The sequence below is a fragment of the Bos indicus x Bos taurus genome, chromosome 11 (assembly GCF_003369695.1).
Source record: "Bos indicus x Bos taurus breed Angus x Brahman F1 hybrid chromosome 11, Bos_hybrid_MaternalHap_v2.0, whole genome shotgun sequence".
NCBI classification, from domain to species: Eukaryota; Metazoa; Chordata; class Mammalia; order Artiodactyla; family Bovidae; genus Bos; species Bos indicus x Bos taurus.
Genome location: NC_040086.1, coordinates 99,171,170 through 99,241,382, shown reverse-complemented (window position 1 = coordinate 99,241,382; position 70,213 = coordinate 99,171,170). Strand labels below are relative to the sequence as shown.

Below are 70,213 nucleotides of genomic sequence, written 5' to 3'. Positions count from 1 at the left end.
TCTTTGCCATCTGTCTAAGTATTTTCCATAGCATAAGGTATGCACTGTACACCTAATTTGGGGTTCTGCGTTTTTTCAGATAACGTTACTTCATGAACACTTTCCATGTCAGTAGATACTACTCAAAAAGTGATTCTTAAAAAAGAGCTGTGTAGGGAGTTCCCTGGTGGTCTAATGGTTAGGACTTAGTGGTTTCACTGCTGTGGGCTGGGTTCAACTCCTGGTCGGGGAGCTGAGATCCCACCAGCCTCATGGTGCGGCCAAGAAAAGAAAGGGGCTGTGTAAAATTCCATCAGGTGTTAATTTCACATCGCTGGTCTCAGTGGGTATTTTGGCAGTTTCCTCTGCTGTTTTACACCAACAGGCTGGAGAACCAGGAGGAGGCCCTCCCCAGGGATGGGGATTGTCAGTGGAGTGGAATGGGGATGGGAACGATGGGCAGCTTAGACAGGAGGGAGACGGAGACAAACCCTCACATGGTTCTTATCACGTTCCCATGAGTCACAGGCAGAAATGGGTGGGACAAAGCAGTAAAAATAGTAGAGATTCTTTTACTGAAAGAAAGTCAGTGGGGTTTTTCCTTACACTTTTCTTGGCCATTGAAAATGACACGTGTACTTGCGGGTTTTTTTTAAGTTACAGAAATGCATAATATAGAAAGTGAGATTCATTGCTATTTCACCCTTTCTAATGTAACTACGGGCTTCCCTGGTGGCTCAGTGGTAAAGAATCCACCTGCAATGCAGGAGACATGAGTTCAGTCCCTGGGCTGGGAAGATCCCCTGGAGAAGGAAATGGCAACCCACTCCAGTATTCTTGCCTGGAAAATCCCATGGACTGAGGACCCTGGAGGGGCTGCAGTCCGCTGGGTCGCAGAAGAGTTGGATAAAAGAGTTGGATACAACTTAGTGACAACAACAACGTAACTATAGATACAGTCCTTCATATGAGTTCCATCCATCTGTCCGTCCATCTGTTTGTTCATTCCACATTTAATGAGCACTTCCTAAGCATCGGGGGCTTCCCTGGTAGCTCAGCTGGTACAGAATCTGCCCACAATTTGGGAGACCTGAGTTGGAGCTCTGGGTTGGGAAGACCCCCTGGAGAAGGGAAAGGCTACCCACTCCAGTATTCTGGCCTGGAGAATTCCATGGGCTGTATAGTCCATGGGGTCACAATGAGTTAGACACAACTGAGAGACTTTCACTTCACTTCCTAAGTATTACGTACTGTGCTAAGCACTAGTTGTACTTCGGTGAACAAAAGCCTGACCCATCACGATAATCCATATGTGACCCTCACGCCACCTGGTTATGGGGGAGGGAGTGATTAGTAGCAGGGACAGCAGGCTGCCAAGACTGTGTATACCCCGAGCCAGCTCAGAACATCCACCCAGAGGAGTGTTTGTCTTCTCCCAGGGTGTGAGAGTTCTGCGTAGCCAAGCTTACTTGTGGCACAGGAGTATTTACACAGGTTCTGGAGTGCTTTATTTCTACTGCTGTAACCATGCCAGGGAGAGACCACACACCTGCCTGGTGCCAAGACACCGCCAACCCCCTAGCCCCCCCCCACACACACACAATTTAATTTATCTACAGTTGTTGTTTAGTCACTAAGTCATGTCTGACTGTAGCCCACCAGGCTCCTCTGTCTATTGGATTTCCCAGGCAAGAATACTGGAGTAGGTTGCCATTTCCTTCTCCAGGGGATCTTCCTGGCCCAGGGAACAAACTCGTGTCTCTCGCATTGCGGGTGGATTCTTTACCACTTGAGCCACCAGAGAAGCCCCTATCGTCTACTTTTCGAATGCTCAAATGGCTGAAAGTCAGTTCAGCACTTTTTGAGCACCTCTTATCTAATAATGCTTTTTATAATTCTGTGAGTGTTTATTGGGGACCTTCCATGGACTGGTATTTACTGAGACTTACTATGCCAGACTCAGGGGCTCCTGGGCCCCCAGGGCTCCTCCTCCTGACTTCACAAAGCATCATGAAACCTCAAGGGTACAGAGAACCACACATCCTGCCATCTGCTACTGGAGAACTGGCTGGAACGTGATGGGAGATGCCCTGGAAGCAAATGTGGGTTAAATATTAGACCAGGGTTTTAGTGCAGCCAGGGCCACCTTCTACACAAACAGGAAAACACTTAGGCCCTGGTTCTTAGAGCACAGATCTGCCTTGTGGGTGAGTGTAGGCTGGAGCCCAAAAGTGAACCCCACTCTGGGGGAAGTCGGAAAACAGATTTCAAGGAAAGTTTTGAAACCCAGGCTCATCCTTTTAGTGATTCCCTATTAAGTTTCTCCAGTTTTCCTGGTAGCTGAGCTGGTAAAGAATCCACCAGCAATGCAGGAGAGTCCAGTTTGTTTCCTGGGTCGGGAAGCTCCCCCTACAGAAGGGATAGGCTACCCACTCCAGTATTCTTGAGCTTCCCTGGTGGCTCAGATAGTAGAGAAGCTGCCTGCAATGCAGGAGACCTGGGTTCGATCCCTGAGTCAGGAAGATCCCCTGGAGAAGGGATAGGCTACCCACTCCAGTATTCTTGAGCTTCCCTGGTGGCTCAGATAGTAGAGAAGCTGCCTGCAATGCAGGAGACCTGGGTTCGATCCCTGAGTCAGGAAGATCCCCTGGAGAAGGGATAGGCTACCCACTCCAGTATTCTTGAGCTTCCCTGGTGGCTCAGATAGTAGAGAAGCTGCCTGCAATGCAGGAGACCTGGGTTCGATCCCTGGGTCAGGAAGATCCCCTGGAGAAGGGACAGGCTACCCACTCCAGTATTCTTGGGCTTCCCTGGTGGCTCAGATAGTAGAGAAGCTGCCTGCAATGCAGGAGACCTGGGTTCGATCCCTGAGTCAGGAAGATCCCCTGGAGAAGGGATAGGCTACCCACTCCAGTATTCTTGAGCTTCCCTGGTGGCTCAGATAGTAGAGAAGCTGCCTGCAATGCAGGAGACCTGGGTTCGATCCCTGGGTCAGGAAGATCCCCTGGAGAAGGGACAGGCTACCCACTCCAGTATTCTTGGGCTTCCCTGGTGGCTCAGATGGTAAAGAATCCACCTGCAGTGTGGGAGACCTGGGTTGGATCCCTGGGTTGGGAAGATCTCCTGGAGAAGGGACAGGCTACCCACTCCAGTATTCTTGGGCTTCCCTGGTGGCTCAGATGGTAAGAATCCACCTGCAGTGTGGGAGACCTGGGTTGGATCCCTGGGTTGGGAAGATCTCCTGGAGGAGGGCATGGCACCCCACTGTAGTAGCTATAGAGGAGGAAGCTGGTCTGCCAAGGCCACATCGCTCATGATGGCTAAGCTGCCATTGAGCCCAGGCTGTCAGATATGGGCTCTGCCCTCCTTGCAAGAATGCAGTTTAACTCTATTTTATACCTGCCTTTAAAACTAAGCAGTCTTTACCTTGTATCAAACCTGACTTCTAAGAAATCATCTGTGTGGATAGAGAGCGGGCCTGACATAAAAGGAGAGAGCTGGCTGGCTGGCTGCCAGCTGCCGTCCCTGCCCAGGAGGGGCGGGGCAGGGCGGAGAGGGGGATAGGGCCCTCTCCCCACCCCTGTCACCTGATGCAGTAAAGTACAGCTAGTGTGGCGATGTCTGGTGAGGGGAAGGGGCCGGCCTGATGCTGCAGGAGGCCATGCAAGTCCAAAGCAGGAAACTGCTTTGAGCGACCTTCACCTTAAAAAAAGTGGTTGTTATTGGAGTGACACGTTTTTGCCCAAGCATCTGTCTGGTACGTGACTCTCTCCATGTCTCTCTGCTCAGATCCTGAGGTGGGAGGAGGGCGTGAGTTACCTTGCCTCATCCAGCTGATTTCCCCACGTCTCCTCCATCCTTACCACTTGTGGCTTTGCCAGGGCCCTGCTGTGGTATTCATTGTACCAGAGGGAGGAGGATGGGAGACTGGGGACCCCAGGGGCTGAAGGTCAGAGCTGAGGGGCTTTATCAGCTCCCAGACGCCTCTGCTCCCTCAAAGGTGACCCCCTGAATCCTCTAGTCCCGAATGCGGGGGCCAAGAGGTGGGGCCGCTCCTCCCATCCTTATGCCTCCTCCCCACCCTGTGTCCCCTGATTTTGTTTTCTCACCTGTGCTTGGGGTTTGGCCAAGGATCCTCTCAACAGCTTTCTGAGAAGTGACTCACTCTTAAAGTGTAAATACCTCTTTTAAGGAGAAGTGTCTGAATGAATGGGTATCACATGCTAGTTATGCTTTTCCTGAAACTTTCCCAGAAACGTCCAGGATGACAAAAATACTCCCGGCTGGCACCATTTCGTGAGTCACCTGTGGGAGGCAGACCATATTCTGGGACATACAGACTTCACATGAAATAGGTTCTCCGAGGTGTGTGTAGGGAGGTTGCTGTTACACAGCTCTTTCTCCATAGCATGGGATGATTTTAGAGCCACAGTTGCTGCCTCTTCCCAGATAACATAAGGGACTTGCTCGATTGATTAAGGAACTGGAGTGGCCCCCATCCTCAGTTTCCCTCCCACTTTGTCCCTGAAGCCAAGACCCAGCCGGCTTCTTTCACCTGGGCATCCAGCTGTATTTCCCCCAGCTGGTGAGACTGGCCCTGCTATAGACTTGTGCTCCCTGGGGCTGGATTCCAAGGTCGGGCTCTGTGAGATAAGGAGAAGGAAGACTCTTGTTTGGTCCAGGATATGGGGACAGAGACTCCAACTGCTGTGTCCCAAGTTTGACCTAAGAAAGATCCAGGCCCTGATGGGTTTATGGGAGCTTTTGTACATCCAGATTGAATTCCAGACCCTTTACCCTGCTTCCTGAGGGCTTTCTCCCCCACTTATCTTGATCCTGCCTCACTCCCTCTTATGACCGCATTCCAGACACGTGTGGAATGCTCACTTACTAAGCCTTGAACACACTCTGACCATTCCCACCTCAGGGCCTTTGCACATGCCCATCCTTCTCCCTGGAGAGTTCATTCCTGCACAGATGGCCCCTCATTTTTCAGGCTTTACCAAAATGTCTCTTTCCCTGACCACACCCACCACTAGTGGGTGCAGAGACCCCTGTAGCCCTGGGTTGCAGAGTGCTGCTCTTCCCCACCCTGCCCAATTCCGAGCATCCACATACCATAGCCCTTGGCTGAGACTCTCCTTGCAAGAGTGGGATGAAAGAGCAGGACCACAGCAGGTTCCCACTTAGGGGCTGTTGGGCTGGGCCTGGCTTGCTGGTGCAACCTTGGTGAAACCTTCCCGCTGAAAGGCTTGAAGAAGGGGCTTCACTTCCAGCAGCATCTCCATGCCTCACACATGTGGCCTTTCCTCAGGGGAGGTCATGGCTCGGGCACTGTGTTCCTGTTTATCTGGCCTCCAACATGCCATCTCTGACTTCGGTCTCTTGCTCAGTCTCTAATTTATGGGACTCGACCTCCCTCCGCAGAGGAAGCTGCCCATTAGCAGGAGTCATGGAAAATGTAAACCAACTCTTAGCAGAAGTGGATGAGTTTTCTTTGTTGGTCATTTTTTTGGCCGGGTGATACACAGCCACCCCCACGCTCACTCCCATCACCGCACATATACACACACTTGATCATTTTAAAGAAAGAAAGAAGCAGGGTAGCACAGAGGAAACAGCATCACTACTGCCCAGCGATTGGCTGGCTCCGTGAGTGGAAGTTGTTACTGTTATTCCTGAATCCCTGAGAGGAGGAAGGGTTTGCTTAGACTTAGGGGCAGAAGAAGACAGAGCCAGGCGTGGATGTCAGACGTGTGCTCTTAGCCCGTCCTACTGGGGAGGGTCCAGGAACCTGCATTCAGAAGGAAGCGGCCTCAGAAAAGCCCTGCCTTGGGGAGGTACCCAGCATGGGCTGGGGAGTTCCCTGGTAGTCTAGGGGTTAGGATTCAGCACTTTCACCACTGTGTCCTGGGTTCAATTCCTGGTCAGGGAACTGAGATCCCATAAGCCACGTGGTACAGCCAAAATTGAAAAAAAAAAAATGATCAGGGGCTGGAGGCAGACCTAGGCCCTGCCCCAGCTTTCACGCAACCCCACTGAGCCCCACTTTTCCTTGCTGGTGTCCAAGGCCAGAGGGGAGGATGGGGGAGACCATGGCAGGTGCTGGGTCCTGGCGGGCCCTGGGGCTTGGTAGCAGAACCCAAGCGGCAGCCCTTCGTGGCTCCCAGGCCATTAACAGGGCTTCGCTTCCTGAGCTGTTCACAGGCACCAGCTTGGAGTCACGGCCCCCTCTGCCTCTGGGTTACCTCCTTGCCCGGCCTCGATGGACGTCAGTCTGGTATGCCAGAGATGATCCCCGGAGGCGCAGGGCCTTTGAGGGCAGAGGGTCCCAGCACCCAGGACATTCTCAAAGCTTACACCTGGCTGACTGCACCCCTTTGCCTTCTCAGAGCCCACCGGAATGACATGGAGACCATCTACCCCTTCCTGTTCCTGGGCTTTGTCTACTCTTTCCTCGGACCGAACCCCTTCGTCGCCCGGATGCACTTCCTGGTCTTCTTCCTGGGCCGTATGGTACACACCGTGGCATACCTGGGGAAACTGCGGGCGCCCACCCGCTCCCTGGCCTACACCCTGGCCCAGCTCCCCTGCGCCTCCATGGCCCTGCAGATTGTCTGGGAGGCAGCCCGCCACCTGTGACCAGCCGTGGACGCCACCTCGGCCGCCAGACCGCTGGCCACGAGCCAGCGGGGCTGAACCTGGGGGACCGATGGCCCTTTGAGATTGTGACAGGCCCTGGGGCTGGGTTCCTGGCAACTGGCTGAGCACGTGATCTTGGGCCCAGGGGGCCTGTGTGTGTTTCCCCGTGTGTCCCTTGGATTCCTGGGTGAAGCGGCTGATTTGGAACTGTTTAGAGACGGACCGTCACGATTGATAGAAAATTCTTCCACTGTAAAAAACTCTCTCCCTCCCTCCCTCCCTCCCTCCTCCTCCCCAATGCTGGGAAAAGCAAACAGAGACTCAGTTCTGGTTTTGGAACCTAACGACCTTCTGAATCCAGGGATGTAATAAATGAGGACTTCTCACCTCCACTGCAGAGATTCTGGTTCAGCTGGTCGAGAGGGGAGCCTGGGCATCTGCATTTTTGGAAAGCTCCCTTGAGAGTCCCAGTGATGGTGGGGTCTGGGCACCATTGCCAGTTCTCTCTCCCAAAGGGCCCAGGACAGGCAGGGTGTGAATTTCCCTCAGGATGGGAGTTGAGTGGTTGGGGGTGGGGCAAAGAGTCGGACACGACTGATCTGATCTGATCTGTGTGCCTTCGTGCCGCGCTGACACTTCCCTGTGTTCCGGCCACATTCCTTGGCTGTACGTTTCTCTCCTTGGCATAGGTGCTGATTGGGAGGGCCCACCAGGAAGGCTGGCCTTCTCTTCCTGAGGCTTTAGTTGCTCCAAAGCGCTGTCAATCAAGAATGATGGGCTTTGAAGGACCAACGTCTAGAAGAAATGTTCTGGCTCCTTCCGTATTTGTGAGGTTTGAAAACCACTGATGTGCCCCTGGACTTTTGGTCTAAGACTGTGTGGGTTCAGTCATTGAAGTGTCTGACCAGCTCAGCTCCTTGGCTGCTGCTTCCTGGCCGTCCACTGCTGTCCAGGCTGGCCAAGGATCTGGCTCCCTGGACACTTTTGTGGGTTTGTGTCTGGGGCAAACACACAAACACGCCCAGACTAGGGCGTTACACCACGAAGAATGCAAGCAGACTCCTGGGAGACACCCTCTCCACCTCCTGCCACGGGCAAGGAGGAGGGTCACTCAGCCAGCATTTTGGCAGAGGAGGAAACCAAAGCTCAGAGTGGACTCCCTGCAGTGTGGGATCAGCTCTGAACCCAGCTTGTGTCTGGCTCCCAAATCGGCTCTAACCATTGCACCCTCCAGCCTCACTTTCCACAACCACCCCCACCCCCACTCCCAGCACTGCTCCTTTCTTTTAGGATCTGGGGACGCCCCCTCTCACCACCCTGCAGCCCCTGAACTTCTGCCCCGGAGGCTTGCCTAGTAGGGTGCGGCAGGGAGGCGGGCCTCCCTGGGGATCCCAGGCCTCACAAGAATTCTGAGTTAGGCCCGCTTCCGGCCGCGCTGGGAGCTGCCAGTGGGTAACACTGCCCCTTGGTGGTGAGATGAGCCTCTTCAGGAAAAGGGAAAAAGTGAAAGTCGCTCAGTGGAGTCCGACTCTTGCCACCCCATGGACTATACAGTCCATGGAATTCTCTAGGTCAGAATACTGGAGTGGGTAGCCTATCCCTTCTCCAGCGGATCTTCCCGACCCAGAAATCGAACCGGGGTCTCCTGCATTGCAGGCAGATCCTTTACCAACTGAGCTATCAGGGAAGCCCCCAAATATTTATATTATTATTATTATTATTATCAGCTGCGTGGCGTCTTCGTTAAAGTGCATGGGCTTAGCTGTACCACAGCATGTGGGATCTTAGGTCCCGACTAGGGATTAAACCTGTGTTCCCTGCATTGAAAGCATGGAATCTGAATCACTGGACCGTCCCTTCAAGGGCTGCCACTGTACATCTGGGAAACAGGAAGGCACGGTCCCATATGCAGTGCCTGCTGTCTGCTAAGCAGGGGCTGGGAGTGGTGTTCATAACTTTTTTTTCCCACTTGAAGCTTAAACGCATCCCAGGAGGGAGGTATTTCTGCTTTTTGATGAGGAAAGCCTCTGAAAGGAACCGCGACTTGTCCAGCATCCCTGATCTGGGGTAGAACAGAGGCGTGGACCCGGTGTGTGCGCTTGTATTGTTATATTTTCCCTTCTGGGGAAAGGGGCTGAGAAGGCAAAGTACCCAGATGAGGCCCGAGGGAGGAGGGCATCCGACACTCACGAGGAGCGTGTGACCCTGGAAATAGGTGAGGGGGGCTGCCCCTCGGAGCTGCGGGGGCTGCAGCCCCTCGTGGCCTGGCCCCTCAGTCGCTGAGCCGCGACAGTGGGGCTGAGGGGACAGCAGGACATCAGACAGTGACAACTCCGAGCGCTCAGTGCCCTAGTGGGGGGCTGAGCAGTGGGAGCCCCAGGAGGGCCTCTAATCCCTGCTGGGGAGGGGCTTCCTGGAGGAGGTGGCAACTCACCTGTGATGGGGGTAAGTCAGGCTGGGGTTTTTTTTTTTGGCGGGGGGGGGGGTTGTCCAATCAGGCGGAGGAGATTGAGATACAAAGACGGGCAGAGCTCAGCCCTCTGAGGTCAGTGTCTGGGAAGTGGAGAGGAGGTGTGGAAGGGAGGGTGGGAGGGAAGGGAGGATGATGGGGTTTTGATAAACAGTAGGGCTTGGAGGGGAGGAGCTGTGGATGAGGAGGGGAAGGAGGTTAAAGGCGTGAGCGGCAGCGGGGCTCCTTCGAAGCTTTGGAGCCTTGTTGTGGGGTTCCGGGTCAAGCTGGGGACAGGCCGGCGTGGGCTTGGGGATCTGGGTTTGTGTCCTAAGAGGGTCTCGGAGAAGGCGTATAGAGAGAGAGGGCAGTGAAATGAGGTTGACAGCTGGGCAGTGGCCCTTGATCCCCAGCTGGCACAAATGGTGCCCTACCGCTCCTCCAGGAGCTGGGGTGGGGGGGCCAGAAAAGAGGCGCATGCAGCCCAGCAGCATGGAGGGGCCGCCCCAGGGTGCTGTCCAGGGGCAGCTGGCAGGAGCCAGGTGATTTTTCCAGAACAGACCCAACCCTCCAGGACTGGGGAAGGGCTGCGGGCAACCTCCCGACAGCAGCTGCCCCTGTGCCCGCACACCCAAGTGCACGAAAGCCTGTGTCCATCTCCTGGGCAGCAGCGGGTGAGACAGGTGAAGCAGGTGGGGGTCTGCTGACCAGTGCTCAGCCCCACCCCCACCCTGCCCCAGGCCATTCTGGGCACCAGCGCCAGTTGCCCTCAGGCCCCACCTGAGTTCCTCTGACTTCCCTCTCACCCTCCCGTACTCCACCTGCATGTGAGACCCCCACCTTCCTCCTGACCCTGGGAGGGGGGCGGGGCTGGTGGAACAAAGCAGAAGCCTTGCGGAGGGTGGGGCTGTGTGGAGCCTGGGGGCTCTGGAACCACGGCCCAGGGTGCAGGCAAGGACTTTAGGGCACAGTCCGCGCCTGGAGAAACAGGGCTGCCCCTGGTTGGGGCTTGGTGTCTGGGGGGGAATCCTCTCTTCGACTCTGAATCAGGTGAAGGCCCCGAGCAGGGCCAGGATGTCACACAGACCCCAGGATCACAGGGCCCTTGGGCTGCGAGTTGAGGCCGTTGCCTCAAAATGTTGCCAATATGGTTTAATGTGGTAGAACCTTTCCCCCACCCCCCAGTCCCAGGACACACCCATTCTGAGAAAGCCCACGCCAGGTAATGGCTGGTGGGCCCCAACTAGACTCCCCAGTCTTCTAGGAGGCCCCTTGGGGGAACCGCTGGGGCTCCCTCATTTAATGGATTTCGTGGCTCTAGCCTTCAAGAGTATGTGGTATTTGATACGTGGTACTCTAGTCAAGGCTATGGTTTTTCCAGAGGTCATGTATGGATGTGAGAGTTGGACTGTGAAGAAAGCTGAGCGCTGAAGAATTGATGCTTCTGAACTGTGGTGTTGGAGAAGACTCTTGAGAGTCCCTTGGACTGCAAGGAGATCCAACCAGTCCATTCTGAAGGAGATCAGCCCTGGGTGTTCATTGGAAGGACTGATGCTAAAGCTGAAACTCCAGTACTTTGGCCACTTCATGCGAAGAGTTGACTCATTGGAAAAGACCCTGATGCTGGGAGGGATCGGGGGCAGGAGGAGAAGGGGACGACAGAGGATGAGATGGCTGGATGGCATCACTGACTCGATGGACATGAGTCTGAGTGAACTCCGGGAGTTGGTGATGGACAGGGAGGCCTGGGGTGCTGCAATTCATGGGGTCACAAAGAGTCGGACATGACTGAGCGACTGAACTGAACCCTGGTATGTGAGGGACTTGGAGGAACAGGCCAGGATGAGAGGACAAAGGGGCTGGTTTTCAGCCCTGGAGGCAGGAACAGACCCTGGGGTCCCCCTTGGGAGGTGGAGCCCAATCCCCACAGCATTAAGGGCTCCCGGGACTTCTGTGCGTGTCCCAGGAGGCCACTGGCTTCTGGGGCCAGAAGCTTGTGTGTGCCTCTGATGGCTTCTTCCCACTCAGAGGGGCTGGCAAGCCCCCGCAGCACCTTCCTCCTTCCCTGTCCACCTCTCCCTCTAGAATGTGCACTTTGGGGGAACATAAATTTGGATCTGCGTCGTTCCCTGTGCGCTTGTGTCCCCAGTTTTTGTAAGAGCACCTGGCTTCTAGGGCGTGTCTGTTAATGAATGATGTGTAAAATGAATGTGTGTGTGTGTGTGTGTGTACACACAGTATAGACACAGGGATTCAGAACTGGCTTTATCCCAGATGGAATTCCACAACAGAAACATGTGGATTGAGGGTGTTTGGCACAGGAGAGATGTCATCGATGTGTCACAGATGTGATGACATCTGTGCTCAGGGGCTCAAAACCTGAACCTTTGGTCATCGTTTGAGATTTTCCTTAATAATACATCTGCACTTCCTCCCAGGGCTTTCGATGGTCCATACCATGAATTTTAACAGCTCCCTGGCCTTCCATCATCCCGGATACCCTCATCATTTATTTATCTGCCCTTATTGTTGGATAATTGATTTTCTAAGCTGCATCAGCATAAGCAGTGCTTTCGTGGGCACCTTCGAACATAAATCTCTGGGCCTATCTATTGTTTTCAGGTATGTCACTAGAAGTAAAATTACTGGGCCAAAAGGCATGCCTGTTTTTAAGGCGTGTATATATCGTTCTCCAAAAAGATGGTTCCAATTTGAATAGGGTTCTAAAAAGAGTTTTGTCAGTTTTTAGTACCCAAGTAGGGAAATGCACAAGTGTGCATAGAGACCACCCACAATCCACCTCCCTGAGAAAACAACGGTTCACGCTATGACTTTCCAGATTTTTAAACTATGCTTATTAAATAAACATACAAACTGTATGTAAAATATGTAATATGCATATATTTTATGCATATTAAACACATAATATTTATACTTTATATATTACCTCCCTTTCCCGGAGATCCTGCTGCGGCCACCCAAGAGACAGTGGTTGCTCCTCTTGATCTCTGTGCCCACCAAGAAGATGTTGAGTGGCTTCATTTTTTTAAAGTTTGAATTATGAAAATAATAAGGCTGTCCTTTCCATTTTCTGAATATAAAATTACAACATTGGATTATTCTGTTTCATACTACACACATCTCCCCAGACATGCGGATGGGCGTGCCGTCTAGAGTTTAACTTGCTTTTAAAAAAAAAAATTATTTATTTTTGGCTGTGCTGGGTCTTCATTGCTGGGTGGACTTTTCTCTAGTTGTGGCAAGCGAGAGTCACTCTCCAGTTGGAGTGAATGGGCTTCTCGTTGCAGTGGCTTCTCTCGTTGCGGAGCCCGAGTCTAGGGCACTCGGGCTCAGCAGTTGTGGGCCCCCGGCTCTGGAGCGCAGGCTCAGTGGTTGTGGCACATGGGCTTGGTTGCTCTGCAGCATGTGGGATCTTCCCCGACCAGGGGTCAAACCTGTGTCTCCTGCATCGGCTGGTGGACTCTCCACCACTGAGCCTCCAGGGAAGTCCCTTAACTTGCTTTTTTAAAAAAAAATTGCACTATATTGTAACCCTCCAGGGAATACATTTTCACTGGAGGAGGAGGACTGGGTGGGCAGGATGTTGCTGCAGGGGGAGTGTGGGAGGACGGGGGCACTGTGGGGAGAAGGGCTGAGTTGTCGGGATTGTCTGAAGAATCTGGAGTAGGAACAAGAGGGGTTTAAGGCTGGACATGGAGAGTAGGGCTGGATGCCAGGACCTCAACACCTGATCTGGGTAATGGGACCTTGTTGGGAGGGTCCTGGGGGGCCCCAGGAGGCTTTAGGCAGGAGAGGGACATGCTCAAGGCTGTCTTTTAGGGCAGTTAATCTGTCAGTTTATGCAGAATGGCTCAGAAGGTGCTAAGATGGCAGATAATTTGAGCAGAGGCTTCAGGTCTGTGTCCTGGGTCTGGGGTCCTTTGGGTGTGCCACGGGTAGAGAGAGAAGCTGAGCTCAAGTGGACTTCCAGACTCTGTCTCCATCTGCTTTAGCTTTTGATGTTGGGTAACGAGTTGTCACAAACACAGCAGCTGAAAACAACATCCAGAGACTTCCCTGGAGTTCTAGTGGTTAGGATTCTGCTCCCAGTGCAGGGGGCACAGGTTCAATCCCTGGTCTCCTGGTTGGGGAACTGAGATCCCACAAGCTGTGTGGCACAGCAAAAAGAAAAAAAGAAAAAAAAAAAAAAGAAAGCAACAGCCATTTATGATCTTACAGTTTCTATAGGTCAGGAGCCTGGGCACAGCTTAACTGGGTCATCTGCTCAGGGTCTCACAGGCTGCAGTCAAGGAGTCCCCAGCTGAGGTCTCATCTGGAGTTCAGTGTCCTCTTCTGAGCTCGTTCAGATGTCAGCAGGATTGGTTTCTTGTTTGTTTCTCAAGGCTAGAGGGAGCCTCCCTCTCTGCTCTGAATATCTTCTTCCAGGGAAGACCTGAACTGTCTTTTAAAGGGCTTACCTGATTAAGCCAAGCCCACCCAGGACAATCTCTCTTTTGATCAAAGTCAACTGAGTAGGGACCTTAATCACATAAAGTCAGAGATTCTACCCCTACCCAAGGAGAGGGCATGACAAAAAGTGTGTCTGCCTGCGGTGGGAATCATGGGGCCATCCTAGAATTATGCCATCCACACTACTTTTTCAAGGGCACCTTCTGAGTTCAAGGTGCCCACTCCTGACCCCTCATATCCCAAGTTCAATCCATTGCCACTTCTAAGATGTGAGCTAAATGTTAAGAAGCTCTCAATACACTCTTCCCAGCACTTTCAATAGAGAAGGGAATTCTTGATAATCACAAGCTTCAAGACCTGGAGGACTCCCAGTGGGCTAACAGGAGTGGTGTAGCTTCAGATGGGGGCTACTCATCAATAGTTGCTGAAAAGACAAGTCCATCTCTGAACTGAAGCACCATGAAAGGGACACAAAAGGGAAGAAAGCACTTTTTTCCTCCTACTTCAAAGAGCTACTTATATAGCTGGGACGATCACATTGGTCTGCTTGTTTTGTTTCCCTGTGAGGTTATTAATCTCATTACAGAAAACATGGAGATAAGTGGATTGTGAGCCATTATAAAGTATTTACATTCCGGTTTGGGTCTTCCTAGACTTTTTACATTGCATGTTCGAAAATGTATGACAAACATCTTGGCACACGTTGCTACCCCCTCCCCTCCTCGCGCCCCCTCCCCCTTATTTTGGATTACTTTTTGAAGTAGGGCTTAGAGAAGGAATTACTGGGTCAAAGTATGCAAGCGTTTTTGAGGCTGTTGGTACATTTTCCAAAATGCTTGTGTTGATGTTTATACAGGGGCCCCGGCTGGTGATCTGGGACTTGCCTGTTACTTTATCTTCGGGTCAGGAGCCTGGGCCAGCTCTGGCGATCTGTGTGGGAGAGAGCCCTGCTTCTCCCAGCTCTGTGTCTGGCAGAACAGACACAGCGCTCCCCACAGCGCCCTCCAGGGGCCAGCGGCAAAAGTGCAGAAGCGGGGGTGGGGGAGGGGGTGGGGTACCGTGTTGCTTGGGTACAGGCACCGCCCCGCCCCAGCTGTGCCCACGAAGTGTGTGCTTGGAAGGGGCAAAGGGGAGAGCCAGACTCTCTGGGCAGGGAAAGCCAATTTTACTGCAGAACGGGGAGTATGTTGACTTTCTCAAACTCCACCCCTCGCTCTGTATTTTTCCACCAAAAACACCGAAGCACTTGATGGAAGGTAACCGCGCCAACAACCCTGTGAGGTGGCTTCTGTCGTCACCCCCCATTTTACAGAGGGGGAAACTGAGGCCTGGAGAGGTGCCTCGCCTAAGGGAAAACTCCGGTCTTTATTTCTCAGGTTTTGGGTTTGGCAAGAAGAGCCAGAGACTGCCTTTCCTTCCGTCTCTCCCTCTTTCTCTCAAGTTCCCTTCTTTCAAACAGAAACAGAAGCCCAGGCACGCCATGCCCTGTCCCAAGCCTGCTTGGCCAGATGGGCAAAGGGGAGGCGGAGGGAGGAGGATTCCAAAGTCTCCCAGCCTGGGACGGGGGCCTCGGGTACCTTATCCTCATGGAAAAATTATATCCCTGGATGGTGCCCAGGGGGCTGCCCACGCAAGCCCTGTAATTAGGGCCACAATAGCGACAGCAATGTTGGAGTGCATTTTCTTTCACAAGGAGGGCCCCGTGCTCCCTCCCTCAGCTCCCCAGAGCTGCATGTGTAAACGATTAAGCCGGTTTGTTTTTTCTAGAGTGCTGGGGAGGAAGTGACATTGACATCCTTGCGGCCTGAGGGCAGGGCCAGCACCTCTGTGGGAACCAGGCCCACGCCTCTCTCTGAACCTGGTCTCGGGACCTGCCTTTCCAGGCCCTAGCGGGAGCCCCCCACCCAGTGGCTAGAAGCCCCCCACCCAGTGGGGGTCCATCTCTGCTGCAGGCAGCCCCAACCTGGCAACGCTTCACGGCCGCTCCCTTTGGACTGAAAATAGAAAGACCAGACGTGCCTCTGTCTGAACTCCGGAGCGCTGCCCGGGACCTGGGCAGGCTCATCCACTTGCTCATGGCCAGTCCAGTGCTTCTGGGAGGAAAGAGGCCACTTTTCCTGGCTGTCCATGAGGGCACAGCTCTGGACCCTGTGCGCTGGCCCTTGGCTGGTGCAAATGCCCAGGGCGGGGGCAGGGGGTGGGGGTGCGGTAAGCTGCTTGTGAGGAGACCTCACTCAGACTAGGATGGCCCCAGTGCTCGTCGGATGGAAGGGCACCGACGAGCCCTTCAGTGGCCAGCAGGTGGCAGAAGAAGGCAGCTGGCTTCTTCCCGCCACCTCTACCAGGTGAGTCCTGCTTCCAGGGGCTCTTCCTCCTGGACACATCCATGTGTTTAAACCACATCCTGGCCCCCTGGCCTCCTCCTAGTCCAACAGCTAGTCATCAGCCTCTGTCTCTGCTGGGTCCAGGACGCCTCCTGAATTTCCCACTCTGTCCTCATCTGGTCCAGGCTGCTGCCCTCCTGCGTGGACAGCCTCTGCAGGGGTGTCTCTGCCTCCACACAGAGTCCAAGGTGGGGAGGGGGGGGTCCCTCTACCAAGCAACCCCCCTCCATGATGCCTCACTGCCAGGATCCACACTTCAGATCTGGCCACACAAACCCACGTAAACTGGTCCCTGCTTCTGTCCATCTTCATCCTGCATGAGATCCAGACCCAGAACTGTCCCCCTCTGGCCCAAAGAGACAGCTTCTGGCCTACCGCAGGGCCTTTACATATGCTGTTCCCCTAGCCAGAAACACTGTTCTCCCTCCCCTCTTCATCTTTCCAGGACACCTCCTCCAGGAAGCCTGCCTGGATGCCTTAGACGAGACTTGGGGCTCCCTGTGATTGAGATGGCCTCTGTAGCTAGGGACCCCATGTCAGTTCTCTGCTTTCTGCTCAGGGCCCTGCACATATCAAGAGTTTTACAATATTTGTTCAGTGAATGAATGGCAAATGGAGACCCAGAAATCACTTGCCTAAGGCAGAGGCCAAACTGAGCAAGAAGACACAGCTCTGACTGTCCCCCCTCACCCCCCATCCCTGTCCCCCATCACACACACATGATCAGGGCACTGGTCTCTTCTTGTTCTGGCCCCTGTAGTCAGCTGGGCAGAGCCAGCTGCAGACATCAGCAGAATGGCCCTCCCCATGCCTTCAGCTGGAGCCAGTGCCTCCCTCCGTTTATTGGTGCCCCCTACCAACTGACCAGAGCCTGAACCTGCCATCACAGGTACACGGCGATGGTCCCGGGGGCCGTTGGCACATCTGAAGAGGGTGACACCCACCCCACAGGAACTGTGTTTTCATGGTGCAATTCCCAGTGGAAGATGGGGAAGAGTCTCTGGGGGTGACTTGGGAGATGGGGAAGGTCCTCACCTCACTCGGGGACGGTCACACCTTGTAAAACAAAAACAGAGACCGTTTCTTATGTTAGGATTGCCACGTGGCTTTGACCTGTTCAGGGTCACCTAGAAGATGCAGCCTGTGGCGAGGATGCTGGCCCTTTGGAGGTGTTTTGATACCATATGGGCAGGGAAGACTGGAGGAGTGGGGTCCATCCATGGAGTCCAGTGGTGTGATGAGAGGCTGAGCACCTCTGGGCCGTCTAGGGGTCGGGAAGTGTGTTCTTTGTTTTTCTATTTTTGGCCATGTCACATGGCTTGGTAGGATCTAGTTCCCCAATCAGGGACTGAACCTGGGAGACAGCAGTGAAAGCACTTAGTTCTAACCACTGGCGGGCATGCATGCTAAGTCGCTTCAGTCGTGTCCTACTCTTAGAACAGTGGAGTGGGTTGCTATGCCCGCTTCCAGGGGACCTTCCCCACCCAGGGATCGAACCCATGTCTCTTATGTCTCTTGCATTGCCAGGTGGGAACCTACCACTAGAGCCACCTGGGAAGCTCTAACCCCTGGACCCCCAGGGAATTCCCCTGGGAAGTGTTGTGTCTCACTTCCTGGGGGCTGGTTGCAGAAATGATCTCTTAACCTCTCTGGAGGCTATGCCCATCAGGAGGGGTGGCCTGGGGCCAGGTGGAAAGGGCTGGCTTCAGACCACTCCCCTCACTGCACAATTTTCTGCAGACTCCTGAGTGGCTGGTGGCACACAGGTCCTCTGTCACCCCCAGTGACCATCTGCAAAAGGGCAGGCTGGAGAACTTGGAAGAAGGGCTCTGGTGGTCTTGACTGTTAGACCACCAGAACCACTCTGTCCTGTAAGCCCACCTGGGGCCCCCTCTCTGCACCCCCACTGTCTGAGCCATTCGCCCAGGCCCCTCCACAGCCAAAGGCCCAGGGGCACCCACACCTCCTGCGTGTCCAGCAGCAAGGGCTTTAATTGCAGCCCCTGCCCCCCACACCTGTGCTTCCCCTGCCATAGGGTAGGGGAGACACCCCCTGCCCAGAGAGGGCTGGGATCCTGCCCAGAGTCACACAGCAGGGTTTCTCCCAAACACCTGGGTGTCAGGGGCTCCGGGGAAGGTCTCTGTCCTCCAACCCCACTCCCCACCCCTGGGGTCTGCACGGTGATAAAGGACTTTTTCAGAACGAGGGACACAGACGAGGGCAGCTGGCCCCCCAGAACAGCCCCTCATTGGTTTGCTGTCCTGTCCGCAACCCCCCCACAACCTTTGGGGGCTTAAACAATTTCTTCTTTTTTTATTTCTTACAGACAACAGCTTTTTGGCTTTCATACACCAAGTAAGTGAGGTCCTCGGTGAGCTGCTATTCCACCTTCTGGCCCAACCCCTCCAAGGATCAGGGGCCGAAGTCTCCAGCGGCCGTGGATGAGGGGCTGAGCCAGGCTCCAGGCATCTCAGCAGCCTCTTGGGCCCAGGAGTCTGGGCTGCAGAGAAGGGCCAGCCAGGAGAGCCCACCCAGCCTGTCCTGGAGACAGGGGGCAGGAGAAGGTCACTTTCCTGCGTGTCTGCCCTCTTTTCTGTTGTCGTTAGACCAGGGAGGCACTGGGATCCTGGCGGAGCCGGCTGTCAGTTCACGGTGGGCACCTGGCTGTGATGCAGGCTGAACTCCTTGGCCTTGAGACGGAGACTGGCGATACTGTTGGCCATGCTGACCCCCGGGGTCGCGGGGCCTGAGCCTCCAGGGCTGTAGGGCGGCACCGTGCTGGGGGCGACAGAAGACACAAGGACATGTCGGTGCTGCCCGGAGCTGACCACCCTGGCTGTCCATCCAAGGACCCCAGCCTCTGGTCCTCCTGCCTCCCCTCCTCAGCTCGCAGGCAGCCTTCCCCTGGGGCTGGAGGTGACCTGCGGCCGCAAGATTTAGGGCAGAGGCAGAAGGGCCCACGGTCGGCACTGGGACCTGGAGCCGCCCCTGCAGGTTTGGGGTCATTCCTCGCTGGACCAGGAACTTCCTGCATCCTGTTCACCCCCCAGCGCCCACCGGGTGCCTAACACACAGCAGGGTGGGGGTGGGATGAACGCACACCTGTATGGAAGGACACCTCCTGATGGTTCTCCTGCCCCAGGTAAGGAGAGGGCAGGGAGGGGGTGGGAGGGCTGTGGGTCTAGCGTGGACATTTCCAGGACTCAGATCCCACAAGCTGACCCACTGGATCTCCTGATACCAGGGCTCCCACAGAGCTGCTCACACAGCCTAAGGGGTGGACAGCACCCCTGGGAGCTGTGGGGTGCAAAACCCCAACTCCCCAGCACCCCCTCCCTCTCCCGCCCTGCCCTGCCACCTTTTCCTGGCTTTGACCAGGACAAAACTGCCCTAGCCCTCGCCTCCAGGTCCCAGCCAGGTCCCCAGGACTGGGAACCATCCTCGGGGGCCCTCCCGGCCTCCCTCCAGGATGACCGACAAGAGGTGCGGAGGTGCTCGCGCCAGCCTAGAAAGCTGCAGGTTTTCTTTCTTTTTTATTTAAAAAAAAATTTATTTAGTCATTTATTTGGCTGCGCTGGGTCTTTGTTGTGGCATGTGGGCTCTTTTAGTTGTGGCTGTTAAAGTTCTGCTGAAGATCTAGTTCCCTGATCTAGATCCCTGTGGGATCTAGTTCCCTGACCAGGGATGGAACCCAGGCCCCCGGGATTGAGAGTGCAGAGACTTAGCCACTGGACCACCAGGGACGTCCCAGAAATTGGCAGCTGTTCAGCTCTCTCAGGGTGACAGGGGTTCTCCACTCCCTACTCTCATCTTCTTGCCAGTCCACACATTTACAAATATACGTGCGTGCACGCACGCGCACACACAAACATACACACACACATTCTTACAACCTCCCCCATGCACACAGTCACACGCCTGCCCACACACCCCCAGTCCACGGAGGGCCTGGGCCCCTTTCACAGTTCTCTCCAGAGCCTCGAAGGAATCTGGATCCTAAAACACCCCATGGGGGTCTCCAGACTGCTGCCCGCCCGCCAACCCTGACCGGAAGCAGTTCCCACTCTTACCTGTAGGGGGACGAGGCTGTCCAGGAGAGATAGTCCGGGCTCAGGGTGGTGGGCCGGGGAGCCACCGGCTGCTCGATGGCGGCCTCCTGACTGTAGGACTTGAGCAGCGAGGCCGAGCGGTTGGCCAGCATGGCCCGCTCGTTTCTGCGGAACTTGGCCCGGCGGTTCTGAAACCAGACCTGGGGGTGGGAAGGAGCCATGAGTGGGCTGCCAGGGGGACCCAAGTCCTTTTGGACCCACTGTGTACCTGCTCTGTCACCCACCCTACACTGGCGGCTTCATTTCCCTGAGCCTCAGTTTTCTCATCTGTAAAATGGGGGTGATATAGTGCCTGCCGCTGGGTCAGTGTGTGTTGGAGACTGTGCCAGTGGAGGAATGAAGGCATGAACCGATGAACATTTAGCTGCTGGAAGGTTGTAATGAAGAGAGCTGTACGCTGGGCACTCTGCTCAGAGCTGGCACGGAGAAAGCCCTGGACACTTTAAAACGACTTTTATTTATCAAAACCCTCTGTGCCAGACACTGAGCTAAGCCACAAAAATAATTCTTTTCTCATAAGAAGGCTATAAAATAGACCCACGCGATCCTCATTTTACAGGGAAGCCACCCTGTGGGCTTCCCTTATAGCTCATCTGCCTGCAGTGCAGGAGACCCCAGTTGGTTTTGATTCCTGGGTCGGGAAAATCCCCTGGAGAAGGAAATGGAAACCCACTCCAGTACTCTTGCCTGGAGAATCCCATGGACAGAGGAGCCTGGTGAGCTGCAGTGCATGTAGTCGCAAGAGTCAGACACGAGTTAGCGACTACACCACCACCACCACCTATGGCACAGAGGGGTTAAGTAACTTGCTGAAGCTCACACAGCTGGCCAGTGGCAGGGCTTGGATCGGACCCTCAGCCCTCCTGGCCTCAGACGCCCCCGCACACCTTGGCAATTCCTTAACCCTGAGTGCATGGTGGCTGTACACGCTCCTGCGAGGAGCCCACGGACTCGCAGCGCTCACCTGGACGCGCGCCTCGCTGAGGTTGACCCGCCGGGCCAGCTCCTCCCGCACGAAGGCGTCGGGGTAGTGCGTGCGCTCGAACACGCGCTCCAGAGCCTGCAGCTGGCTGCTGTTGAACGTGGTGCGGTTTCGCCGCTGCTTCTTCTTCCGCTTGGCGGCGCTGCTGCGCCCGGGGCTGGGACACTCACCTGCAGAGGGACCCAAGGGTCAGCTCAAGGCCAGGCCGGGCCGCCCCTGCGCCCGCAGGCGCCCACATGGTCACGACTCAGGCAACGTGCGCTGAGCGCTTTAACCTGTGTCTTCCCACTGCGGGTGGATGGTCCAGCCCTGAGATTAGGACCCTTTAATTCACTCCTTTGTTAATTTCTTTATCCATCCATCCATTTATTCTACAACACACTTACTGAGCACACGACGTGGCAGGCACAGGGCTAGGGCCCTGGGGATATAAAGGTGAACCAGAGCAGCCAGGTCCCCCTCCTGGGGAGCCAGGGGACAGGCACCTGCTGCCATGAGGAACAACAGACCTGATCAGGGAGGGCCAGAGGCATCTACGTGTCCTCAGAAGCTGGCTCAAACTCTGGGGTATGGTCAACCGCCATGGGTATTTGTTGTTGAATTACATTAATATATAAAAAGGCACAGTGAAAGTCACAGTTCTGAGGGTCCACTGCATGCAGGTAGGCTTTTTAACACCCACAGACCATTGGATGTTCACAAAAACCCAGGCAGGTGCTATTCACCTCCTCATGCCCCATCTACGGAGGAGGGGGGAGTTCAGTTACTGTTTCCACATTTCAATTTTACCCAGGGGTTAAACTGCTGACCCTTCATCCTGAAGGGCCCAGCTCACTGCTCACTCCTCCAGGAAGCCCTCCCTGATCTCCTGAGTGCACACGGAATGCTCTCTCCTCCATTGCATTCACTGGACACTTAGAACCAACCCTGTCTGGTTCAGTACTTGCTTATGTATCTTATTTTCTTATTAAAAATGTGTATGTTATGGATAAGCAACAAGGTTCTACTATATAGCACAGGGAACAATATTCAATATCCTATAATTAAGCATAATGGGAAAAGAATATGAAGAAGAATGTATACAGGTATAACTGAATCACCTTGCTGTACACCAGAAATTAACACATTGTAAATCAACTATACTTGAAAAAAAAAAAAAGGATACTTCATCAAATTAAAGAATCTGGAGATTTCATGTTAAAAAAGTATATTCTAATAACCAAGTAACATCAGTGTCACAGTAAAAGATTCAGACAACACAGAAAAGGACAAAGGAAAAGTAATGACGCCCTTCTCTTGACTCTACTCCCCAAGCTTTACAAAATTACAGATGTGCATTTAAAATAACTTACAAGCATGACTCTACAAATGACCCTACTTCACCCCTTTTCATGACTGAGTAATATCCCATTGTGTTCATGTGCATCTTCTTTCTCCATTCGTCATTGAGCATTTAGGTTCTTTCCATGTCCTGGCCATTGTAAATAGTGCTGCAATGAATATTAGGGTACACATGTCACAGAACGAAATAGGGTCATTTGTAGAGACGTGGGTGGACCTAGAGTCAGTCAGATAGGCTGTATAAGTCAGAAAGAGAAAAACAAATACATATTAATGCATATATGTGGAATCTAGAAAAGTGTTACAGATGAACATATTTCCAGGGCAGGAAGGAAGGCTGGGAGGGACGGGGAGATCAGGACGGACACATGTAGACTGTGCTGTGCTGTGTTTCGTTGCCCAGTCGTGTCCGACCCTTTGCGACCCCGTGGACTGTAGCTCACCAGGCTCCTCTGTTCCTGGGGATTCTCCAGGCAAGAATACTGGAGTGGGTTACCACGCTGTCCTCCAGGGGCCACTGCTGCTAAGTCACTTCAGTCGTATCTGACTCTGTGCGACCCCATAGACGGCAGCCCACCAGGCTCACCCATCCCTGGGATTCTCCAGGCAAGAATACTGGAGTGGGTTGCCATTTCCTTCTCCAATGCATGAAAGTGAAAAGTGAAAGTGAAGTCGCTCAGTCGTGTCTGACTCTTAGCGACCCCAGGGACTGCAGCCTACCAAGATCCTCTGTCCATGGGATTTTCCAAGCGAGAGTACTGGAGTGGGGTGCCATTGCCATCTCCGCATATATACACTACCATGCATAAAATAGATATCTAGTGGGAACCTGCTATAAAGCACAGGAAACTCAGCTCGGTGCTCTGTGATGACCTAGAGGGGTGGAATAGGGGGTGGCTGGGGAGGAGGAGGTCCAAGAGGGAGGGGATATATGTATACTTATAGCTGATTCACTTCATTGTACAGCAGAAACTAATACAATTTTGCAAAGCAATTATACTCCAACAAAGTAAAATTTAAAAAGCTTACAAGTATGAGATCACGCTGAACACACTGGTGCTGCAACGTTCCTCTTCCTATTTACTATACTCCTGAGACCGCTCCAACCCGGGCCAGCAAACCAGCCTTCTTTATTTGCATCATATGAACTGATCTGTATTTTCCCTTTTATTCCCTTCTTCCCTGGTGGCTCAGCTGGTAAAGAATCTGCCTGCAATGCAGGAGACGTGGAGTCAATCCCTGGGTTGGGAAGATCCCCTGGAGAAGAGAACAGCTACCCACTCCAGTATTCTGGCCTGCAGAATCCCATGGACTATTTCATGGGATCGCAAAGAACCAAAACAGTTGTCACAGGAACAGTAACCATCACCTGTTGTCGCAGTAACAGATTCAAACAACACAGAAAGGGACAAAAAGTTTCCGACTCTGCTCCCCAAGCTTTACAAAATTACGTGTGATTTAAAAATAATTTATAAGCATGACTCTACAAATGACCCTATTTCATTCCTTTTAGTGGTTGACTTTGAGCGACTTTACCACGTTCCCTGTCCCACCTTCCACCTGTCAGAACCATTGTAAAATTCGTCTTTGCTTTATCCTTTCCACACTGCTTTTTGCAGTTTTTTTTCTTGTATTTTCTCCTGCTCTTCTATTGGAAGCTAGCAGACTGTGGACTGCTGTGCCCCTCTCTTTGATCCCACTGAGCAACACATCCCAGGGATTTTGCCACCCAGTACAGACAGCCCTGCATGTGGCTCTGTGCCACTCAGTTGTGCAAATGTACTAGGTTTTTAAAAATATTTATTTATTTATTTGGCTCTGCGGAATCTTTCCATTGTGGCACGAGGGATCTAGTTTCCTGACCGAGAATCGAACCCAGGCCCCCTCTGCATCAGGAGGGCAGAGTCTTCGCCACTCGACCACCAGGGAAATCCCTAAACTGTGGTTTATTTAACTAGAACCAGAGCCCTATCGATTGGCAGGTGGTGTGTTTCCCATCTTTTGCAACTCAGAAGAATACCACAGTGAATAACCTCATGCTAACATGATATTCTATTTTTTCCAGTGAATATTTGGGACAGATTCCTAGAATTGGGATTGTTGGGCCAATGAGTAAAAAGCTAGCTAGAGCCAAGGACCCCCTCCAGGGTTCCCAGCAGCAGTGGATGGGAAGGCCAGTTCTGCTCCCAGCTGGGTCAGCAGAGGGTGTGGATAACCTTTTGGATTTGGGGACACACCCTGTATTTTTGCTTCCCCAGTTACACATTCCCTTTATGTTGCTGCTCAATTGCTCATTCATGTCCGATTCTGCGACCCCATGGACTGCAGCACGCCAGGCTTCACCATCTCCAGGAGCTTGCTCAAATTCACGTCCATCAAGTCCGTGATGCCATCCAACCATCTGGCCCCCTGTCGTCCCCTTCTCCTCCTGCCCTCAATCTTTCTCACCATCAGGGTCTTTTCCAATGAGTCAGCTTTTCGCATCATGTGGCCGAGGTACTGGAACTTCAGCTTCAGTATCGGTCCCTCCAGTGAATATTCAGGATTGATTGCCTTTAGGATTGACTGGTTTGATCACATCCTACATTCTTCACACGATGCTGAGTTGCTCAGCTGAGCATCTAGAACATTCCAGGCCCGGCCACAGATACCATTCAATCCTGGCTTTTGAACGCTCCCACGTTCGCAGAGTTTACTGACTCTTGAGCCACCAGCTGATTGGATTGGAGGGCAAACTGTTCCATGAGTCCAGTAATGGTTGCATGGGTCGGAGGTGGGGGCAGGGGAGTCGTCAAGCAGGAATCAGGCAGGGTTTCCCGGGAAAAGATGGCCTTACTGGGTTTGGACCGGTGGTTCTCAATTGAGGGCAATTTAGCCTCCAGGGGACATCTGGCAATGTCTGGAGACAATTTTGAAGGTCAGGACTGAGAGGCGGATGGAGCTCCTGGGACGGAGGTAGAGACCGGGGCTGCTGCTAAGTATGCTTCAGTGCCCAGAACAGACCCTGGATCAGGGAATTCTTTGGCTCACCGTGTGCACAGCGCTGAGGGAGAGAGGCCCTGGTTTGGAGGGAGGACCAGGAATTGAAGTCCAGTACTTTCCCCTTTGGAAAGTACTAAAAACACAGGACACATGTGGGAATGGGGTAGGCGGTGGCAGGGAACACGGAGCGAGCTGGCTTCGACTCCTGGACCCGCTTCAATCTTCACTCCTCACCCCTTTCCTCCAAGAAAAGGTGAAGATGGATGAGAATGTCTGGTGGCTGTGAATGTCTCTCCACCCCCGCCCCTCACCCCCTCAAGCGGGAAGAAACCTTACACCGAAATATCGAGGGTCGAGCGCTGAAAACCTGTGTGATCAAGAAAGACCCCAGAGAGTGGATGGAAGCTTCTGGAACACCAGCCATCGCGAGCTGATTTCCGCCCCCCCGCCTTTAGGCAATGCTGCTTGGGCACAAACCCAACGCAGGAGGCCTTTCAGCCAAAAAAGGAGACTTTTTCGGGAAATTTCTGAGCAATTCAAAACGGAGGGTGTTGAAATGAAAACCATTTTGCAGCCTTGGCCCCTGCCAAGGGGGTGCCGGAAGAAACAACTCTGCTCTTTGGCTAAACTGCTGGAGCCTTGGAGCCGAAACTCTCAGGCAAGGGATTTACACCCCCAGCTCCAGCAACCCGACTCTCACACCCCTCACCCCAGCTGGGCTGGAGTCACTTCTCTCCGTCAGGGCAGCTGTGATGGAATGCGCTCAACCAAAGTGGGTCTGGGCACGAACAGCGTCCAGTGTTGCACACGCTCCCATCCACTGGATCCCAGCATCTGCCCTACGAGGTGTTATCCCATTTCACACCCTGGGAAACTGAGGCTCTGAAAGGTTGACCCAAGATCACGCAGCTGGGACGTGCCTGTGGGGAGACTCAGGCAGCCTGGAGTATGAGTTTGTCTCTGCTGGGTCGTCTTCCCTCATTCTGCTGGTTCCCAGGGAAGGTGATGCCAGGTGTGGGGCGGGGCAGCGGGGGATCACACTCTCAGTCCCAGCTCTGGGAGACCTCATGGATCCTGTCATCTCACGGCTGTGTAAATGTCCCCAAGACTCCATCCTTGGGGGGACATCCTTGAGGGGGGAAGACCTCACCTCTGGGAGTCCTGCAGGACCGTGGCTTGCCCAGGGTCACACAAAGTTCCTGCAGAAGCTGAGTTTAACTGAATGCCAAGAGCACAGTCATCGCTCCATAAATGCTCGCTGCATTTAACATTTTTTTTTTTGGTTGTGCTGCACGACATGTGGGATCTTCATTCTCAGACCACGTATCGAACCTGCGCCCCCTGCATTGGAAGCGCAGAGTCTTAATCGCTGGGCCTCCAGGGAAGTTCCTGCCCTTAACATTCTTGACTGTATGCAACCCGCTTCCACCCCCCACCCCCCCAAAAAAACAAGGATCTTTCTTCTTCAGCCCAGCCCCTAGCAGAAAGCTGCTTCCAGTCCCAACTGCGGGCAGAGGCTGAGAAGAGGCCATTGAGGATGTGGAAGATTTAGGAGGTGTCTTGGAGGTGACCCAGGACTTGAACCCACAGCTTTGGCCTCAGCCAGGGCTCACTCTCAGGCTGCACTTTGCTTCCCAGTGGATGCGCCGGATGTTCGTTACCACGAGTTCCTGAATCGCCCCCTGAGAAGTGGATGTGGTGGGCGTGTGTCCTCTGGGGGTTCCACGCTTGAGCTTCAAGCATTTGGAAAATAAATAAATACTCTTGAAGCCTCGGGCCAGCGAGCACTGGGGCCAGGTCTGTCCCAAAAAGGCTGTGCCCAAAGTTTCCTTTTGTTCAGTAAAAGTTCTGGGATTGAAAATAAAGCCTGAAACCACCTCCATTTACCTGGGCTCTTTAGGGGCTACCGTGAGGGGCTGAGTCCGGGGAAAGATAAACGGACTCAGATAGCAGAGGCAGCCACGCTCTCTCTCTTACTACATTACAGTGAGAAAAAGTGACTGCTGCCCTGTTCTCTGCCATTAAATTATTTCACACATACCATTTACTTGGCTGACTTCAGGCCAAAGACATTTAAAAACTCTGCTCTCGGCCAAATGATCAAGTGTTCCTGGCTCCTTCCCCTGCACCCATGGTTTTTCTTATTCCATTTAATTTAAGGGTCTAAATAGTCTGGAGGGAATTAACTGCAAATTCTTCCTAAGACAAATAAACCCGGCCTCTTCGTTTCTGCCTTTCTCAAGCTGTTGAGAGACACTCTCTGTTTGTTTTTGCTTCAAATAGTCAGTTTGTGCCTGACCCTGGGGCCACGGCGAGCTCCAACCCAAATAAATAACTTTTATTAATTAGCATTTATTCCGACCGAATAAGCGGTCTCCCCCACCCCAAATGTGATCTCTGCCAACACGTTCACAAAAATAAACAACGGGTCCCCAGGACCTCGATGTGGATTTAACAAATTAACACTGGGCCTTGGTCAAAGGAGTTTTGAGGCTGCAGAAATACTTACAGCCAGAAGAGGCTGGGGAAGGAAGTGGAGGTGGGGGGGTGCATGGAGGCTGTGCCCCCTAACACCCAGGTTTCTTGGGAGAGAGCTGGGTTCCTTTGAAAGACCCCCTAGGAGTGGGGCTCAGACAGGAATTCTGGAATCTGTACCCTTATGTGCCTTCCAGGCAGCATCCCTGACTCCAGGGCCAGCAGGAGAGCCTTGGGAGAGAATCACGCCTCATCAGATAAGAAGTAACAGGGAGCAGAGGTGGTTAAGGAGGCCCGGGTCCTGGTTTAGGGCCGCAGGTTGGCGCTGGCTCATCAGCACAGTGGCCACAGGCGAAGCCTTTATTCCACCCCAGCCTCAGGAATCCCCCTGAGAAATGGAGGTAACAGGAATCACTTCACTGAACCCTCATGAGTATCCGACCTGGGTGCTCTTAGCCTGATTTTTACAGAAGGGGAAACTGAGGCACGGGGTTAAACAACCTGTCAAAGCCACATGGCCAGTAAAGGCTGGGGCAGGGACTTAAATCTGCACATTGGTCCAGAGCCCAGGCTTCTTACCACCTTGGCATAGGCAGCCGGCCCAATGAGTACCCCCAGGTCCTCTTGTAGAGGGATCCTGGGGTGGGGGAGTCTGTCCAGGGGCTTAGCGTGAATGGTCAGCCAAGAAGAGGGGGCTGAAGGCAACCGGAGCATCTCTAAAGCTGGGGTCTGTGCTGGAGTCCCCGGCACACAGGCCAGGGGTAGCTGGGAGGGGCATGTAGGGCAGGGTAGCTTTGAGAAGGGCCAGGGGGGTGCCAGCTTATGATGCCTGAGAGGGCAGAGCCAGGGTCGGGCCTGGCACTGTATGCGGCACTCATATTGGAAGGAAGAAAGGAAGGATGGGCAGGAGGGAGGAGAAGAAGCGTGGAACCTGGAGCCCTCTGGAGAAGGGCACCTGGGCTTCCGGGGGCTTCCCCAGGAGGCCAGCCCCACCCCACCCCCAGAATCTCAAGCAAGGAGCCAAGAGCCACTTTCACGCTTGGACCGGTCAGCCTCTGTCCAGGACACGCAGGGACCAAAGCTAAGGCACAAATGGGAGCAGGTGGTGAGATCACTGAGGCGAACTTTCCAGCATCACTCCCTGGAGGCCCTCAGCAACCTCGAGAGTTGGGGGGGGGATGTCACTGCTTCACAGAGAAGACGGAAGGGGGGCCCAGAGAGGGGCTGGGACCTACCCAGGGTCACATAGCAAGTGAGGGCTTTCCCTCTGCAAATCCCAGACCCATTCTTTTTCTTACTACACCCCTGGTAGCTGCTTGGCAGAGAGAAGGGAGGGAGGAGGTAGCCCCAGTTCCCAGCCCAGCCCTGGGCAAACTGACCATGAACTTGACAGAGGTATGGGGCCATCCTCTTGAGAGCTTTCTGGTTCTATCTACTGGATGGGACCCCCAGGTCCCCCAGGTGGGCAGCGCCAGGACAGGGCGCCTCAGTGGTTTCAGAGATGTTGTCCCAGGTTAGTGGTCTCCCGGAGGCCAGCATTTACATTGGACAGGCACATCCTCTCCCTTGTGGACTCCTGCCCATTCCGTTCCTGGACTTGCCACTTCTCTCTGCCTCCCTGCTCACCTTCAGTTCTCAGCAGAATGCTGCCTCCTCTAGGAAGCCATCCCAGACACACACACAGCCCCCACCACAGCTCTGTCACGCTGTAGGGTAAATGTAGGGTCGTTTGTCTGGCAGGGACTGGAACTTAACTGTTTTCTGACTCCCTGGGACCCATCACAGGGCCTGGTCCAAGGTAGGAAGTGTTAATCGCTCAGTTGTGTGACTTTTTGTGACCCCCGTCGACTGTAGCTCACCAGGCTACTCTGTCCACGGAATTCTCCAGTCAAGAATACTAGAGTGGGTAGCCATTTCCTTCTCCAGAGGATCTTGCTGACCCAGGGATTGAACCTGGGTCTCCCGCATTGCAGATTTTTTACCATCTGAGCCAGCAGGGAAGTCCAAGACAAACTCTGCACAAATATTTGTTGAGTGTTAAGTGAATGAATGAATGAATGAAGAGATAAACGAATGAATGAGGAGGCACTGAAAATGTGTGGGAAGACTTCAGAGTCTGCTCCTGTCCTGGGCTGTCTCCAGGGTCCAGGATCCTCCTCGCGGAGCTACAGAGGCCTGGCCAGGGCTGAGTCATGACAGCACGTGTCACAGGGCAGGGGGCAGGGGCTTGGGGCAGTGGGCTGGGGAGTCAGCCACCAACAACCACTGCCCAGCCACCCCTCCGAGGATGTTTCATCTCAATAATTCTGAACAAAAACCCAAGCAGCTGATCCACTTTTATACCTACCAGTCTGGAGAAGGAGAAAGTATCGCAGGAAGGAAGGTGAGGAAGGAAGACACACTGGCACCCAAGAGGGCAGAGAGGTGCCCTGGAGACCTATCCATGTCCCCATGGCCTCACAGGCCTCAGACAGCATATAAGAAGCCAGGGGTCATGGGCCACCCCCGTCCAGGACTGCTGCACCCCTAGGCCTTCCCAGCCTGCACAGTAACCAGTGTGTCTACGAGGAGGGCTCAGCCAGGCTTGGGCTGACCCTGGAGGAGGCTGGGGAGGCCCGCATGTCCTCCTGAAACATCAGCAGAGTTCTGGAGGCAGGTGCAATGCATCTGGGTCTCCCTAGAGTCTAGAACCTCTATGCACAGGCACTCAGGACATGGCATGCTGCACACACTTCCATCAGGCCACTGGATGCCCCAAGAAGCCCTAGTGGCGGGGCCGGTGTGCCGGGGGAACTTGCCTTACTGGACAGCATGAACTTCTGTCACCTCAGGCCCTTTGCACATGCTGTTCCCTCTGTCTGGAGCCCTGCACCCCTTTTGCCTGGCGAATGCATCCCTGCCTTTAATCTCAGACTAGATGCCCTGTCGTTGGGGTCTTTTTCAGCCCCCAGACCAGACACATCTCCTTGGTACAGGCTTCTGGGCCCTCTCTCTCTCCTGCACATCTGTAATTAAGTCATTCTTCCTTTGGTTACCTGCTTCATGCCTGTCTCTTTCATTTCATTGTAAGCTCTAGGAAGACAGGGGGTGGTTTGCCTTGTCACTGCTGTATCTCCAGCACCAGGCAAGTAGTTTGGTTTCAGAAATATTTCTGAATGATTATATAAATGAGGGAAGGACTCGTTCCAAAAAAGGATAAGAAGTGTCAAGTTCCAAAGCCACTTCCCTTCACCCTCAAAAGGGTCAGACAATGGTTTCTTAGATATGACACCAAAAGCACAAGGAATTAAAGGACAAGAGAGAAATCAGACCTCTTCAAATCAAAAATTTTGTGAACATCATCAAGAGTTAAAAGGCAACTCACAGGATAGGAAAATTACTTACAAATCATATATTTGGCAAGAGACCTATATTTAGAAGATGTTAAAAACTCTTGTAACTCAACAACAAAAAGACAAACAATTCAGTTTAAAAATGAGCAAATAGGGACTTCCCTGGTGGTCCAGTGGCTAAGACTTCACGCTCCCATTTCAGGGGGCCCAGGCTCCACCCCCGGCCAAGGAACTAGATCCCACACGCTGCAACCAAGAGTCCGCATGCCACACCTAAGACCTGGTGCAGCCAAAAAAATACAGAAATATTTTACAAAAATAAATAAAAATGAACTAATGATCTGAATAGCCATTTCTTCAAGTAAGATATACAAATGACCAATAAGCACATGAAAACCTGCTCAACATCATTAACCATCAGGGAAACAGATGGAGAAGCAAAGCAAAATTCACAATGAGATAGCACTTCATGCCCACTAGGACGGCTAGAATCAAAAGACACAGTAACAAGGGGTGGCAAGAAGGCAGTGAAATCAGAACTTCCAGCCACTGCTGATAGGAATGCAAAGTGATGCAGCCGCTGTGGAAAACAGCCTGGCAGTTCCTCAAAATGTTAAAAATAGAGTTAGCATATGACCCAGTGATTCCACTCTCAGTTATATACGCAAGAGAAATGAAAACATATGTCCACACAAAAACTTGGATATGAATGAATGTTCATAGCAGTATTACTCATTATAGCCCCAAAAGTGGGAACAACCCCAAATGCCCATCAACTGACGTGTACACCAATATCCATACAATGGAATGTTATTCGACTGTCAAAAGGGATGAAGCACTGACCCATGCCACAAACGAATAACCGTTGAAAACATTCTCTGTGTGCGCTCAGTAGCTCATCATGTCCCACTCTTTGCAAACCCATGGACTGTAGCCCGCCAGGCTCCTCTCTCCATGGGATTTTCCAGGCAAGAATACTGGAGCAGGTTGCCATTTCCTACTCCAGGGGATCTTCTTGACCCAGGGATCGAACTTGTATCTCTTGCATCTCCTGTATTGGCAGGTGGATTCTTTACCACTAGCCCCATTATGTTGAATGGAAGAAGATGGTGACATTGACAGAAAGGCATATAATGTAAGATTCCACTCATATGAACTGCTCCAAATAGGCAAATCTATAGAGACAGGAAGTAGATTAGTGTTTGCCAGGGTGTTGGGGGAGGCTGGTGGAGATGGGGATTGGGGTGGGGTGAGAACTAAAGTGTGCAGGGTTGCTTGCTGGGTGATGAAAATGTTCTCAATCGATTGTGGTGATGGCTGCACAACTGAATAGATTAAAAATCACTGGATTGTATGCTTTAAATGGGTGAGTTGTATGGTATGTGAATTATGTTTCAAAAAGTTGTTCAACAAGAACACAGAAAAAGGGAAGGAGGCAGAGAGAAATACTGGGATTGGCTGAGGATAGCAAGGAAAGAAGACCCCTGTATGCTTGGGGGGTGGGGAGCCAGGGAAGAAAAGTGACAGCAAGTGGGGCGGGGGCTCAATCCTGCCTGGGAAGCCCCAAAGCCACTGGGTCAGAAATGCTTGGAGAGATGGCAGCCACAAGCTGGGGTTCTCCGGATAGAATGTCTTTGTGTGGGGGCTGCTGGAGGCAGACAGGTGGGACCAAAACATCTTCAGAGTCCCAGGGCACTTTGACAAATGGGATCACTGGACCCAAGTGGGGAGAAGGGATGAAGCTACCAGACAGAGAGCATTTGCATCCTATTCTCAGGCACAGAGAAGGGTGGGAGGTCAGAAGCCAGACATAGCTGGCAATCTCAAAGGCTCTGGGTCCCCGGAGCTTCCCCTGGTGTCCCTAAAACCTCTGGGTCTGGGGCCTGATCACCTCCCATCGCAGGGCCCCAGGAACCAGAAATTCACATCTGTGGTCAGCCCAGCCTTCTCTGCTTTCGAGATCCCCAAACAGAGCTCCATAAATTGGGGGCACACGGTTGGAATGGGGGTGCATAGGGGATTGAGGGTTAGGGAGTCCATCACGAGGAAGAGCAGCCCTTTGCTCAAAATTTGATCTGAGAAGGAGGTTAGCGTCTGTTCCGTCTGGTTTTAATCTAAGGTTGGTGGCTAAATGCCAGATTTATTGTAAAACCTACATTTTAATAAGGGGCTGGTATCTGGAGGAAAGCTCATTAACCATTTCCAGACCAGGGTGAAGTTGCTGCTCGGGGCTCAGTGTGGGGTTTTCTCTCCCAGCTCTAGTTCCCGGGCCTCTTGAAGCCCAGGGCCAGCACCTGCTGGGAGTCAGGGCGAAGGCTGGGGGCCAGGCGCAGAGGCAGTCCGACTCTGTGTAACTTGATTCCGAAACAAAGCTGCAAACAGTTCTGGGATCTCAAGTCTGTAACGTTTGTCTTCTCAGGCCTCAGACTTGAAGGAACCTTACAGATTATCTGTCAAAGTCCCTCACGTTGCCCATGGGGAAACTGAGGCACGTGGCGGGGGGCACGGTGACTTAGCCAAAGGGCTTTCAGCAAGGCGGTAACACCCCAAGTCCTGTCCACTGATGTCCACCCCTGAGGATATGCATTTTCCTCCTTGCTCCTCTCTGTTTCTGGGTTCCCTGGGGAGCGGGTGCAGATGCGCATCCTTGACCCAGCAACAGGGCGTGGTTGGCAGGGGGCGGGGCAAACCAGCAGCCCCGCCAGAGAGCCAATGGCTACCTCCGCCGCCGAGCATTGGAGACGGAGGAAAACATAACCCTGTGGGTTCTTAGTCAAGAGAGCTCCCCTCTTGGGTGCTCCATCTCACCATCTGTGCAGTGGGACAGGAAGAGATATACCTCCCTCTCAAGGCGGCACAGAGAACGTGGAATAGTCCAGGGCTTTCCCGAGAACATGCTCAACGCAGTGGGCTACACACATGCCCACCACCTTCACTAGTACTTTTTCAAAATGAAACCGAGACCCTGACTCACTGGTTCTTCCCCTAGGTCAATCATGAACCCTTGGAGGAATCTAAGGAATTCTATGGACCCTTCCCTGCTGGCTCAGATGGTAAAGAATCTGCCTGCAATGCAGATTCAATCCCTGGGTTGGGAAGATCCTCTGGAGAAGGGAATGGCTACCCACTCCAGTATACGTGCCTGGAGGACTTCATGGACAGATGAGCCTGGCGGGGTACAGTCCATGGGGTCGCGAAGAGTCAGACATGATTGAGCGACTAACACTTCCACTTTCCCCAGAAAAACACAGGTGCACACAGAAGTTTTGCACATACCTTCGGGGAGGGGGCATGGTTCATAGACTTTCTGAATTGTGTTCACAGACCCTACGCTAAAGAGTCGGCTTGAGGACTTCGCTGGTGGCGCAGTGGGTAAGATTCTGCCTGCCAATGCAGGGGGCACGAGTTTGATCCCTCGTCTAGGAAGATCCCACATGCCTCAGGGCAACTAAGTCACAACTGCTGAGCCCACATGCTCTAGAGCCTGTACTCCACGAGAGAAGCCACCGCAACGAGCAAGCCAAGAGCAACAATGAGGAGTAGCCCCTTCTTGCCTCAACTAGTTGCGTGTTGTGTGTTAGTCACCCAGTCGTGTCTGACTCTTTGTGACCCTATGGACTGTAGCCCACCAGACTCCTCTGTCCGTGGAATTCTCCAGGCAAGCATACTGGAGTGGATAGCCATTCCTGTCTCCAGGAGATCTTCCCCACCCAGGGATGGAACCTGGGTCTCCCACATTTCGGGCAGATTACCATCTGAGCCACCAGGGAAGTCCAACTAGAGAAAGCCCGCATAGCAATGCAGAACCAGGGCAACCAAAAATAATAAGTTAATTAATTTAAAACATTAAAAAAAAAAAAAGTCAGCTTAATGGAAAATCAGCTTCTGTGCTCTAGAAGGGAGAAGGCAATGGCAACCCTCTCCAGTCCTCTTGCCTGGAAAATCCCATGGGCGGAGGAGCCTGGTAGGCTGCAGTCCATGGGGTCGCTAAGAGACGGACACAACTGAGCGACTTCACTTTCACTTTTCACTTTCATGCATTGGAGAAGGCAATGGCAACCCACTCCAGTGGTCTTGCCTGGAGAATCCCAGGGACAGGGGAGCCTGGTGGGCTGCCATCTTTGGGGTCGCATAGAGTCGGGCACGACTGAAGCGACTTAGCAGCAGCAGCAGCAGTGCTCTAGAAGAAACTGACCCTTTGTCCCTGTTTCACCTTGGGGTCCCCTGCACAGACCACCACCCCCCCAACAGAGATAGCAGCTGAGACAAAGGCAGTGCCCATCTGCCCCTCTTCCAAGGTTGGCGGGACCTCCTCTGACCCCAGCTCTGGGGCAATGTTGTACTCCCAGAGAGGCTGACCTTTAAAGCATCGCTGCAGGTTTTTATGACCCATCTGTGAGTTCCAGGCATGCTGGAAAATGTGAGTTTGAGGCTCGGCTCAGAGAAGCTCCAGGCTGTCTCGAGTGTTTCTGCTGGTGGCGAGGACAGGGCCGCCCCTCCCCTCCACTTTCTTTTTTGGCTTCCACTTACTGAACTTTTATTGTGTGCCTGGCACTGTGTTACAAAGCCCTGCCTTCGCCAGTGCAGACGGCGCTGTTAGTAAGCCTTGTTCTCCATCACAGACGTGAGGGTCAGGCGGGAGAGGTAGCCGACCCAGGTCACACAGCCAAGCAGTGATGAAGCGGAGGCTTACGTCTGGTCTGTTTGTCCCCAGAGGGGCTGGCACCTGGCAGTGGAAGCTGCCCTCATAGCCATTTCCAGACCAGGCTGAAGTTGCTGCCCAGGACCCAGTGTGGGTTTCTTCTGCCACTTAAGAGCTCCCAGCCTCTTGAAGCTTGCAACCTGCTGGGAGTCACAGCGAGGGGGCCGGGTGCAGAGACCACTCCAATTTCCTGTGGCTTAGCTCTACTCGAGCAAATCTGTGTGTTCTGCCCACACCCACACACCAGGCTCATGGGCCCTGGTGCCCTCAGAGCTGATGACCCTGCTATGCGTCCTGGCTCCCACCAGCCTCATCAGCAAGGTGGACTCAGAGCCTGAGGACAGGGCCATCTGTGACATCCTTTCTTTTTTTTAAAAAAAATATTTATTTGGCTACGCTGAGTCTTAGCTGCAGCATGTGGGATCTGGTTCTCCGACCAGGGATTGAACCCAGGCCCCCTGCATTGGGATTGTGGGGGTCTTAGCCACTGGGCCACCAGGGAAGTCCCTGTGACATCTGTAACTGGTCCTAGTCACACCCTGGGATGACAGTCAACACCGACTCTGGAAATTTCTCTATGGTAGTGAGCCATAGTCCCTCTCTCTGTGGGTCCCCGAGTTTACGCTTCGAGCGAGGGACAGCGCACCTGACCCTTCCTCAGGGCCACCTTGCTAACATTTGAAGGCAGCTTTTCCAAAGCCTCCGCCATGATGCTTGGAGGCTGCCCTGCCCCCTGTCCACCCTGGTGGCCCCCAGGGGAGGGGCTGATACCAGATCTTCCAGATTTCTCATGAAGTGTCCACTGACGTTCTGCTTCGAGACTCCCTGGGAAGCTCATTAAAAAGGGACATTCCCATCCATCCCCAGGGAAGTCCCAAGTTACCCTTTTCCTGTTGCTTCTGTTTTCCCATCTAGAAAATGGAGATAATGTATTCCAATAAGGCTTCCTGGCACTAGGGGTAAAGAATCCGCCTGCCAATACAGAAGATGCAAGAGATGCGGGTTCAACCCTTGGGTCAGGAAAATCCCCTGGAGTGAGGAAATACCCCACTCCGGTATTCTGGCCTGGAAAATTCTACCGGCAGAGGAGTCTGGCAGGCTATGGTCCAGGGGCCTGCAAAGAATTGGACACAACTGAACACATATCCCTAACAAGAGTTTTTGTGGGGATTAAAAGAGTTACCATATGTAAAGTTCTTAAGACAGTGTCTGAGACATAGTAAGTGCTGAATCACATTAACCATTGGTGTATTTATTTGGAGTCAGCTGGGTCTAGGTTTGATTCCCAGACTTGCCATATGTTAGCCATGCCACCTGCTGGCAAATTCCTTAACCTCGCCAAACCTCATGTTTGCATCTGTCAAGTGGAGACTTTCAGAGGATTAGGGGTGGGAGCCCTAAGTCTTGCTCCTAAACAACAGCATGTCGGACACCTACTTTCCTCCCAAGAGTTAGTGCCCTCCCACTGGGAGGCTGCCCTGAATGCGCCTGAGGAGTCTTTATCATCAGCGCCTGGCACATAGTAGGTGTTCAATAAATATGGAGCAAACACATGTCTGATCTAATGAACGGAACTTGGGTCCCAATGGGGAGGTAGTCCCAGTTCTCTGTCCACCCAAACACTTGATGACTTCTGTGCACTGTAGATCGGGTAAACCGTGTCAGGCTTCCTGACTCCCCCGACCCTCCTATGTGTGTGCACGCCCAGTCGTGTCCAACTCTTTCTCGACCCCATGGACTGTAGCCCCCCAGGCTCCTCTGTCCTTGGGATTTTTCAGGCAACAATACTGGAGTGGGTTGCCATTTCCTTCTCCAGGGGATCTTCCTGACCCCAGGGATTGAGCCCCCATCTCCCGTGTCTCATGCATTGGCAGGTGGATTTTTTTTTTTTTTAACCACTGAGACCCTCCTATCTGCAGAAACAAATTTACTGGGTTTTATTTATTTTTATTTTTTTTTACGTTTTGGCCACACTGCACAGCATGTGGGATCTTCGTTCCCCAACCAGGGATTGAACCTGCTCCCCCTTTGCAGTGGAAGCACAGTATCTTAACTGCCAGAGAAGTCCCACTTATTTTTTTTTTTTAATTAAGGGCCAGAATACGTGCCAGAGAAATCCCCTCCCAAAGAGAAAGCTTAAGTATGGCGCTCAAGGCCAGAGGACCATGGGCATCATCTGCCTGTAGGAGAGGCAGTAAAGAGGTGCTTGGGTTGGAGCCCCATCTGCTGAGCCTGCTTGGACGGGAAGGGGTGGCTGGACTGGACTGAAGGGGCCGGGGGCTGGTGATTCCAATCCCCTCTCCAACTGGGGCCACCACCCTCCCTCTCCCTTGGGCCCCCAAATGCAGAGGAGACTTGATCTCAGTCCCAAAGTTTCCAAAGCCCAGCAGCCTGGATTGGGATCCCAGCTCTTACACTTCACAGCCCTGTGACCTTGAGCTTGTCACTGTGCATCTCTGGGCCTGTTTCCTCCTGAAGAGGGCACTTGCTGGTTCCCACAGCAATGTGACAAATGGCCAGAGAGCTCTGACTGCCCGGGGCTCTGCCTGCTCCACCCTGAGCCCCTGGGGACCACGCAGGCGAGTCCTCTTTCAGTGTTTTAATGTTAAGGGGACTGACACCCCCTTCCCCCAACTCAGCATCCTAGCTCCTCACTTCCAGAACAAGGAAGCCTGGCATGGCTGGGAAAACCCAGTCTTTCCACATATCTTCAAAGGTTTTCTATGAGACACTCTTCTAGGAAGCACGGGGGGTGGGGGTGTAAACCGAGGGGACCGCCACCCCCCGCCCCCAGCCAAAGGCCCTGCGTGAGGCCCCCTCCTCTGCGGCAAGGCTGGGCTGGCCCAGCCTGACAGCACCGCCCTGCCCTTTTGCCTTCTCTCTGCTCTCCATTCCGCCTCCATCTAGCGGTACCAAACCATCTCCCCCCTGCCTCCATCTTCCTAACCTCCCCTGCTGGGAACGGTCGCTGCGGGTGGGTGGGGGGCCTGGGAGCCCAAGCACCGACAACTGGGAGCTCTGATGGCTCAGCTCTGTGGCTCACTTCACAGGACCCCCGAGAAGGCCCGGAGGGCACAGCAGAGCACCCCGAGGCTGCCGCGGCCTGGGGGTGGGGCAAGCGGCTGACCAGCCACCGGGCCAAACTGGGAGAGGCCTCAGTGAAATCCTTGTATTTCACAACCCTCACCCGCCCCGTGGGTTAAGAGCCCCCCGTCCGAATCCATGCGTCAAAAAGCCTCCAATCCCTACATTTCCTTTGCCCTATTTCCTGCCCGCCTCCCCCTATTTTGGCATTTCTCGGCACGGCCCAAACTCCTCGTCTTAGGGGAAGCTCTGACTCAGAACTTTAAAAAAATCTTACGCACAAACTTAAGAAAACAAACTTCGGGAGGGGGGCGAGGCGGGAAGAGTCCCCTGGCCCTCGTAGGGGGCGTGGAAGGGCTGGGCCTTCCGAGTGGGAGCCTTCCCTCGGGGGACCCCACCCGCGGGAGCCCAGCATCCCGGGGCCACTGGCCCATCCGGGCGGGGCGCTGGCCGGCAGGCGGGGACCGGGGTGGGGCAGGGTGGGGAGGGAAGGTCGCTTTTCCGCCCCCGCGGGTCTGGGGTCGGCCCCTGAACCCAGGGGGTGCCCGCCCGGGCGCGCCCGCCGCCGCCCGTCCCTCCCCGCCATGTGCGCGCCAGCCCGTGCGTGCGAGCCCGCCGCGCCGGTGGCGGCCAGAGCGGCGCCGGGGCACATCTGGTTCCAGGCGAGCCCCTGGCGCCTGCCTCGCCGCAGACCCGCGGCCCAGACACACAGACGTTAATAGATCGGCGCGCCCAGCCCCGCGCGGCCCGCGCCCGCCGCCGCCAAGCCGCTCAGCGCGAGAGCGAGGCGGCCGCCCGCGCGGGAGGGTGGGCGCGGTCGGAGGGGTGGGCGCGCGGCGGGCGCGGCCGGGGGCGGGGGGCGCAGCGCCCACCCTCCCTTCCCCCTTCCGGCAGCCTGTCTTCCCCGCTGCTCCGACGCCTCCGTCCCCACCCACCCTTCCCCCAGCCTCCGCTGGGTCCCGCGTCGGAGCTAGCATTGGCCTTCCCCATCCTGGGAAAACAAATTCAGTTAGCAACAGAGGTAGTTCCTGCTTGTCCGGGGGCGTGTCGCGGGCTCCGGGGTGGACTGGGCCCGGCATATCTCGTCATAATAATCTTATGCGACAGGTACGCTGCTACCAACGCCGCTTCCCATTTCACAGGCCGGGAAACTGAGGCTCAGAGGTCACTGGCCCAAGATCACGCAGGGAGAAGGCAATCGCAGAGTTGGACTGTTGGACTCCAGCCCCCAGGCAGATCCACATCCCTGGGACCGGAGGTCTCCCGAAGTTGGCAGCAACACGTGCCTTCATCTGGGGCGCCCCTCCCCTGCCTTTCTCGGGTGAGAAGAGGTTCTCACCCGCATCCCTGGTCCCTTATCTGACAGGTCCTCTGACCCAAGCACCTGGGGGCAGTGAGGCTCCCAGGGGACTCCCAGGAATTCGGGTGGCTGCTTATTCCCCATCGCACCGCACATCAAACCCTGCACTTGGAGGGCACACTCCAAGGCCTCACTTGCTAAGAGAACTGCTCAGTTGTAGAAGCTCCTTTAAAAAAAAAAAAAAATCATTCATGGTTATAAGAGGTGTTCTGCTTCTAAAGGGGGCTATGATCTTTACAAACAGTCCCCCTAACAGTCCCCTCAGGGTTATAGGTCTGAGTGGGCTAAAGTGGGTGGGTGAGTGGAGGTGGGTTTTTGTCTTTCTCTTGTTTTCTTTCTTTCTTTGCTTATTTTAACTATGGCCTTTAGCCCTAAGGGCTAAGCATGTGTGCTTTCAAATTGCATTGGCAAGTACTGTGTTGTGTCCAGGTTAAGTTTAATATCCCCCTTCTCCAAGGGGACTTTATAAGAAAAGGAGGCCATGGCAAAGTGCCACACTCAGCCTTAAACTGGAAGAAGAGCCTTTTTCTGAAATGCTTATACAACAGCAAAAGGGTTATGCTCAAAACTTTCCCATTCATACCCTCTGAATTCACTCGGGGTGGGGGTGGGGGGGGTGCTTATTAACTCTGGCTGTCAGAAATTCTAGGGTTTCGAACAAAACCACACTTTAAAAGTTCCCAGGCTGAGGGAGGGTAATCAGCTCTGTAATGGTCTCTGTGGACATGCCCGGGCACTGAAAACCAACGGGGAAAGGAGTCTTTTTTTATTTTTCAGCCAAGTCCCACAGTAGAGGTTCCTGGCTCGTGGGACACCCCCTTGCCCTCCCCCTCAAAAGAGGTGGGGGTCTGGGGAAGACCAGCATGGTACAGGAAGGGGAAGGTCAAGCAAACTAGGGGCCCTGAACGGGCTCTCAGCTCTGATTCCCTCCCCTCCATCGTGGTGAGACGGGTCCCTTCCCTGGCAGGCTTGGGGGACAGGGGGTGAAGGCCAGGCACTGGCCAGGACTAACGGACACTGGCTCTGATGTGTGAAAAGCAAACCAATGAAGCACACTGCTCAAGTGGGACCTGGGGCAAGTGACTGAATCCGGAGGAAGCGGATTCTACAAGGCCTCCGTTGCTTCTGCATCCTTTCTCCCTGCAAAGGCAGCTTCTTTTGCTCCTCGAGAGGGCTTGTGGCAATTCCTGGTCACAGAACTTGATCTCCTAGCCTTCCTTTACACCTCACTCCCCCAGAGTCAGAAACTTCTGGAACGGGTGCTGACTGCAGGCACTCCGTCCACACTCCAGGGCTGGCGGTGAGGGAGGGAGTCCTGGGAACTTGCAGAGCAGCCCTAATCTCCACGAGGGCTTCCCTGGTGGCTCAGATGGCCAAGAACCAGCCTGCAATGCAGGAGACCTAGGTTCGATCCCTGGGTTGGGAAGATACCCCTGGAGAAGCAAAAGGCTACCCACTCCAGTATTCCGGCCTGGAGAATTCCAGGGACTGTATAGTCCATGTGGTCACAAAAAGTCAGACGTACCTGAGTGATTTTCACTTATCATCTCCACGAGGCCCACGAGACACTGAACTTCCAGGCAAAGGCTTGACCCGGCCACAAGGCCTTTGCTCGGTCACGTGCTGACACCATATGATCTAAAAGGGGCTGCCTTCCGTGGAGCCCTCTGGGCACTTTCTTTACATGGTGACTTTGTGGGACCCTCACACCTGCAACCTTAGGAAGCAGGTAGCATCAACCCATCTTACAGAGGAAGACACAGGATCTGAGAGGTCTAGTAACTTCTCTAAGGTCACACAGTCTATTAGCGGAAGAACTGGGACTCACTCACACCCTGATGTACCAGACTCCAGCTCATGTGCTCCTAACGACTGAGACATACTGCCCCCTGTTGGGAAGGTTTTAGCTGAGCACAGGTGAGTTTGTGCTCACCTCCTCCCAGGAAGCATCCGGTACAGAGAGTCAGAATTGCAAAGGGCCTCAGGGAGCACTCAGACCAGGGCTGGATCTCGGTGTTATCCTCCCCGGACCACCCACACCCCGGTCACTCAGAGTAACAGTCTGGTAACAGCTGGTTGGAACTCTGTGTTAAGGAGGATTCTGAGGAGCAATGATTGATTAGTTTTGTTTGGAGGAGCAATGATTGATTAGTTTTGTTCGCCACGTGCTCAGGAAGGGGATTCTGGTTTTTTCCTAAGATTTATTTATTTATTTGGCTGCACCGGGTCTTACTTGTGGTTTTCAGAATCTTTAATTGAGACATACACACTCTTAGTTGTGGCATGTGGGACCTAGTTCCCTGACCAGGGCTCGAACCCAAGCCCACTGCATTGGGAGCATGGAGTCTTATCCAGTGGATCACCAGCGAAGTCCTGGGAAGGGGATTCTGACAAGGAGGCAAATAATTGCCAGTCCTGACCCTGGGTTTGAAGAGAGAGTTCTGGACAGGGCCAGGGAGGGGATATGGGTTTTGCTCCCTGCTCAGGGCTCTTTCCACCTCAAGGGATACAGCGAGCATGGTCAGGTGTGCCACCATCTCACCACCCTTGCCCCTGACACGTTCACCCTGGGAAGTTGCACACAGGTCACGAAAGTCCATTTGAGAGAGCTATGTTAGTTCTGGGGCTTCCCCGGTGGCTCAGCAGTAAAGAATCCGCCTGCAATGCAGGAGGCACAGGTTCAATCCCTGGGTCGGGAAGATCTCCTGGAGAAGGAAATGGCAACCCGCTCCAGTATTCTTGCCTGGAAAATCCCATAGATAGAGCAGCCTGGTGGGCTGCAGTCCATGGGATCGCAAAGAGTTGACTATGACAGATTAACTAACACACACTTGAAGTGACTGAGCACACACATTAGTTCTGCCTTTTTAAGGAAATTAATGCATAGCACTCCAGTGTTGCCAGGAGACAAACCCTCATCCAGGGCCCTGGTGGTGCAGGAAGAATTATCTAAACTTCTAAACACTTAAAAAGTAGGAGCAAGAGGGGATGTAATGTACAACAGGATAAACATACTTAACAATCCGCCTACAACGCAGAAGACCCCTGTTCAATTCCTGGGTCGGGAAGATCTGCTTGAGAAGGGATAGGCTACCCTCTACACTATTCTTGGGCTTCCCTTGTGGCTCCCCTGGTAAAGAATCCACCTACAATGCGGAAGACCTGGATTTCTGGGTCAGGAAGCTCCCCTGGAGAAGGGAAAGGCTACCCACTCCAGTGTTCTGGCCTGGAGAATTCCATGGACTGTATAGTCCATGGGGTCACAAAGAGTCAGACACAACTGAGCGACTTTCACTCACTCACTCACTGTGTGTTATATTCGAAAACCGAGAGAGTAAATTCTGAGTTCTCATCCCCCCAAAGATATTTTTCCATTTCTCTAATTTTTCATCTATATGAGATGATTAGTGTTCATTAAACTTATTGCATTAATCATTTCATGATGTAGGTAAGTCAAATCATTATGCTGTACACCTTAAACTTATACAGGGCCGTATGTCAACTATATCTCAATAAAAACAGAAGAAAAAAAATAGGGACAATATCCTACCTCCTGCATAGAAATACTACTAGATTTTGCCCCAAGAACACGTGTTTTTGTTTTTTTTTTTAAGATTATCTACTGTGAGAAATTTTTTTAATAAAATTAAATTATAAACAGCCCAATTAAAAAAATGGCCAGAGATCTTAATGGACACCTCACCAAAGTAGATACACAGATGGCAAATAAGCATATGAAAAGATGTTCTACATCATGTCATAGGGAAAATGCAAGTGAGACCAGCAGTGAGACACCATCACACATCCACTAACACAGCCCAGATCAAGAACACTGGCAATATTCAGCGCTGCCGAGGATGCAGACAAACGGGAGCTCGTGTTCGTTGCTGGTGGGAATGCAAAATGATACGTTCACTGGAGAAAAGAGTTTGGCGGTTTCTTACAAAACGAAACCAACTGTTCCCATACAACCCAGAAAGCATACTTCTTGGTATTTACCTAAAGGAGCCGAAAACTTATATCCACACAAGAAGCTACACATAGGTGTTTACAGCGGCTTCATTCATAATTGCCCAAACTTGGAAGCAGCTACTTGGCCTCAATATGTGAATGGATAAGTAAGCAGTGGTCCATCCAGATGACGGAATAATATCCAACAATTAAAAAAAAAAAGAACTATAAAGCTAAGAGAAGACATGAGAGAAGTTTAAATGCATGAATGAAAGTGTTAGTTACTCAGTCCTGTTTGCAACCCCATGGACTGTAGCCTGCCAGGCTCCTCTGTCCATGGAATTCTCCAGGCAAGAAATTCTTCAGGTAAGAATACTGGAGTGGGTTACCACTGCCTTCTCCAGGGGATCTTCCCAACCCAGGGATCAAACCCCGGTCTCCTGCATTGTAGGCAGACGCTTTTACCCTCTGAGCCACCAGGGAAGCCAATTTCTCTGAGTCACCAGGAAGTTTAAATGTATATTACTAAGTAAAAGAAGCCAGTCTCCAAAGGCTCTATATTGTATGATTCTGGAAACTACACGACATTCTGGAAAAAGCAAAACTATGCAGAGAGTGAAATGATAAGAGGTTGCCAGGAGTTGGGGGCAGGGGAAAGGGGAGGGATGAATAGGCAGAGCATAGTGGATTTTTAGGGCAATGAAACTATTTTGCGTGATACTATAACGGTGACTATCTGTCATTATATATTTGTCCAAGACCAATGGACTTCCTTGCCCCCTATACGTGTCAATTTAGGCTCATGGACTATAACAAACATACCACTCTGGCTGGGGGCAGGGGAAGGGGAGTGGAGGGCTTCCCTGATAGCTCGGTTGGTAAAGAATCCACTTGCAATGCAGGAGACCCTGGTTTGATTCCTGGATGGGGAAGATCTTGGGCTTTCCTTGTGGCTCAGCTGGTAAAGAATCCGCCTGCAATGTGGGAGACCTGGGTTCGATCCCTATGTTGGGAAGATCCCCTGGAGAAGAGAAAGGCTACCCACCAGTATTCTGGCCTAGGGAACTGCAGGCCATGGGGCGACAAAGAGTCGGACACAACTGAGCAACTTTCACTTTCTGGTGGGGGATGTTGATAGTGGGGAGGGTGTGTACATATGATGGGGGCAAAGGCTATGTGGGGACTCTCTGTACTTCCTGCTCAATTTTTCTGTGAACTTGAAATTCCTCTTAAAAATTAAAATCTACTTAAAAGGGAAAATAAAAAATTAAAATATAGCCTATGGTATGCTGGTAAATATTTTAACAACTGGCTCTCTGGGAAAGGGGACCCTTAATTTATAGTGTTTTCCAACTTCTGGAGGATAGATACTTCTACAACAGCCAATTTCTAGCTATAATGTGACATCAATTAGGGTAAAATTGTGTGGAGACACACCAGTATATAGTATTTCCACTAACTAGATATAAATAATCCCAAGAACATACCTAGATAACAGTAAAATGTAGTAAAATTACTAGAGGTAAGTTTTGAGTATATATTGCCTTTATTTTAAATATGTGCTGTGCTGTGCTTAGTCACTCAGTCATGTCTGACCCTTTGTGACCCCATGGACTGTAGCCCATCAGGCTCCTCTGTCCATGGGGATTCTCCAGGCAGGAATACTGGAGTGGGTGGCCATGCCCTCCTCCAGGGGATCTTCCCAACCCAGGGATCCAACCCAGGTCTCCCGCATTGCAGGCAGATTCTCTACCATCTGAGTCACCAGGAAAGCCCAGTTTTAAAAGTAACGTGTATAATTGTAAGTTTATATAATTTAACTTTTGTGAGCATCTGTATTTGACAACCAGCTTCCAAAATTCTGGAAATTTAACAGTTGGTTCTCGGGAGCCAGCACTAGCCACACCACTGGGATTTCCAGCCCATCTAAGGGAAGTGGTCTCGGCTTTGCCTATTTCCTCCCATCTTTATCCACGTGCAGGCGTCTTTTGTCAGAGCTGGCAGCATGCTGCACAACCTGTTTTTGATCTGCAAACCAGGCGTCATAGTGACTAGCAGCCCCCCCAGAAAATGGGGAGTAATTATGGAGGCAGAAAGGGGGAACTGGGGTCCTTAGTCCAAGCTGGGCTGGGGGGTGGCAGAGGTGGAGTGTTCTGAAAAAAGAATGGGACTTCCCTGGTGGTCCAGTGCTGAGACTCGTACTCCCAATGCAGGAGCCCTGGTCAGGAAACGATTCTGCATGCTGCACCTAAAATAATCCTGAAGACTGCAATGAAAGACTGAAGATCTTGCATGCTGAAACTAAGACCTGGGGCAGTCAAATAAATAAGTAAATATTTTTAAAAAATACTAAAGGAAATCAGTCCTGAATATTCATTGAAAGAACTGATGCTGAAGCTGAAGCTCCAGTATTCTGGCCACCTGATACAAGGGACTGACTCATTGAGAAAGATCCTGATGCTGTAAAAGATTAAGGGCAGGAGGAGAAGGGGATGACAGAGGATGAGATGGTTGGATGGCATCACCAACTCGATGGCCATGAGTTTGAGCAAGTTCTGGGAGTTGGTGATGGACAGGGAAGCCTGGCGTGCTACAGTCCATGGGGTCACAAAGAGTAACTAAACTGAACTGAACTGGAAAAAAAAAAAAAAAGAATGCCAAGCCCCACCCCTCCAGACTGGAGAGTCTGACTCAACAGGTTTTGGGTGGGGTCTGGACATGGAACTCACTGATAGCTCTCTAGGTCATGCAGCTGTGTAGTCAGGGTTGGAACCACTGACAATGCCAAGTGCATGATCACTGGCTATTAGACTGGCCTAGAGTCAAGTCCCAGCTGCAAGCCACTTACCCAAAATGAGTTTCTTCATGTGCCAAATGGACATCTCCCTCCAGGATTGTCATAGGTGATATCTCAGGTAACCAAGCACAGTACAGGTACAGGGAGGGAGAACGGGAAATAACGATGGATCCTGTGCACATGCGAGGAGAGATTCCTGTGTGCAGGGCACCATGCCAAATGCACCACCCTGGGAGATAAGCATTTACTCCTCTTTTACAGATGAGGATCCAAGGCTCAGGGGAAAGAAGGACTTGCCTAAGGTCGTCCAGTGAGCTGGAGCAGTGTCAGGATTCAGACCAGCGCCGGCAGCTTATGACTTAGGAAGTGAGTGCTTTGGGGGCTCAGAGAAGAGCTGGGGGTGGAGATGGCAGGAAAGCTTCAAAGAGGAGGTCTTTGGAGAGGAGATGGGAGTGTGCAAAGGGGTACAGGAGTGTCTCCTTGTGCCATGGGACCAGTACCACTAAGCCAGGGGCCTCTTAAAAACCAACAGTATGGAGCATTCCTGGCCTCATGTATACTTCAGCTCTTTTCTCTGAGACCCTCCTTATTCATAATTTATGGGAAGTCTCAGCAGAGTGGGGGCTTGCCATTTCATTCTATAAATGAGATAGGGATGCTAGGCTCAAAGTCACACAGGTGGTATGGCAAGAACTGGTTAACAGTGGGCTCCTACTCATCCTACAAGACCCCACTTGAAAAACCCTGCTCCACAGAACCCCTTGTGCACATGTCTGCTTCAGCCTCCTCATACTAGCTTCTGTATTTGGTCCTCTATCTCACCCCCTACTAGGCTATGAGCTCCAGGTGCCTCTTTGGATGTAGTATAACTGAAGGGTTAGTTGCTCAGTCCTGTCTGACTCTTTGTGATCCCATGGACTGTGCCTGCCAGGCTCCTCTGTCCATGGAATTCTCCTGGCAAGAATACTGGAGTAGGTTGCCATTCCCTTCTCCAGAGCATCTTCCCGACTGAGGGGTTGAACCCGGGTCTCCTGCATTGCAGGCTGATTCTTAACCATCTTCAGCCACCAGGGACTGAAGAGAAGTAGAAAGAGCAGAAGAAATGTGAGCCTAGGGAGCCTTCCTGGCCTTTCTCCTTCAGCATCAAATAGACCTTGTCCTGACATTGATGTGCTTCTTGGAGGAAAGGTGAGATGGATGTGTATTGCACATGTTTAGGGAGTGGGGAGGAAGCTCCAGACAGAGGGACAGATGCTGAGATGGACAGCTCATGCTCAGTGACCACACCACGGAGCCTGGGTCAGACAACCTCCTTTCACACCATGAGACCCTTCCAGTCCTCAGGTGTTAGTTGCTCAGTCATGTCAGACTCTCTGCGACCCCATGAACTGTAGCCCACCAGGCTCCTCTCTCCATGGGATTCTACAGGCAAGAATATGGAGTGGGTTGCCATGCCCTCCTACGGGGGATCTTCCTGACCCAGGGATAGAACTTGCATCTCTTACGTCTCCTGCATTGGCAGGCAGGTTCTTTACCACTAGTGCCACCTGGGAAGCCCTCAAAGCCTTTTTCATCCACACTCAGTAACAGTGCACAGCAGGTGCTAGCACTACCTTGCTTTACAGGAGAAACAGGCACAGAGGGTTGGTGTTCCTGCCTGAGCTTGCCCAACTGGGATCTGAGCTAGAGTGTGTCTACTCGCTCTTACTCCCTGGGCCTCCTACCTTTCTGCTCCCCACATCTCAGGTGGATAAATAGGAGTAGCCATCCCCTGTGGGGTCTTATCATGACTGCATGGACTCAGGGACAGTGACCAAAGTGGGCTGCAAGGGACTTTCTCAGTGGTCAAGTGGTTAAGACACCATGTTTCCACTGCAGAGGGCGGGGGCTCGATCCCTGCTTGGGGAAATAAGATCCCGCATGCCACAAGGCTATGGTTTTTCCAGTAGTCATGTACGGATGTGAGAGTTGGACTATAAAGAAAGCTGAGCATGGAAGAATTGATCCTTTTGAACTGCAGTGTTGGAGAAGACTCTTGAGAGTCCCTTGGACTGCAAGGAGATCCAACCAGTCCATCCTAAAGGACATCAGTCCTGAATGTTCATTGGAAGGACTGATGTTGAAGCTGAAACTCCAATACTTTGGCCACCTGATGCGAAGAGCTGACTCATTTGAAAAGACCCTGATGCTGGGAAAGATTGAGGGCAGGAGGAGAAGGGGATGACAGAGGGTGAGATGGTTGGATAGCATCACCGACTCAATGGACATGAGTCTGAGTAAACTCCGGGAGTTGGTGATGGACAAGGAGGCCTGACGTGCTGCAGTCCATGAGGTTGCAAAGAGCCGGACACGACTGAGCGACTGAACTAAACTGATGCCACAAGGTGTGGCCAAAAACTAGGGAAAAAGAAAGGGTAGGGGAGCGAGTCAGGCTGCTGGTTCTGTGACCCTGGCAGGTCATTGCACTGCTCTGTGCTCAGTTTCCCTGTCTGTATAGCATGTCACTGGGCTTCCCCAGTGGCTCAGTGGTAAAGAATCCACCTGCATTGCAGGAGCCACAGGAGACACAGGTTCGATCCCTGGATCAGGAAGATCCCCTGGAGGAGGGCATGGCAACCCACTCCAGTATTCTTGCCTGGAGAATCCCCATGGGCAGAGGAGCCTGGCAGGCTACAGTCCATGGTCACAGAGTAGGACACAACTGAAGCAACTTGGCATAGCATGCCACTCATGATTGTGGTGAGGATTCCATGGGATGATGCCTGGAAAGTGGTCAAGACACAGGACCCACAAGTGTCTCTGTGGCTGACAAGCACTTGGTCAGCCCTCTGTATGGGTCACCTATCCAGAGGGGTGGGTTGTATAGACCAAGCTCCCAGCCAAACCAGGGGTCCCTCTTTGCCCCTTCCCTTCCATGAAGCATCTCTGAAGGCTGAATGCAGCCCACGTCTCAGGCTCCAGGACTGAAGAAGCAACCTGCCCCCATCATTCTACCCCACCCGCCTTCCTCTATCCCCCTCTGCAGGGGGCTGCACGGCAGGGGGCTGTCCCTCAGTCAGCACCAATCAAATATGGAAAAGAGCCTGCAGCAGGCTGGGTGTATGTGTTTGATTCTTCCCTAACCAGGGCCTGGCCCCCACCTGGGCACCTCTGATTTCATTAGCATTCTGCCCAGCTTCCCCCCTCCTCCCACCAGACCCACCAAGGCCCCCTACTCAAAAAATCAGTACGGTGGAGGTTTTTTTTTTTTTTTTCAGAGAGGAGGGGAGGGAGCCCCAGGTGGAGGAAGGGTAGCTGATTGTGAAGATGAATTCCAAACCTCCTGATGAGCAGGGACCTCTTTCTAAGCTGGCCCTACCAGGGAGGGAACCAAAGGGAGGGAGGTGCCATCTTAGATACATCCTACCCCCAAGCCCCTGGAACTTACACGAGCCCAATAGCACCTCCTTACAGTCTGCACCCTCTATACCTCACTCCCCTCACCCTAGTCCTGACCTGGAGAAGAGCCAACGCACAGGACCAGAGTCTAGAATCCATACTTAGGAGCCCCTGTCCCACCACAAACATCCCACCAGCCTCACTGTGTCACTTCCTGTCTTCGCGTATGCTGTTCTCTCTGGCTGGGATACTTTCCCCACGAAGCCCGATCTAGTCTTCACCTCTCAGCTTAGGCACCACTTCCTGTAGGAATTCTCCTGTCACTACTCAGAAAGGCTCGTCTGCCTCCCCAGATGCTTCAGTAGCACGGCCTAAACTCGCTTGGACTACACCAGTGTTTCCATCTGTCCCTCTCCAGGGTTCTCTGTGTTGATAGCGGTGCCCACAAGGTAGGTGCTCAGGAAACACTGGATGGATAAATGAATGAATGGGTCACAGCCCATCTCAGTTTAGCCTTTAGGCTCACAATGCCTGAGGTCCAGGTGCTTTTCAAAATCTGATCTTTGGGACACCTGAAATACAGTTTCTTATTGGAGGCAATACGAGCAGAAGGGCAAGTAACAAATGGTTAATGACATGTGGACCGCGCAATGACTGCATGTCAGCTGGACACCCAAAGTCCACCTCACCCTTGGCTGTGTGTGGATGAAGTCTATTTGACCCGGAGTGATTGATGGTATGGGAGGGGGACACTGATACGTAAGGGGGCCCAGCAAGACTCTCGTGGGTAATACATGTGAAGCCCATGAAGCAGGGCTAGCGCTGTTTCGTGAACTCTACCTTGTGAATGTGCGCTCTGCTGTGTCCAGAAGCATCGCTTTGGAGGCAAGCTCCCTGCATTCCCGGTCCAAGGGGTTCGGTTGAAGTCCCACCCCCCACAGTCCAGCTTTGGCCAATCAGCACGCAGCTCCCCTGCGGCCGCTGTGATTGGCTCAGAGTTGGGCAGGGACCCGATGTGGCAGCAAGATTCAGACAGACTCTGGCTGCTCCATTGTTTAAGCCCGGGATCGAGTCGTGCCTGAAGTTCCACCCTGGATGTTTCAGTTTTGCACATTATCTTAGCTTTTCAAAGCCACTTGGGGCCAGTTTTCTATCCGTTGTAGGTGCCAATCCCGACTAGCATGCTGCCCAAACCCCACCTGGACACTGGCAGAACTAGTAGAGTGCCCCTCACACACATACTGGGGGAACCCCCACCCCCAAGTCTGCAGTGAGTACTGCACCGAGGGACTTGTGGGCCTGCGTTTAGAATACTCTCTCCTCTGCTCCCAGTCCCTCTCCTGCCTTGTTGGCTGTTCGTGGTTCCCTCTCCCGATTAATTTGGGATGTGTTCAGAGGGGCTCCCGTTAGCCACAGCCTTGGGCAGTGGGGACGCGAGAATGAGAGGGCTCTGGGCTGGCTGTGCAGTCGGGATGGTGACTTGTTTCTGAGCCCCAGATGCTCTGTGCTTCTCAACTTAGTCGCATTACCGACCTAGCAATTAATGATCTGTAGACTCCATCCGCCTGCCAACGCAGGAGACTTAGGTTCGATCCCTGGGTCAAGAAGATCCCCTGGAGAAGGTAATGGCAACCCACTCCAGTATTCTTGATGGGAAAGCCCACAGACAGAGAAGCTTGGTGGGCTAGAGTCCATGGGATCACAAAATCGGACACGATTGAAGCGACTGAGCGCGCGCGCGCGCACACACACACACACACACACACACACACACACACACACAGAGGCACACTGTGCCATTATCAGTTAATTGACTGTCTCCTGTTACCTAGAAGCTCCTAGGGGCGATGGGCGATCTCTACGGTGCCCGCACAAAATACAGGCTCAAGAAATACATGCTGAGTAGAGGAGCCTCTGATAGCTTCTCTAAAGATGAGGGGTGAGCTTATACACTCTGGGGTTAGTGCGGGCCCCTTTAGGGAGATGATGCGTTAACTGCTATGAAGGGGGTCCCGGCAAAGGCTCCCGGTGGAGTGACTTCGGCCAAAGAAGGGACATTAAAGATGGTGCGGCAGGCATGGGCCCAGCTGGAGGAGAAGGGGAACAATGCAGGCCATACTCAGAGGTCTCCATGCCAGAGATGGAAGCCCCTCCCCAGAGCTGCTCCTGCCCCGGCCCCTGTGTGCCCAAGATGGGGGAGGGAGGGGAGTGCTGAGTTCCCCAGGATGGACACAGCCGCTGCTGAGAGAAGGGTGGTCACACTGCCTGCACGCTCCCCACTCCATCTCACCCCAAACTTGCCAGAAGATGAGGGGAATAAACAAGCCCCACCCACACTGTCCACCCCAGGGTGGGGCTAGGGGTGGAGCAGCAAGGGAGCCATGGCCTTATATGGAGCTAGTTTGGGTTAGACAATTCCCATGCTCATGCTGGGGAGACGAGGGACCCTGGGGACCAGCAGCTGCCCGGGGTGTGGCTGGGTCCCCACACCCACGCTGTCTCCGGGACCGCCTGCGAGTTGCTAATAATAGCAATGGCGGCAAAGGTGACAGCAGCAGCTGGCCATGTGCCAGGACTACGTGCAAGGCTTCCTGTCTCTGGACCCTCACCATTCACTCGCCCTTATTCCCACTTGACAGATGAAGAAACTGAGGCTAGGAAAGGGTAAGCCCCAGGCCCAGGAAGTCAACTGGGGTCAGTCGGACTCGCTGGCCCCACTCTGGCCCTCCTCTCCCTAGGGCCCTTGGGTGCATTAGGAGGCCTCTGGCATACTGCTGACCCCCTGGAGCTGCTGCCCTCCTGCCAGAACCCAGGAGAAGGTGGGAAGAAGAAAGTGTGCATTGCAGAGGGCAGCCCCCTTTCCCAAGCTCTGCTGTTCCAGTTGGAAGTAAGCAGCAAAAACATTCGCCACAGTCCCCAAGAAGTTTCCTTGAACTGAACTCTCCAGAGGCCCACATTCTTCTGCGGGGGGCTCCAATCTGGCCCCTGGGTGCCACAGGGGACACGTCCCACCCGTGGCCTCAATGGAATGGGGCTCTTCCGGCTTGTCTCCCTCCCCGCTGATCAGGGCTCCATCCCACGCTGTCTGCCCTGTCCGCAGACCCACTGTTCACTTAGATTTCCATCTGGTTTTGGTTTTAGGGGGTGGAGGAAGGGGAGGGTTTAGGGAGAAGCTAAGAGCTGGCACCCGATGGAGGTTAACCCGCTGCATTTGCTTCTCTTCTTGGCGCCCCAAGCTCTGTGCGTTTCCCCCCTGCCATCCGCCTCCGCAAATCTCAGGGCTGCTTGATCATCACATAACCTGCTTCTGATGGACGGTTAGACATCAGAGCCCTGGGCAGAAAAAGGAGCCAGCATCAAGATCAGCTTTCTCAGCATTCCAAACACCATGTCTAAACCAGCTTAGCTCAAGCCAGAGATCAGCTGAGTGCAAGTGTGTGTGTGTGGGTGGGTGTGGGTGTGTGCACGCACACATGCAAGTTCTAGATGTGTGGTGAGAACCCATCTGTAATTCCCGAAGGAGCGTATCTGAGTATCTCAGTTTTCCTCCCCAAGCCATCTTATCCAGCGACCCTCTAGAAGTTGCAATTAATCTCTAATTTGCATTTTTAACCTCAAATGCCACATTATAAAAATAGTTGTGTTTTATAGACGGTATTTGTCATGAAATTATACATGGTTACAATTTATACCATGGAAAAGAAAGCAAGCTGCTCTTTCTGCACGGGGGAATGCCAGCCTGGGTCTGCAGCAAAGCCCCATCCTCCTAGAGAGGGGACCCCAGGTCACTGGGCAGAGCTGGGCAGAGGCAGAGGGCTCATGGTCCTGGGTGTGCATTGGATAACTTGACTCCTTTTTAGAAAGCATCATTAAAGAGCCAGCAGCTCCTGGGACCCAGAACTCTATTCCTGATCTCGACTCCTCTTCCTGCGGGGTCTTGGGAAACTTCTCCCGCCTTGGTTTTTCCATCTTTAAAAGGGGGTTTGACAGTCCTAAACTGGGCATCTGCTTCTTCCCAAGTGTCAGGGAGCATGAGAAAGAAAACAGATAGATGTTTACTGCACGCCTCCTGGAGACCAGAGGTGAACCCCTGCCTGCTTGACTTCATCAACTCCACTGAACAGCCCAGGCCCCAGGTACCGGCATTGTGCCCATTTTGCAGATGAGGAATTTGAGGCTCAGAGAAATGAGGCCCTTTCCCAAGATCATCCGGGAAACGGGGGCGAGGTTGGAGCTGGAGTCCCACAGCTAAGCCAGGCAGCATGCCCTGCTTGAGAAGGTGGGGGACTCCCTGGGATATCGGGGCCAGCTCTCTGCTTCTATGCCTGCGTCATTGTCAAGCTGCATATGAACAACAGGAGCAGGCAGTCCCTGTCCCAGGATCCTGGCCGCCTGCCTGCCTGGGTCAAGGAGCAGTTCTGATTTCTGTCTGGCAATCCTCTGCCCGGCGCTCTCACCACTCTCATCCATCCCTTTTTAAACAAGCCAAGAAAGGCTGGGTGAGGTCGGAGTCAGCACAGCCCAGGGGCTCCAGGCCAGCAGGGGTGGGGAACACCACGAAGACAAGGGTCCAAGGCCTGGAGCCCCCATGGCCTCCATACACAGCCCATCTTTCTGGGTCTCCGCTTCCTCCTCTGGGAAATGGAGCCATAAGACTGCCTACCTCCTGGAGGATCTGGGAGAAATTAATGAGATTTACACAGAGGGCTGAGCACAGAGCAGGTGTGCAATAAACGGTCCTGACTGTCGGGGTCTCGGTGATGATGAAGGGGAACACACTCCAAGGCCACTCAGCGCACCCCAGTCATCCAGCCCCCGACTCAGCCACAAGCACCCCATACTCCCTCCACTCCTCCTGGGAGGCAGGGTTTGCAGTCAGCCTGGGCCTACCTTCCTCATCTTGTCAAGGAAACTGCCATCCCTGAAGCCCTGGTGTTGGGTCTGTGACAGGTGCAGTTGCCCCACTGATGGGAGTGGCGAGCCCCACTCTGGGCAGGGGGACACCCTGCCTCGGGTTCTGCATGGCTCCTGGACCCACCCTTTCCTGACACGGGTTCTTGGATCTCAGAGAGAAGGTGTGCTGGGGCAGACAGACAGCGCTTGTGGTCTGCTCCTTTGGAGATGGGGTGCCCACGAGGCTCTGGGCAGCCAGGACACAAGAGGTGTTCCCAAGTTAGCCATTCACTTCCCAGATGACAGGAGACATACCAGGGTGCTCTGCGCACCCCCAGTACCCACAAGGGGCACAGAAAGCATTCCCACCCCTCCTAACACAAAAACTGCCAATCTTGAAGCAGGCCTTGCTCATTGGTCCTCTCAGTGGGACTCCCTCCCACTTCCTCTGCTCCTGGAAAAGCCCCCCTCTCTCTCTTCTGGTGTGCTGAACAACATGTGGAATCTTAGTTCCCCGACCAGGGACCGAACTTGTGAACCCTGCATTGGAAACATGGAGTCCTCTGTATCTGCTGTTCCTTCCATGTGGAGCACCCTTCCCAACTTCTTCTGGTTAACTTCACTCATCCTGTAGAGCCCTTCTGAGAATCCACTTCCTCCAGAACGCCTTCCCTGAACCTCCAGACCAGGTAGGTGACCCCACTATCTGTTCTCATCTCCTTTATAGTAGAGATCACACGTCTTTGTTTCTTGATGGGACCCCAGGATCCAACCCTCAGACTAGCACGGAGTAGTAGATGCTCAAGAAATATTTCTGGAAGGGAGGCTGGAGGGAAGCCTTCCCCATTTCCTCCCCTTGGAGCTCTGATCTGCCCCCAGCTTGAATCCACTGCAACGGCAATAGATTCCTTTAAACGACGACCCCACTTTCAGCCGCATTAGATCTTGGCCTTTTCTTTTTTCCCTCCCCGTGAAACCAGAGTAGTTCATTTTTACTTCTTGTCTCCAGCAATTTCCCACTTTGAGCTCTGACACTCTCCTCGCTTGGGGGTTTGGTGGCAGGGCAGCCGGCTCGGCAGGAGAGGCTGGCCTTCCAATTAGAACATGATGTCTCTCAGAAACTCGAGATTCCCAAAGGCTGGGGGCCCTCCCAAGCCGCCCCCAACTCCCACATCACAGCATAGCCCAGAAGCCCTCTGTCCTGGCAGTATGGGTCAGACTCTGCACAGGGATGTGTCCCCGGAAAAGCAGTATCTCAGCCACTGTGGAGCTTTGGGGTAAGAACCGAGGGAACCAGAGGGACAGTCCCTCCCTGGCAGGGGCTGTGCTGATTCTAGCAAGAGGACACTACAGGGCTTCCCTGGGGGCTCAGCGGTAAAGAATCCGCCTGCCAAGAAAGGAGACACAGGTTCGATCCCTGAGTTGGGAAGATCCCACATGCTGCAGAGCAATGAAGACCTGAACACCGCAACTATCGAGACTGTGCTCTAGAGCCCGCAAAACTCAACTACTGAGCCCATGTGCTGCAACCACTGAAACCTGGCAGCCCTAGAGCCTGTGCTCTGCACAGAGAGAAGTCACCGCAATGAGAAGCCCGAGCACCGCAACTCGAGAAAAGCCCGAGCAGCAACGAAGACCCAGTGCAGCCAAAAACAAATATTTAAAAAGAGGACACTGTGGCTCTTGGGCCATCTGAGGGCTCAGCACAGAGTGGTCAGCGTTGAACCTGGGCTCTGAGGACCACAGTGTATTTCCTGGGTGACCTTGGGCAAGTCACTTGGCCCTTCTGAGCCTCAGTTTCCTCATCTATAGTGAAAGTCGCTCAGACCCTTTGTGACGCCATGGACTGTAGCCCACCAGGCTCCTGTGTCCACGGGATTCTCCAGGCAAGAATACTGGAGTAGGTAGCTGTTCCCATCTCCAGGGGATCTTCCCAACTCAGGGATTGAACCTAGGCCTCCCGTATGGCAGGCAGATTCTTTAAGGTCTGAGCCACCAGGGATAATACCGCACCTGCCTCATAAGGCTGCTGAGAGAACTCAGCATGAGGCAGCTTGTGAAGTCCTGAGCTCGGCCCAGACAGAGGTAAAGAACTGGGCATCAGGGTGCTCCTGCCTCTGCTCCACTCGCTGGTAAGGGACAAGCATGATCAACCTAGACAGTGAGTTAAAAAGCAGAGACAGCACTTTGCTGACAAAGGTCCGCATAGTCAAAGCTATGGTTCTCCCAGTACGGATGTGAGAGCTGGACCATAAAGAAGGCTGAGCGTCAGAATTGATGCTTTTGAACTGTGCTGTTGGAGAAGGCTCTTGAGAGTCCCTTGGACTGCAAGGAGATCCAACCAGTCCATCTTAAAGGAGATCATTCCTGAATATTCATTGGAAGGACAGACGCTGAAGCTGAAATTCCAATACTTTTGCCTCCTGATGTGAAGAACTGACTCATTGGAAAAGATCCTGATGCTGGGGAAAGATTGAGGGCAGGAGGAGAAGGGGACGCCAGAGGATGAGATGGTTGGATGGCATCACTGACTCGATGGACATGAGTTTGAGCAAGTTCTGGGAGTTGGTGATGGACAGGGAAGCCTGGTGTGCTGAGGTACATGGGGTTGCAAAGAATCGGACACGACTGAGTGACTGAACGACTCATCTGTCCAGTGATGCCTCAAACAACAGGTGTGTGCACGCAATGAATGAATGAATCAGTTCAGTTCAGTCGAATGAGTAAGTGAATTAATGAATTACATCCAGTGTTCTGGGAACCAAATAGCAAGGCATCGCTTGGAAGGGGACTGGGAGGGATGGAGTTTCATATATAGTCTTTTAGGGGAAGGTTGGAGAAGGCAATGGCACCCCACTCCAGTACTCTTGCCTGGAAAACTCCATGGATGGAGGAGCCTGGTGGGCCGCAGTCCATGGGGTCGCTCAGAGTCGGACACGACTGAGGGACTTCACTTTCACTTTTCACTTTCATGCATTGGAGAAGGAAATGGCAACCCACTCCAGTGTTCTTGCCTGGAGAATCCCAGGGATGGGGGAGCCTGGTGGGCTGCCGTCTCTGGGCTCGCACAGAGTTGGACACAACTGAAGCGACTTAGCAGCAGCAGCAGCAGCAGCAGGGGAAGGTGGAAAGACCTGTTTTCTGTAGCCTCATCACAAGTGAAATAGGGAACAAAGGGCCAATTTCTCTTTTCTCCCATTTCTGGGACGTTTTCCTGGCCTTTCCTCCCTCGTCTGAGATGCACACCCCCGCCACCTGATTTGAGTTGTGAGAACCGTGCTTCAGGTCCTGGGGGAGGCAGCCACGTGTCCAGCCATGCGGGGAGGACCTTGCATCTTGAGGCATCTCTTGCTTCAAAGCCCACGGGGTTAGAGGTGGGGGGCATGGAGGGGTGCTGGCCTCAGGGAGGGCAGGGCTGGGCTGTACTCTCTCAAAGGTGAGTCCGTCCTCTGCCATCCGCACAGACCAGGCATTCCCGAGGGCAAGGGGCACGGCAGATCCAGGTCTGAACATCCCCCTCACTTACTACATCCTCAGTTCATGCTTCATGGGGTCATGAAAAAGATGCAGACTCTGAGGCTCCAAACCTCGGCTCCTCCGCCCACTGTGGGCCCTTGGGTGAGTCACGCAACCGCTCAGAGCCTCAATTTCCCCAGCCATCTTGAGAACGGCAGACCCCCCATATGACCTTCTCACGTGATCAGCTACTCTACTTCCATCACTTCCCTAAACCCTTAAGACCACCCCGCAAGGGGCACGATTCTCCTCCCCTTGACAAACACGCTCAGAGAGAAGATGACACTTGCCAAGGTCACACAGCTGGCCAAGCCCCAGCTCCGGCCCTTGAGTGGATGGCTGAGATGCCCTGTCCAGAAACTATCCCCTTGCAAAGAGACCCCTGGATTACTGGTTCTCTTTTGCAAGAGGAGAGGCCTGAAGACTGGGTTGGAGGAGGATGAGAAGGCAGAGAAGGAGGACCCCAGGTCCACAGGGTCCGGGAGGGGAGGCCCAGGAGGGAAGGGGAGGGGTGCCAGGGACTCCCAAGGGCCCTTGCCCACCTGGGGTGGGGGGCGGCCAGGGCCTGAGCCCTGGACGATGCCGGCTGCCCGCTGGCTGGACCGGCCGCCTGAGGCACCATCTTGAGAGCATTAGGGGCTGCTGTTCACAGATGTTTTCTGTTACATGTTATTTGTTAGTCTAATGAAAGGAGGTGCACGGGCTTTCAAGACCTCGGAGTTCTGCGGGGGTTTTATATGGGAGGCCCGCGCAGAGCTCTGGCGGCAAGAGGAGGCCGCGAGGCCCCTGCCAGGCGCGCCCGGCGGCTCCTGCTTTGATTCCGAGGTTTGCAGCCATCCGCGTGGTAATTCTAGCTCTGGTTAAATGTCATTTTTAATAACGCCATCTCTGGCATGTAAACGGCTGCGCCCGCGGCAACAGGGGCAGCTGGGAGGGGGAGGCTGGTGGCGGGGGGTGGGGGGGGTGGTGGAAGGACAGGCAGGGAGGGAGGCGGGATTGGGGACCAGTGGACAAAACCCCCAGGGGTGGTGGTCACTGTCCTGGGGGCATGGATGCCCTACCCTGTGGACCCTGCTGAGGAAAGCCTGCAGCGTTGTGAGGGGCAGAGAGGGTGGGGGGACAGGGAGGAGCAGGCCAGACAGGCCAGACAATGGGAGGGGGCTTTTCCAGTGACAAGTGATAGAGACCCCCCAGCTCAGGCTTCTGACCCCCACCCCCGACCCCGTCACCCTGGCAGCGAGAGGGAGTCAGGATGCTCGAGGGGAAGAGACAAGATCTTCCGCATGGGAACGCCCCCTTCAGTCCAGCTCTTTGGGAGCCTTGGGCTGGCACCCAGTGGGTGCCCGCTGAGTGCTGGGAGGTGCTCAACAGTGATTGTGCTCCCCTAGACCCAGCTGTGAGGCTTCCAGTGCAGTCAGGTCTCTGGGGAGGCGGAGGCTGGGCTGGGCCTTAGAGCAGCAAACACCGCCCCCCACACACATACTGGCCCCTTCTAGATGCTTCCAAACGATGCCAGTCTTCCCTGGCGGCTCCAGTGGGCCTCTCCATCCTCTCACGAGAGGACCATTATCCCTGCAGGCAAACAGGAGGACGACAGAGGGGCAGAGTTAACCCTGGAAGGAGCTTCCGAGAGCACAGCGGTGCACACGCTGTGATGCCTATAAAAATGACTAGCCGTTGTTTAGTCGCTCAGTCGTGTCCGACTCTTTGCGACTCCATGGACTATAGCCCTGCCAGGCTCCTCTGTCCATGGGATTCCCGAGGCAAGAATCCTGCAGTGGGTTGCCATGCCCTCCTCCAGGGGCTCTTCCTGACCCAGGAACAGAACCCAAGTCTCCCGCATTGGCAGGCAGATTCTTTATCATCGAGCCACCTGGGTAGCCCCCAAAATGACTGGGACTGTGCCAAACGCAGAGGCCCAGGTCCAGGCTCCAGAGGGTTTCCTTCCATAGGCCGGGACATGGGAACATGCATTTCACCTGCTCCCAGGGTGATTCGAATGCAGTGATTCCTGGGCCCAGGTGTTGACAAACAGAAGGTCCGACTCCCTCACCAGGGGACACTGAGGCACACAGAGTCAGGGAGTGTCCCAAGCTGTAAGGCTGGGCAGGTCCTGGTTCCTGACTCTTAGTCCTCCTCCTCCCGCCTCCAGGGCAGCCACAGCACAGGTGACACGCCCTTGCCTCGTCATCTCAGCTCTGGGTGGAAAAGCCTTTGGGGAAGCTTCCAGGTCTTGTAGCCCCTGGGCATCCCGCTCTCACTGCCCTGACCTCCCCCCAACCCGGAACCTTCTCCAAAGACCACAATGCCCCCAGCATCCCCCACCACCCATCCTCAGGCCGCCAGGTCCCAGCTTCTCGACTCCTCTGCAACTCATCGCCCCAGCATCCTTCCAAGGTCCCCACTGCCCATGCCCTGGCTGCACCTCCCAAGCACAAGAAAGCGGAAAGGATCACAAAGAGGGACCCAAAGTAATGTCTTCCAGAGCCGGCTTCACTTTTAGGACGCAATAAAAAACATCATGAGCCGTAAAGGGCCCCAGGTGGACGGCGTCCTGTCATCACGGGGGCCCCTCGGAGCCGGGCTGGGAGCAAGCGGCTTCCCACATGTGGAAGGGACACGGGGCGAGGGGCCTGGCTGGCAGGGTGGGGGGGCCCAGCCCGAGCATCAGGGTCACGTATTCAGTGACCTTCATTCCCAGGACACCTGGAGATTCCCTGGCTCCCAGGGAGGCATGGCCTCTCGCTAGCAGCAGCTCGGCTCCCTCTGGGCGGGGAACACCCTGCCCCCTTGCCCCTGGGGGCTGCCGGGCACCCCCATCTCCCTGCATCTGCTCAGCATGGGCGCCTGCCGAGACCACTTTTCCCAACTCTGTCTAAACAGGAAGCTCCCACAGTGCCTTTCTACTCACCACCTCGCAAAAGGCACTTAACCCCTGGCCCTGTCCAGGCGCGATCTGGCTGCAATCTGGCTGCTGGTCTGTCCACCAGCGGCCTGCGGCCACCCTGGCCGTCAAGAGCCTGGACCTGATCATCTGGGCCAGGCTGGAGCCTTCGGGACAGGGGTGTGAGGGTGGGTGTGGGTGCAAGTGTCTGTGTGTGTGTGTGTGTGTGTGAGAGAGAGCGTATGTGTGTGGGAGTGAGTGAGCAGGTGTGTGTGTGGTGGTCGTGTGTGTTGGGGCGGATGGTGTGTGTCCCTGTGTCCGTGTCTGGGAAAGCCACCATGTGGCTCCCAAACGCCAGCCAGCGTTATCACCGACCCACCGCAAAATGAGGAAAACAGGGGCAACTTGCAAGCTTTCTGGTTAAGTAAGTCTGTTTTAAGGACCATTCTCGACTCTGAGATGAAGATGCTGAGAGGTGCTCGCTTGGATAAAAGGATGGGGGCAACAAGATGACAGTTGTTGTCAGTAAATGGCTTTTCTTGGCCACTTAAAAATGTGTTTCAGTTTATCTTTAATTTTTTGGCCATGCCACCTGGCATCCCATCTGGGGACTGAACTCGCGCTCCCTGCCGTGGAAGCATGGAGTCGTAACCCCTGGAAGGCCAGGGAAGCCCCTCTTGGCAACTTCTAAAACTGCCCCACTCTATGCCAGTTCTTCGAAGTGCCTGGAAATTCTCACCGGGGCTTGAGATCTGAAAGTCTAAGCAGCTGGTAGGAGCTCAAGGCGAGACACATAGTGGGTGATCGGAAAACAATTGCTGAATGCAGTGAGTGAGTGAGTGAATGAGTGAATATGGGAGCAGGCGGTAGACAAGAAAAGAAGTCCTACTGATGGTCCTCAGTCAGGGACCCTCCACAGCTCTCCCCTGTCCATGAGGCCATTCTGGATGTTTCCGGGCAGGACTTCCACTCACTCTTACATCTTCCAAGCCACCCCTCCCCGCTACAAGCCAGACAGTTCCCATGCTGCCAGGCCTGACCCACCTCACCCCCACCCCCAACCCCGGGACCCAGGTCACACTGCTGAGAATGTGGAGAAGACCCCTCCCCTGGCTGCCTCGTGGTCCCCTGAACACAGCCTACGCCAGCCTGGGAGTGGACATCCCTGGTCAGAGCACCCAGCATTCTGGCGGCTCCAGGAGTGGCTTTGGCCAGCAGTGGAGGGCAGGGGTTTGGGGACAGGCCTGGGCTGGAATCCCATATTCATTTGTGTGACCTTGGCAACCATTCAGCTTCTCTGAGCCTGTTTCTCTCTCCATAAAATGGGTATAATAAAAGGACCCACTTCTGGTTGGTGTGAAGACAATGAAGGGTGAAGCACGGGGGTGCCCTGGCCAGCAAACAGTAACCGGTCACCCTCACCACGTACCATCAAAGGCACCTGCCTTCCCCTCCACTCCCACGGCCTCTGGCCCCAGGGTGCCACCCTGGTCAGGTTCCAACGCCGAAGCTCCGTTTGTAGGATGTGTTCAGGGCAGCACTGGCGCCTTAAATCAGTCCCAAGTTTCACTCCCACCTGAGATTAGCCCCTGCCCTTTGGATCTGGCACACCAGGAAGGCCTCCCAAGTTTTGCCTTGTTCAGGCCGACCTCACATCCCTGCCCAGGACAAGACACTGGGAACCCTTCCTCCCTGCCTCTATCCACTTAGAAACCTAACACGGCTGAGGGTCATCCCAGTGCCCCACTCCGTGCCAGACCTCAGGACCTCCCTGACCGCTTTGATCCTCAAACAAACCTCAGTCTCCCCAGCAACCAGGTAGGGCTTCCCCTGCCCCACCCCTCCAGCCCAAACACTCGCTGTGCAGGAGAGAGAGGCCTGGACAAAACAAAGCCCCCCCACCTCCCCAGCCAGGAGACCTCAGGCAGGTTACTTTGCCTCTCTGGGTTGCCCCCATAATAGGAATGGCAACCACTAGCCCAGCCTGACTCATAGTGAGCATCGCCATGAGCTGTAAAGGAGGCCCTTTATTGAGCACCTACTATGCTCCGGGCATGGTCTTCCACACCCTATAAGGGACATCACTGTCCACCATCCCCATTTCACAGATAGCAACACTGAGCCTCAGGGAGCTTCCTGGGCCTCAAGGGGGCCAGCAGGGATTATCACTACTGCTGCAAAGTCACTTTTCTGGAGTCTTCTGGAAGGGAACAGTGGAAGCTCCTGCCCTGTTGAGCTTCTGTTCACAGGGAAGGACCCTTGTGGGAGTGTCCGGTGGTCCCAGGCCCCCATGCCAGGCTTGCAAGCTCCACTCAGATGATCTATTAAATAGAGCAGCAAGACCACCCTGGAACCATGGGCAGTGCACGAACTAGCCAGAGTCCTCCCTGCTGACAAAAAGCCCGAGATGCAGATCACTGGCCCCTCCTACCAGGTGTCCAGCCATTCTCAGACTGAATGCCCTGGGCTCTCAGCTCTACGCCTGGTTCCTACACCTGGTTCCTCAGCTCTCATCACTCCTGTCTCCCTGCTCCTGGGCATGTGCTGAGGGAGGCTCTCACCTGTCTGGGGGGTCCAGGCTCAGCCAGGACCCAGGCCTCAGAGACGCCACCTCCCTGGGGAGATGGGCCCATCCCAGGGCAATTTCTCAGCCCAGATCGAATCATGGAGGAGAGACAGGAGGTACCCCACAGACACCTTCGTGCTGCTTCCCATCCTTCAGGTTGGGGCCTGGAGGTCACACACGGAGAGGCGAGCCAAAGCCAGGAGCTGGACCCGGGTGTCCCGATCGCCCTCTTCCCGGGCTCATTCACAGTGGATCGCTGTCTCCCCACCCGTGCCCCCCAGAGGAAATGGATGGAGGGAAAGGAAGGAAGGGGAGGAAGCAAAGCAGGCTTGTCTTTAAAAGGTCGGTTCTGAAGAAACACTTTTGTCTTTATCGCCTACCAGCCCTGCCCCTGTCTCGCAAGCTGGCACCTGGTACCACCCCCATCTCCCTTCTCCACGGCCCCAGAGGCTGCCGCTGCCACCTTTCAGAGCCAGTTAGAGGGAGGCTGGCTAAAAAGTCAGATGTGGAAAACAGTACGGCGGTTCTCAAAAAACTCAACATAGAATTCCACTCCTGGCCCCTCAAAGAACTGAAAGCAGGGGCCACACCGGTGTTCCCAGAAGGATCATTCACAATCGCCCGACGGCAGAAGCAACCCGAGTGTCCACCAACGGGGATACGGGGAAATCAAATGTGAACTATTTGCAACACGGTGGGATACTGCTCAACCTTAAAAAGGAAGGAAATTCTAACACCTGCTACGTGACGTACACATCGTGAGAACGTCATGCTAAGTGCAATAAGCCAGGCAACGGAAGGACAGGCACTGTACGATTCCACATCTATGAGGTCCCGAGGGTTGTCTAATTCATAGACAGAACTTAGTGGTTGCCAAGGGCTGGGGGAGGGGGGATGGGGAGTTAGTGCTCAATGGGGGGCAAAGTTTCAGCTGGGGAAGACGGAAAACGTTTAGGAGCTAGGCGGTGGGGATGATGGTACAAGGATGCGAATGAACTTCACGCCGTCCAACTTGACGCTTCAAAACGACTGAAACGGTAAACGATGGTAGATGGTTTACTAGAAAAATCCAAAAATGAAAGGCCAGCTGGCCCATCTCTCAAACTCAGTGGTCCCTTCAGGCCTCCCGCTTAGATACTTGGCCTTGCCTGCCACCACTGGCAAAGGGGAGAGGGACGTGCCACCCAAGCCGGCCGTGCCCGTGGCTTCCTTCTGCCCATCAACAGAGGTGACTCAGAGAACAGCTCCGTGGGGGTAGCCCAAACCCCCGGCCCAGGGCCCTAGCCCACCCCAGCTCAGCCTGTGCCCTCAGGCTCCAAGGGCCCCACTTGAATCTCTGAGAAGGGAACCCACTGGGTTCGGGCATTTTTCCTAAACAGGTCGCGGCCCCAGTGGGGCCAGGCAGCCTCGCTGGGTTGCGGGCTTCATCCCTGCCTGGCTCCAGGGGTTTCGTTTATTTTCAGTGCATCCGCATTCCTGATTCCGCCCTGCCCACAGGAGGGAATGTTTTAAGGAAAATCTCAGTTATTAATGTGGTTTCTTTTGTTGTAAGTCACTGCGAAGGCAGCAAACGAGAGTTTATTTTCCTAACGTGCTTGGCATAGCTTGGCGCCCCGGCCCAGACCTCAGCGTTTGACTTGGGAGGAACCCGAGACCCTGGTTTGCTCTGAGTCACCGGCGAAGCCACAGCCTTCCTGGTCAGTTCCAGGGGGGAGCCTGGTCCAGGGAAATCATTGGCAAGAATAGGCTAGATGTACTGATGACTTTGTGAAACGAAAGACTGAAAAATCTATTCAAAAATTTTTGAGACTGCTAACCAGACAGGTTGAAAATACATCAATTTTCTAACTCATTGGTTTCCCCATTAACCTTTATTTTTCTAATAAGGGTCACCCCATCTCTTTACGGGCTTCCCAGGCGGCACAGTGGTGAAGAATTCGCCTGACAATGTAGGAGATGCAGGTTCGATCCCTGGGTGGGGAAGATCCCCTGGAAGAGGAAATGGCAACCTGCTCCAGTATCCTTGTCTGGAGAATCCTGTGGACAGAGGAGCCTGGCGGGCTATAGTCCATGGGTCTGAAGAGAGTCAGACCCAACTAAGCGACTGAGCATGCACGCACCTCTATTCGGTTTCAGTCTCTGCCTTTGGATCTGGAAACAGCTCCAGAAGCCACAAGAAAAACCTACTTCCAAGCGTGTCCAAATCCTCAGCGAGGGGCCAGAACTGGAGGATGAAACCTCAGCCTAGGGCCCACAGATGCTGGCCTGGGGACCAGAGTCCCAGCACCCTGAGGTTTGGCTGCCCGCTTATTAAAGGGGCCCAGTGACGCAGGCTGGGCTCATGAGGATGGGGACGAAAGGTCCCTTCTCCTCCACCTTTGGAGACTCCATGAGTTGGGAATCCAGCCGCAACAGGAGGGGGCACCTGCTAGAAAGAGGAAGTAGGGGAGCAGGGCAGGGTGCCAGTCTCTCTATCCACCTTCCTGCTCGGGGGCCCGGACCCCTGAGCAAGCCAAGGGATTCTCTCTCCCAGGCCTGGGGGCTGCCCCAGAACACCCCCAGCTCTGCCCCCCTGCCGCCTGGCAGCAGGCACCACTGGAATGCACCCAATTGGCCTTGGGGAGCTGCTTGACTCGACATAAAACATTTGGGTTTCATGGCCTAGAGATTTGTTTTCAGTCTAAGGAATGAGTATAGGGTTACCTCCTTTTAATTTTGCCAAGTAAGGACATTAAAATAAACCCATCTCCAGACATTATCCCTGTTTCATAAAAGAAAGTGCCTTTTAACACCAAAAGTGAGCTAGGAAAGACGCAATCTCAAACAGAGGATTCTTTAAGCTAGGTTTTTGAGCTTCAGGAACTCTCTGTAGTGTCCACATTGGGCTTCCGTTTGTCTGTTGAGGTCTGGAGAAAATGTCCCCAAGGGCCGAGGGCCGGGAGGATGGAGCTGAGGTCTAGAGGGTGGGGGCTTCTTGAGCCTGGCCCTGATTCTGCCTGGGGCCCCCAGTCCCTCACAGTGATGGAAGGAGATGTCCACCTCTGGGGGGCAGACTGGCCACTGCCCTCGGCCCTGTCCCACCAGAGCCCACACACGGGGGTCCTCTGTCCCCAGTGCCTGGGAATTCCCCATGTGCAGAAGAGAAAGGGCTCCCGGGCCCTCAGTGGGGGAGACGCGATCCCGGGGGGTTGCTGGGAAGGCCTGGGGGCTTGGGGGCTGCCAGAGGCCCTGGCCGAGCACTTGTGACCCCAGCTATTCTGGGACTCCCCCAGAAAAGCCCCCCACTTGGAGCCCTTTTAGGCTGTGAGCAGGAGAAGCAGGGCCATCTCCTGTCCATCCCCACGGCCACGGCCAGGACTTGAGGACAAAGCCCGCCTGGCCTCCTTCCTTCTCTCTCCACCCCACCTGTACTCCTTCCTTTTCCTTTCCTGCCTTTCTTCAATTTGCTCCTCTTTCTGTCCCCAGCCCCCAGGGGTCCCCCATGCCTCAGGGGAAACTCGGAGACCTCCCCTCTGCCCTGCTGGGAAGCTGGCTCAGAGCCAGCAGGAGACCCGACGGCCACAAACAACCAGCCGGCAGGACCCACCAGACACCAGGAAAGGGCACTCCACTTTTCTCTTGGCCCAAACCAGACACCATCCATCCTTCCACCAGGGAAACCCCAGCTCCCAGGAGGGGGTCAGCCTGATTCCTGATCCCCTGGGTGGGTGAACAGAGGCCAGAGGGGCTGGCGAGAGGTGGATGGACACCACTGGGAAGGACTTGGAGGCCATGGCATGCGGCTGGCGCCAGGCGGGCATGGCATGACATGTCTGAGACGCACCATGACAGTCAGATGTGTGTCGGCCGTACCTCTCGGGTACACCCAGGCTCCTGGACAAGGCTTCCGACAAGGCTGATGACACCTCACCTTTTCCTGCACCTTCTCTCATCTGAAAAGTGGGGTACGCAGCCACCCTGGGCTCCTTGCAGACCCCGGAGGCTGGTGCAGGAAGTTGGGGACCCCAGGGACAGGTGGGAATGCTTCTGGAGTCAAGTGGGTGACTCTTAATGGGCCTAGAGTCTCCAGCAGGTCTGCCGGCTCCCCAGAGCTAGGAGAGCCAGGAGTGGTCTCAGAGGACCCCCACACTCCTTTCCAGGGCCAGGGGTGAGCTATGTGGACTCCAGCCCTCCCCCTCTCTCCAGCAAACTCTCCCCGGCCAGGATCTTTGCTTTATCTTCATCTTCTCCTCTTCCAGCCACTCCCAGCTTCTTACCAAGGGCTCAAGACCCTGCAGTCCTCTGTGACTTTTTGACAAAAAAAAAAAAAAAAGCCACTTGGGTGGGTTGTTTGTTTTTAAAGCCCCTTCCTGATGACCTTTAACCTCGGCAGGGTAAGAGAGGCCTAGCTGGCTTTTCAGGGCTGGGCCGCTCCCCCTAGGGAGCTGCTAGAAGCGGGGGCAAACTGGAGGGGGAGGGCAGCATCGATACCCTAGCCAGGGCACCCTTCTTAGAAAAGCCTAGCAGGGTGTCCTGGAAGAGAGCGGGGCAGAGTTGGAGACCCAGCTGTGCGACTAGGTCTCTTCGCCCCACTCGGAAGCCTCAGTTTCCCCAGCAATAATCGCACCCACTTCTCCCAGGCTGTTTGGGAGTGGAGGGATCAAGGGGTACCACCCGGGGCAGGGCACAGGGCAGCACAGCGCCCTGTTCTCCCAACGACTGGAGGTGGATCTGGCCTCCCCCAGCCGACAGCTCCCGTCCCGTCCATCGCGGACATACAACCTCAGCGAGGGCGGCGGCGGCGGCGGCGGCGGGGGCCACGCCAGCCGCTCGGGAGGCGGCGCCCAGCGCCCGCACCCCCGGAGGTCCCGCCGCGACTTCTCCTTCCCAGGCCGGGCTCCGGCAGAGCCAGAGTCCCCGCTTCCGTCGCCGGTCCCGCGCTCGCCCCTTCGGGCCCACGAGCCTCTGGCCCCGCATCCCCGGCCCCGGCCCCGCGCACTCACCGTCCTGCGGCGCCGCCTCGCTGCCGCTGCTGCCCCCGGACGGCTCGCGCGCCGCGCCCTCCCGCGCCTCGGCCCTGGGCGCGGGGCGCGCCGCCAGCCGCCCGGCCGCCGCCACCTCCTCCAGGTCCAGGAGGTGGCTGACCGTGAAGTTCTTGCGCGCCTGGGCGCAGTCGCCCGGCCCCAGCGCGGGCGGCGGCGGCGGCGGCCCCGGGCCTAGCGCCGGCTTGTCCGGGGCGAAGGCGGGGCCGGCCGCGCTGTCCATGCCCGCGGGCCGCCCCGGGGTCGCCGGCGGCGGTGGTGGGCGCGGGTCCGAGGCGCGGGTGGCAGGCGCGGGTCGGAGCGAGCGCGCCCCGGCCGCCCCGCGCTCGGCCCCGCTCCCGGCCGCCTCTTGGCTCCGCGGCCCGCCCGGCGCTGACGTCGGGGGAAACCAACTTTCTTCCCTCCCCTTCTCTGCCGCCTCGCTCGCTCCCAAGTTGCTCCGACGCGAGCTCCTCCGGCCACACGCCCCTTCTTGAAGCAGACCTCGCCCCCTGCCTCTCCTCCTCCCCCTTCTCCTCGCCTCGCCCGCCCCCACCGCTCCGACTGCGGGAGGGAGGGGGTCCCGCGCCAGGCCGGCTGGAGGCTGGGGGCGGGGAGGGGGGAGAAGATAGTGGTGTCCTTCTTTCAGCGTCCCCACCCGCATTTGGAGGAATGGGAAAGTTCAGTGTTTGGGTATGTGTCTGTCTTTTTTTTTTTTTTTTAATCCCCCAACAAGTGTCTGGAGAGGTGACAGTGGAGGGATTAGCAGCCCCGCTTCCATTTACAAATTCCTCCGCAGGGGACTGGGGGAGCGACTCTGGGGGAGACGGATTCCACGGAAGATCTGAAACCTCCCAACCCACCTTTACCCCCATGCGCCCTAATGCTGCCGTCCCTGCCCAGACGGAGGAGAGTCCTGGGTCCGCCTGGTTCATAC

The 70,213-nt window shown here is 54.1% G+C and overlaps 2 protein-coding genes across 2 annotated transcripts in view; one reads left to right on the top strand and one right to left on the bottom strand.

The window, feature by feature from the left end:
- PTGES (prostaglandin E synthase) overlaps positions 1–7,018 on the top strand; it is a 12,053-nt gene extending 5,035 nt beyond the window's left edge. The window contains exon 3 of the mRNA XM_027556544.1: positions 6,372–7,018. Within this exon, the coding sequence (XP_027412345.1) occupies positions 6,372–6,621 (250 nt within the window). The 3' untranslated portion in view covers positions 6,622–7,018. The remainder of the gene's footprint in view (positions 1–6,371) is intronic.
- Positions 7,019–18,220: 11,202 nt separating this feature from the next.
- On the bottom strand, positions 18,221–69,743 carry PRRX2 (paired related homeobox 2). Its single transcript, XM_027556543.1, has 4 exons — positions 69,259–69,743; positions 20,998–21,185; positions 19,995–20,173; positions 18,221–18,702 (listed from the first exon to the last, which is right to left on the bottom strand). The coding sequence occupies exons 1-4, from the start codon at positions 69,518–69,520 to the stop codon at positions 18,567–18,569; spliced, it is 765 nt and encodes a 254-aa protein (XP_027412344.1). The 5' UTR covers positions 69,521–69,743; the 3' UTR covers positions 18,221–18,566.
- Positions 69,744–70,213: the final 470 nt, after the last annotated feature.

Bases quoted from the DNA above. Each gene is read 5' to 3' on its own strand.
- PRRX2 (XM_027556543.1), bottom strand. From the start codon at position 69,520: ATGGACAGCGCGGCCGGCCCCGCCTTCGCCCCGGACAAGCCGGCGCTA. The intron at 21,186-69,258 runs GTGAGTGCGCGG...GTCCCTCTGCAG, and splicing joins CGAGGCGGCGCCGCAGGACG to GTGAGTGTCCCAGCCCCGGG. The intron at 18,703-19,994 runs GTAAGAGTGGGA...TGTCGCCCCCAG, and splicing joins ACAGCCTCGTCCCCCTACAG to CACGGTGCCGCCCTACAGCC.